General features: G+C 44.0%; 1 long non-coding RNA gene across 1 annotated transcript; it reads right to left on the minus strand.

The window, feature by feature from the left end:
* Positions 1-2,980: 2,980 nt before the first annotated feature.
* LOC147727412 (uncharacterized) lies at positions 2,981-58,505 on the minus strand. The gene is made up of 3 exons (XR_015309474.1): positions 58,044-58,505; positions 24,688-24,837; positions 2,981-3,779 (listed from the first exon to the last, which is right to left on the minus strand). It is a non-coding gene; the product is annotated as an uncharacterized LOC147727412 (long non-coding RNA).
* Between the last annotated feature and the right edge of the window lie 13,584 nt (positions 58,506-72,089).

Here is a 72,089-nt window from a genome sequence, read left to right on the forward strand (position 1 = left end):
TGAATTAATAACAAAATGTTATTGTACTAGTCTCCAAATTTGACAAAAAAAGCAGCCACGTGGCAGACTGTCATAAGTGCTGGTGCTGAGCAAAGTAAACAACTGGCTCAAATTAAGCACTGCCACCTATGTCACTTCCTGGTTGTGGTACGGATGCACTCTGAACTGAAGGTGAACAGGGACTAGAGAGATGGCTAGCACAAACCATGCACATAGTGGGCCTTGGATTTCATTTGTTTTCACTTTACATAAAATATTTCAGAAAATAGATTTATGTGTATGTTGTACAGACCACTGTGCGTCCCCTCATGTCCACTGTTCATTTGAAGTTAACGTTATGAATGCAGCAAAGCAGAAGTCTGATCATCTCTGAGGCACAACTCGAGTCATGTCTGATGTTCCTTGCTCTATGCCAGGACTTCTGGCTGGAATTGTTTAGTCTTAAAGAACTTTCCTGAAGTACAGGAAGTGAGGATCTGCTCTTAAGGTCAGATTCAGGGTGTTCCACAATTTTGAAACAAAACCTGGATGGCTACATGGACCCACATCCAGTAGCGGCCCTTGGTCGGAGTACCGAGGGCGGTGGGGCAGGGTGGGGGAGGAGCATGGTGAGGGGTAGTAAACTACTGCATACGGCCGAACAGAGGTAAGTAAACAAATACATAAATAAAATAAATTTCATTGAGCGCGCTGCATTGCCAAATGCGATGCAGTGTGCGCAACAAAATTTGTGTTATTTATTTATTTGTTTACTTACCTCCGTTGGGCCATATTCCATAGTGTACTACCCCTCACTCTGCTCCACCCCCGCCCCGGCCCGCCACCCAGCAGCACTCCCACCACCGCCCCTACTGCCCACATCCCTCAAGAATCCGTCCCCCCTCCCAAATGTTAGGGATAGGAAGCTCTCTGCACCACACCATTCTTAGGATCCTGTTATGAGGTGATAGATAATGCGTGCCGTCCATCTCTGAAGTAAACGTGAAAAGCTGTTTGGGCAAATAGTGCTGTCGCAGGAGGTATTCCGACTTCATACAATATTTTGTTCTGTGGCGCTGACTTTCATACTCCACAAGGCTGCTGTGCATGTGTGGTCACAGTGATAAAACACTTAGCGGAAGGGTACGCCCGAGCCAATACAGAAACACTGCACAACAATGGCACCAAGGCACACAGTGTAGGGACATCTGGGAACCACGCAGTAATGTCGTCTGTTCCTTATGAACCCTGGGGATTAGATGTCACTGCTTTCGGACAGGGTCGGATTGGGAACACAATTCGGCCCGGGCACTGACGAAAAAAGTGGCCCACATTCAAGAGGCGTGGCCCATATTTAAGGGGTGTGGCCCACATTCAAGGGCCGTGCCCTTTCATGAAACACCATTTGCACAGACAAGGAATGAAAGTGGGAGGATACTGTTCTTGCACAGGACACAGGGCCAAGGTGACAATGGCCTACATGCTGAGCAACTAAAAAAAATAGCAAGGCCCTTTTTTGTCACAAAATTATTCCCACCCTCCAGCACAGGAGCACCTGAAAAGCAGCAAAGCCCCTGCTATTACTAACCTACTTAGCCCTCCCCAGACCTTCAGCTCAGGAGCACACGAACAGAGGTAAGGCCCCTGCAATTAGTAAATTAATCAACCCTCCAGGCCTTGGGAAAATGTCCTGGCAGGAGAGCACAAAACACAGCTTTCTGGGTCATCCAAGGTAGCCAGGTAGCCAGGGGGAAGGCTGAGGTGAAGCTGGTGCATAGGAAGTGCCTTCCCAGTGTGTTCTGGCAGTTTGAGTATTTACCATTTACTGTAGTATTACCCTTGTACCTGTCTATGGTACCCTTTTGTAACTTGCACACGTCACTTTTCTCTTGTAACACACTGTTTGCTACCTCTCACTTTTGTTTGCTTTAGATACTTGCACAATTGTACCATTGCCTATGTAACGTTTGTTCTTGTGCTGGAGTGTCTGCCATTTATTGCAGTATTATACCTCTACTTGTATTTTGTATGCTTTTGTAACCAGCACACATATCACTTTTTCCTCCTGTAATGTATCGTTTGCTCCTCTTGTATTTTGGTTGCTCACTATTGTCACTTTTGATTCATGTAACTTAACGTTTGCTTTTGTATTTGTCCACTTATAATTTTCTCCTCATGTATTATTGCTGTTCCTAGTGTGAAGCGCTCTGAAACCTTCGCTTAAAGTCTGCGCTATATAAAATCGCATAAATAAATAAATAAAATAAAAAATTCCAAACATCACCAGGCCCCCACAGCAAGACCCATTCTTCCTCGTCCACTATGCCCTGAATGTGAAGGGCTGTGGGCGAGGTGTTAAGACTAACACCGTTTCTGGGCTGCATGGGCGCCAGGGGGCCGAGGTGCAAATGGCTCAAAGGCCTGAGAAACACCTGGCCCCCAGGGAGGCCGATTATTGCAAACAATCACCCCTGCCCAGCCTCAGCTTGATTGCTTGGCAGGGTAGGGGTGAAGGAGAGGCCACAGCTGACAATCGCTGTCTGGCCGCACAGCGAGGCTGCTTTCATTTTCTGTGCCTCTGTCTCCGTGCACTCTGTGGGCCGGTATTTTTTCTCCCCTTTCCTAGTCCACTCTCTGTGGACTGGGACAGGGGAGAAAAACAACGGCCCACAGAGGGCACTGAGGCACCGGCCCTTCGGCCCATGCCCGAATGCCCGCCTTGCCAATCCGCCCCTGCTTCCGGAGCTTTACTATGTTGAAGCAGCAGAATTCCTGCATGTGGCTGCTAACAGGCTTTTTTAAACTGCGGTCGAAGCGCATTAAAATAAGGAAGGGAACTGTGATGCGGTGTGCAATGGGGCGGGGCAAGTAAATGTGAGGGCGGGGACAAGGCATGGCTAAAAAAACGAAACATTCTGTAACTTTTTTCGGTCTGTCATCTTCAGGTGTGTACAATAACACACAGAGTAAATGTAAAATAAATGCAAGTTAAGTTAATCAATGGGGTATGCACTAGCGTACTTTATGAAGCCTCTATTAGAGGTCTGTGTCTGTAACCAGAGAGTCACAGGACTGAAGTCTGGTTGGAGCAGTGGAGAATAGTTAGGGGCTTAACACAGCCCCCTGCGCACCGGCGGCACGGGTGCCTGCGTTATGCCCCGTTAAAAAGCACACACTTCACAGCTCATCTGATAACTCCTTCCCAAGACCACTCAAATATAATGAATGTGTGTCAAGTGATTCCATGAGTTAAAGCCAATACCAGTATCCGAGTTCCCTTTACATTAGCCGTTGCACAAAGTCACATTTCTTTCAGGTAAGCAAGAAGTCTTGTTTAGTTGTTCGCCTGCCTTCAGTTTCACAGTACAGAAGACTCATTGTCTTACACTGCAGCTGAAGCATTTCAGATCTTGGAATTAACCATCCCAGGACGGTTGACTTTTCACAGAATGTAGGGTAACGGTTTTGCTTAAATTAAAAAGTATGGGCACTTCGTTCCCCTCCGATCCCGCTCACTCCGACCATTGTTTCGAAATGTTTTTTCTTCCAGGTCTCTTGCAGGTACATGTTCCAGTTTTGAGTATAGACATTGTTTGGCTCAAATGAGTGAATTATGTCCTATGCATTTGGCTTTCAACAGCACATTAGTGTGTCCTGATGTACACTAAGAACATCTTCTCTTGAACACGGCACAAACATATGCGGACCACTCTGTAAAGCGCAGCGGTGTTGGTGATGACAGCATCAGCAATAGCCATAAAGCGCAAACCTTGATAGCCACTCCTCCCAGAAGCAGTAACCTGCAAAAGAAAAACACAAAACAAAACAGAAGACATCGGTAAAGAGGTTTTCCTAGCAAGAGCAGGCACATTTTGGATTGCACTAGGGTATATCTTCTTTAAAAACATGCAACTGTGTAGGTATTTGGGGGTACATGCATCATTGTAGGCAATTGCGATTTCATAATTGTGATTATTAAGAATTGGCAAGTGCCTATGCATGTAGGTTTTTGCTAAAATAGTAGCGATTCCTACATATTCATTAATTGCGAATTGCAAATTGCAATTCGCAATTAAGGAATATCTTCCATTCATTCCTATGGGTCAAGAGCCCCATAGGAATGAATGGGAATTGCATGCGCAATTTGCGAGTACCAAATAGGTACTCGCAAATTGCGCATGCAATTGCATGGGGGCAAGGGGGCCAAAAGGCCACCTTGCTGCGCCCCTGAAATTTGCATGTGATCACTAGTTGCGCATACACATGCCCCAAGGGCATGTGTGTGTGCAACATGGCATTTTGAAAAATGCACTTTTGTGCAAAAATACACTTTTGTGCATTTTTCAAAGTTTTCGGAAATTACCATCAACTTTAAATTTATGCTAATTTGCGATCCCAAATTGCGAAATCACAATTTTAAAGTGCATATTGCATTGCATTTAGGGAATCCAATTTGCGATTCCTTGAATGCATGCGCAATTTAGGTAATTGCAAAATTCAGCTGTGAAGGCAACCCACCGAGCTCATTGGGGCATATTTACAGGGGTTTATCGTCACAGGAACGTCACTTATTGTGCCTTCCAGTGGAGATAAACTCTTCACCTTATTTACAAGGCGCCGTTAAGCCACTTAACGCCACCTTGTAAATAAGGCCCCCTTTCACGCTACATTTAGCGTGAAAGGGTCGGGCAATGGGTGTTGCAGTGGGTGTTCTGCTGCAACACTGAATGATTTTGATGCTGCCCCCTATTTACAAGGGTGGCATAAATATGGGGCAGCACCAAAATTAGGCCAAAAATAACCTGGTCTTGACATGGCAAAATGAGGAGAAAAAATTAATTTCTCCTAGTTTTTGCTGCTTCTAGGTGTCCCTTCCTGCACATAAACAATCATTAAAATAATAACAATTGCAACTTCTAAGTGTGCTGCACAGTGCAGCACACATAGGAGTTACAAATCACAATTAGTGATTGTTTATGTGCAGGAAGGGACACCCTAGGCAGCTGAATTTAGCACCAGCTCTAGAGAAAATGCAGGGGTGCGCCGTATCATTGTAAATACGGCACATCCCTGCATTTTCAGAATGGCGGAGTGCGGCATTAGCAATTTTAGCTTGACGCTGCGCTCCACCTTTCTATTGTAAATGAGCCTCATTGCTTTTTCAAAAACAGACTCCCAAAGTCGGCGTTTGTTTTGGGCCATTGGAGTAAGTTTTCCAATAGCAGAGTCAGTAGGGGAACGCGCGTCAGAAAACCAACAGTCCATCCGACTCAGACATGAGTCTCAGTGGACTGAGGTTATGGTGGGCAAGATAGGAAGTACATGGATCAAGGATTGTTTATTGTTCATAGAGATAGTCGGAAATGACACTAATAGAACGCACGTTATGTTTACGATGCAGTGCGTGACATGAAAAGCCAGTGATTGAAACGGCCCTAACAGGGTCTTTGGAAAGCACGAGGGAGGACGAACAGCCTGCTGAATTACAGAACAGGTATGCCGATCTCCATAACTGCTACAAGACATTTTCATGTAAATACTTGCTGTTCTAAGCGTGTTTGGGCCCCGTTACCTTAATCGGTCCTTTACTTTGATAGGTTACAGACTGAATGATAGTTATTCGCCAAATGAAAAGCTACCCTGTACATGACTTAGGACACACACAAGAGGTATGGGGCACTCTGCGAATAATACGCGTAGCGCATTCATTTTTGCAGTGAAGTGATAAAACATTGTGTATGAATCTCTCTTTTTAAACAGGATCACTAACATAGTGACCACGACTTCTTCCTTCCATCCCAGCGGCACCGGACGGGGCACTTGGAGGTATGTAAACTCAAGATATGAGTGTTTGAAAGCTACGAAACGTTGTGTTGTGGCCTGCACTCTTACATGGTTTGCTCTTCATTTTCTAGAAATAAAGTTGAAATACAGAGACCCAATAAATAGTGTGTCTCCAGTGACATATATGAAAATATCCCCCGCCTGATCAAAACATACAGGTACAATTTGATGATTCTACAAACAATGAATGGTAGACATGAGGCGTACAGGTTGTCAATAAAACATTATTGTTTTCTTGCATCCTATACAGAAAAATAACAAAGCCCTGATGAGGGTTTGAGAATTGGTTACTCGAACCTGAAACGCGTCGGCATATCTACGAGAGCTAACTATTTCATCAAGTGCCACAGAAAAATAGACATACACTGTGTTGCTCTAGTCATTTGACGTTGCTTTGTTTTTTGGAATAAGAAATTGATTTGGAAACAGTCATAAAATGAATGAAGTTTTAACGTTTAATGTTTACTGTCATTTGGATGTACTTTTGCTTTGTGTGCATTTTTTTGTAAAGTTTGCCTTGTTTGTAATGTAATGGTTATATATGTGTATCTTCTTTTGCCAAAAAAGAATAATTTCCTCAAAAAAGTGTTACTTAAAACATAAGTGATAGGTATAAAAGTACCTGACCAGATTTAATGATTTTTTTCATTTGGTCTATGGAATAATTGTATTATAAACAAAGAGTGTGTGGGCACTTGTGTTTTTTTTGTTCAAGTTATGAGGTGTGGCACAATTAGGGGCAAAGCAATAAGAATGAAGCGCCAGAAGGCTCACAGCCATCAGCTGATGGTGATTGTGCAAAAATACATACACCACTCTGCTTTGGTCAAAGGGTGAGGAAGGACTTATGCCCTTAGAAATCTTGCTCACATCTTGTTGGCTCATCAATGGCTCCAAGCAAAAAAGAATGTCAGAAAGGAGCATCAATGGCTCACCAATAATAATGATGAACATCAGTAGAAGTCTCAGGAAGTAATGAGTATCAACAGGCCCATTTCAGTAGAAATGCTCCATTGCCATCACCATTATTGAACAAAAAATTGCAATGAGCAGTGATGAGTCTCAATGATCCCAAAGAGTAACTAACATGAAAGGCCCTCCGAAAAAAAGTATCTCTCAATGTTCGCAATCACTGTGTGCGATTAAAAAATGAGTAAGCACCACTAGAAGCACTGAACTGTGGCAGGCCAGGAACCATAATTGTCATTCTCGACCTGCAGCATTTCCCTAGATGGTCGATGGATCAATTTCACCATGGTTGTTTTACTTTAAAATCACACCAAGTATTTGCGGAGACTGCGAAAGATAAACACGTTTATGTGTTTTGCTGTTTATTTGCTACTCCTCATTTAGCTGCTACTAGTGTATCATTCTTTTGTTTTGCTGCTGCTCATCTCTGAATGCCATCCCACCTTTTTGCTGCATATTTTCTATGTGATGTATGTGAATTAATGGAAAAACAAAAACTTTAAAATCACACTGGAGGAAACCAAATCATGGACAACAACATTTTAAAGAAATATAAATACATCATAAAATTAAAAGAAACATTTTAAAGCAAAGATCATTTTAAGGAAAATCCAAAATTAGGTCAAACTTGGGATGAATTCAGTGGCATTCAATGGTTTTTGGGTTCAGGGCTGGGTGACATTTAGGGCTGGTAAGGGGTTTTTAGGTTTCGCAGATGAGTGGAGTTTAGGGATGGTAAGGTTTTTTCAGGTTCAGTGATGGCTAGAGTTTAGGGGTGGTGAAGGGTGTTTAGGGTTCAGGACTGGGGGAATTAGGTGAGGTGAAGGATATCAGAGTCAGGGGTGGGTGAATTGTATGGATACTTATGCTGCATTCCATGATTGGATCACGAAAGGACTAGATGCCCTTATCCCTCTCAAATGGTCAAAGGGACGCTGTTCCCCTTCCAACCCATGGTATAACGACTCCTTAAAATCCATGCGGAAGGAATGCAAGAAAGCTGAGAGAGTCTGGAGAAAAGAATACAATAAAAAGGATAAAATTGTATACTTGTCTAAACAAAAAAACTACCACAAAGCTATCCGATCCGCACGTGCCACCTTCTACGCGGACGAAATTAACTCCAGCGCCAATCCCGCTAAAGTCGTTTTAAACTATTGGAAGAATTACAGAGCAGTAGATCTTCCTCCTCCAGTATCACCTCTGCTCAACATTGTGAAGATCTTGCTACGTTTTTTGTTGAGAAGGTGCAAAAAATCTATAAATCATTTCCAAAGACCGCCTCTGCTCCACTCAACCCCCTTAACTCCATCAGCAGCGGCACCATGTTGATGTCCATACCCGAAATCTCACAGGAGGATCTTGCGAAAATTTGTATAAAAATCAAATCTGGTTCCCCTGCAGACCCGATGAGACCAGCGCAATTCGTCGAATCACTAGATTTCTTCCTGCCTTCCTTGGCGTCCATACTTAATCTCTCCTTCTCCTCGGCCACTGTCCCGACCACGTGGAAGCAGGCTTGGGTTTCCCCTATTATCAAAAAGCCGACTCTTGACCCCTCCAAGTTAGAGAATTTTAGACCAATTTCATTGCTCCCATGGACATCTAAACTTGCAGAGGCCCACGCTAACATCATCCTATCCCAGCACATGGATCATAATAACATCCTAGACCCATCCCAAAATGGTTTCCGGCCGGGACACAGCACCGAATCCGCCCTCTTGGCCACGTCGGAGCATCTACGAACGATACTGGACGCCGGTCAAAGTGCTGCGCTGATTCTGTTAGACCTCAGCGCAGCCTTTGACACGGTCTCTCATACCATCCTTCTAGATCGTTTGGCCAATGTAGGAATCGCAGGTCTTGCCCTGGAGTGGTTTCGCTCCTTCTTGAAAGACAGATCATTCAGGGTGTCTGCCCCTCCTTTTCTCTCCCAGCCACACCCCATTGGACAGGGTGTCCCTCAGGGCTCTGCTCTTAGCCCATCTCTTTTTAACCTATATGTACAACCACTCGCTGCAGTAGCTAAAGCATGGGACCTCTCCTTAGTGTCTTACGCAGATGACACGCAGCTTGCCATCACTCTTACTGAAGGCCCTTCCACCACGGCCTCAAGGTTTAGAGATGGTTTAGCTGCCGTAGCCCAGTGGATGGCGGACAACTGCCTGCAGCTCAACGCAGGAAAGACGGAGGTGCTGCTCCTCGGTAAGAACACCAATTACTGGAACGAGCACTGGTGGCCTTCGTCACTTGGCACTATCCCACCTCCTAAATCCCTGGTTAAAAACCTTGGTGTGTGGATGGACTCCGCACTCAGCTTCCAGACCCACACAAAAAAAGTGGCAGCTACATGTGTGGGCCTGTTAAGGAATCTCCATCCTATACTTGGATTCTTCGATCCCAAAACTCGCCAGCTGATTATCCAAGCTACAATCCTCTCCCGCTTGGACTACGCTAACGTACTGCTACTGGGCGCAAACAAAGCGGAAACTGCACGACTGCAACGCGTGCAGAACACTGCGGCTAGAGCCTTAGTGGGTCTCCCCCGCAGATGCTCAGCCAGAGCCACTATTCGGAAACTGCATTGGCTACCCATTGAATCACGTATCCAGTTTAAAACACTCATTATGATTTTCAAGATACTTAAAACTGGTCGCCCAGAATTACTTCGCCCACTTTTAACACCTTATGTGCCACAACGTAACCTTCGCTCTTTAGGGCAACATCTTCTGACTGTCCCTCGGACGAGACTTGCCCGCACTGGTGGACGCTCCTTTAAAGTGCTGGGAGCCAAGCTCTGGAACACCCTCCCTCTGCACATCCGCTCTCTGGATAACTTGACTGCCTTTCACAAAGCCGTCAAAACACATTTGTTCCCCTTTCCTTAAACCCCCTAGCTCCTTCCTTTTCTTCTCCCTCAGGTGCTGACTTGGGTCTCTTAGCGCCAGGACGCCTCTTTGCTGGGGCAGCTGTCGCGCTCTACCAAAAGCTAACATAACATAGAAGGTTTTCTGAGGTTCAGGAATGGGTGGAGCATAGGGTGGTGGGGGTTTGTAAGGGTTCAATGATGGGTGGAGTTCAAATGTAGAAAATAGTTTTTGGGGTTCAGGGATGGATGTTTTTTAGGGGCAGTGAGTTTTTTTTTAGGGTTTATGGATGTTTGGAGTTTAGGGGTGGTGAGTGGTTTTAAGGGTTCATTGATGGGGTTTAGGTATAACATGGGGTTTCTAGAGTTCAGAACTGGGTGGAGTTTATGGATAGAGATGAGCTTTAGGTTCCAGGATGGGTGGAGTTTTGGGGTGGTGAGGGTTCTTTAGGAATAAGAAATGGATGGAGTTTAGGGGTGGTGAGGGATTTTTCTAGGGTTCACAAATGAGTGAAGATAAGGTGTGATGAGGGCTTTCTTAGGGTTCAAAGATGGGTGGATTTTAGGGATATGGAGGGGTTTTTAGGGTTTACAGAAGGGCACAGTTTAGGGATGGTAAGGCATTTAAGGGTCAGTGATGTTTAGAGTTTAGGGGTGGTGAAGGGTGTTTAGGGTTTAGGAATGGGTGGAGTTTAGTATGATGAGGGGTTATTAGAGGTCAAGGGTGGGTGGAGTGTATGTTTTCTGGAGTTCGAGGATGAGTGGGGTTTAGAGTGGTAAAGGGTTTAAGGACGAGAGGAGTTTACATGTGGAAAGGATTTTTGGGGGTTTAGTGATGGGTGGTTTTTAGGGGCAGTGAGTTTTTTTAGGGTTCTGGGATGTTTAGAGTTTAGGGTGGTGAGGGGTTTTGAGGGTTCTGGGATGTATGGAATTAGGTGTAGAAAGGGATTTTAGTGCTCAGAAATGGGTGGAGTTTAGGGTTAGCAATGGGGTTTGGGGGTCAGGATGGGTGGAGTTTAGGGGCCAGAAATGGGTGCAATATTAGTGGAGCAAGAGGTTTTTAGGGTTCAGGGAGGGGTGGTGTTTAGCTGTAGGGTTATTGGGGCTATGAGTGAGTGGAGGTTGTGGGTAGGGAATGGGTGGAGTTCAGATATGGTGAGGGGTCTTTAAGGGGCAGGGATGGATGGTGTTTTGGGGTTGTTAGGAGATCAGGGAAAAATGGTGCTTAGGGGTGGTAATAAAAGCATCCAAAGTAATTGTTTGTCAATGCAAAATATATAAATCAAATGTAATGTCCCCTGAAGTATTGAATAAATACCTCCATCTAAAAAGTTTTTGCAAGTAAGATCTACAACCAACAATTTTACACCTTAAAAAACTAGCCATGAAAGAGCCAATTTCGAAAAAAAGACACTCTTAGAATTGTTTTCTATGAAATGGTCAATGCCATTCATCTTGTAAATTTCCATTAAACATTTTAGGTGATATGGTTTCAAAGTAATATTATTCCATGAAATCGTAAGATCGTAACTATGTTGGGAGATAATGGATTATTTTATCAACATATTTAGAGCAAACGGTAACATGGTTTTCCAGTTTCTTGATGCTTAAGGGCATTGAGCCTGGACCCTTCAATCCAGATGGGTCATGAGAATGTTTGAGGCAAGCAGACACACTGAGAAAATTAGCATTCTTTCTAATGCTTCTGGAAGTTTTTTCCCCATTTATGCATATCATGTTGTGCCCTTTGCCCCTAGATGGGCACTCAACTCCCTGCTAATGCCCCTTCTTTTCTGGCCCTAGTTCTCAGTTGTCCTTCCATTGACCTTACCATTCATTTCCTATTGGGAGAAAATCCCATAGGTTGAGGTAGTTGGACCCAATCTCCATTAACACATCACATACTTCCCAACAGGGATGCACTACTAGATAATTCTTTGGGATCCCAAGGGATGGGCAGCATTGCACTACACAGGTAGGGGAACTCACTACTCCAACATACTGGAAAGGAGGTTCATGACCTACCTCCTGGACACCTTCATGGGTCTATTTTGCTTAACCGTAGGGCACCAATATGTTGAGTTTCTTTGGTACGAGGACAAAACAACATTGGTGGCTAAGGCCCCTAGCATACCTGCATTTAGCTCCTCTGGTAAATGCATTCCAGGTCAAGACAGGTCGGGTAGCTTTTGATCCTAATCAGGTGACAGAGTGTTTTGGGTTTGACAGTCCCAATTTGTGGTGGGTTAGAACTAAGTTGAATATGCTTGTTCCCTGCCTGTAAACACAGAGACAAACGAGCATTTCACACCTTCACTTTTTACCACATAGTATCTTTATGTTCTGGCCCTCCATGATACATACCCATACTAAAAAGTTGGTGATGGTGTAGTATAATGATATTGACTGATCACGCTTAGAGGCATATACATTTTTTCCTAAACCGAGGCTTGCAACCCACTGGTGAGTCGTGACCCAATTTTTGGGGGGGTCATGAAAGTGCAAGCAATAAATAAAGATGCCCCTAAGTTCTGTATTTATCTTGTCACATTTGCTGTGCTTCAAAGACAGAGTCAAATGTCAGGCTATGTATTCTGCCAAATTGTTGCTTATTTTTTTAACATGTGGATTGGTGTTTAAAAACTTCTTTTACATTTCAGTCAGAGAAAGAAAAGTCAAGTGAATTATGTAACAATCTTACTGGGGTACAAAGAGGAGGGCAATGTTTTGTAACACGCAACAAAATACAAATATCTGTAAATGAACTGTACACAAGAAAATACAAATATTTGTAAATTAACTGTACACATTCAACAATTAGGAATGTAAAAATTAAACTCATTCGTATGTTTGATGGCAACAAATATTTTATTAGGATCAAAACAAAGCAAGACACTTTACTTGTTGCTGCACAAATAATAAATGCTCACTGAACCCTATTTCCACACATTATCATTTGTGGGCAATATAGTTTTATCAGTAAAACTGTATGTCTGTGCAAATTTAGTAGCCATTTCAATAAAAATGTGCTGTCTGCAAATGCTTTAGGTACCTTAAAGCTAGGTAGGTCACAAAAGCTGTTCGTTATGAAAATTGGGCCATGGCTCTAAAAAGTTTGGAAAGCACTGACATGGTCCATAGGTAATGGCAATCATTATTTATTTATTTTATTTATTTAAAGAGCTTTGTATAGCGCGAACAAGACCCTTGGGTATCAGAGCGCTTTACATTACATGAGGTAGATTAGAGACAAGTTTTGTATAGTATAAACGATACACAGTGATATGGCGTAGGTAAGTATACATCCATAAATAGTAAAATCAAAATAAACAGTTACCACAGTATATACAGCGACATGAGGTAGATTTGGGATATAATTATCTATACGGTGAAACTGGGACTTCCTGATTGCAAAAAGTTTTTAAGTGTCTTTTCCTGTTCATTCTATCTTCTTCAATTCAGGGTCAAGGATTTGTTTAGTACCGATCGAGGCTATCCCCATACAGCTGTAAGACTATAAGTAACATGTTAACACAGTATATACAGTGATATGAGGTAGAATTTGAGATACACCTCAGTGCAAAAGATTTTAGTTGACTTTTCCTGTATATTCCATATTACCGCCCGCAAGTATCCCCAAAACAGCTGGTGAATTTCTTTTCACTTCCCTTGTGTATATGCTTGGTCAACACTATGACATGGTGGTAATGTTGGACTGTCTTGTCTATGGAAGGAACTTGCTCATTAGAAATATCTTAGTTTCCCTCTTAAAGGTTGCAGTGTTTGGTATTTTTCTAATGTTTGGCGGAAGTGAGTTCCAGATTCTGGGGGCTGCTCCTGAGAAAGCTCTATCATAAGTTTTCTTCTTCTGGAAAATGGTTGGCCTCAGTACCAGCTCCTTGGCACTCCTAGCTGGTCTATTTCCTCCAGATACTTCAATTTTCTGGGCAATGTATCTTGGTGTATTGTAGTGAAGCTCTTTGTGGGTGATACATACAATTTTTAGCTGAATTCTGGCTTCGTAAGGTAGCCAGGTAATTGCTTTCAGGTGTGGAGACATATGGTGGAACTTCCTCGATCCGGTGATAATTCTTGCAGCTGCATTGAGGCATGCTTTTAGTGGTGATGTGGTAATTTTTGGTAGACTTGCTAAAGTAGTGCATCTTTATTCAATCGTCGAGATAACCAGTGATTGGACTGCTAGTTTGAGATCCGCCTTGGAGATGAATGGTTTCACTTTTCTAATGTAGTTCAAATGAAACCGGGCACTTTTTGCCATTGATTTGATGTGGGCTTTCATGTCTAGGTTCTCATCGAGTGTGATTCCTAGTGATTTTGCCGAGTCAACTAGGGTAGGGGTGCAGTTAAGCGCCGTGATCATTTTGGACCATTCCTTCACCTCTGTGTGGTTCTTTGGTGGTGAGATTAGTAGGAATTCTGTTTTTTGAGCGTTTAGCTTCAGATGATTGTTAGTTAACCATTGTAATGACATTTTTAAGGCCTCATTCATTAACCTGATGTCTTCCAGAGACGCGATCTGGATGTATATCTGCATGTCATCCGTGTACATGTGAAAGGATATTTTGGAATTTCATAGAATTTCTGTAAGAGGTTCGACATACAGGTTAAACAGTGATGGAGATAATGTAGATCCTTGAGGGACACCAATTGAGTTAGGGCATGAAGGTGAAAGTGATTGGTTGACCAAGAATCTTTGCGTTCTATTCTGGAGGAAGGATTCAAACCATTTCAGCACATTACCCGATATTCCCATCCTGTCATGGAGCCTGTTCAGTAATTTTTCATGATTTGCTGTGTCAAATGCAGATGACAGGTCTAGGAGGATGAGTAGATAAGTTTGATTGTGGTCTAGGGCCTGTAGAGCATCATTGACAATATGTAGGATCGCCGTTTCTGTGCTGTGTCCTGTTCTGAATCCCGACTGGCAGTCGTCCAGTAGTGAGAAATTGGCTATGTGTTGGCTCAGTTGTTTTTGTACACATTTCTCTATTTGTTTGGCAAGTACAGGAATGTTGGCCACTAGGCGAAAGTTATTCGGATCTGCTGGGTCCGCTGTAGGTTTTTTGATGATGGGGATGACTTGACCTGTTTTTAGGCATTCTGGAAGTATCCCTCGGGAAAGAGAGGCTTTTATAATTTTCTTCCATATAGGAATCACGATATGGCTGATTTCTTTCAGGCATTTCGATGGGAGTGGGTCATTATAGTGGTTATTAGGTTTGATATCTAATAGCGTTTTGGCAATGGTATTCTGGTCCAATAACTTGAAGGTATCCCAATGTGCCTTGTTTTTTGCCCTATCATCATTAATTTTAGAGTTGGTATTGCTAGTTGAGGGTGTTTGGTTGTCAAGGTTATTCCCTGCTCTCCTGAGTTCACTTTTCAACGTATTGTCTTTGTCGGTGAAGAATGTTGAGAATTCTTCACAACTTAATTGCGTTTTTGTGATTTCTTGGGCCGATTTGGCCAACTTATTGGATTATTGTTTTAATATCTCGAATAGTTTCCGTGGTCTGTTTTTGGCGTTATTCAGTTCTGATCTAATAAATTCCTTTTTGGAGTTGAGGATATTTTTGTTGTATTCTTTTCTGACTTTTCTGAGGGATTTCAGTTTGGGGGATGATATTGTTGTCTCCATTTTCTTTCCGCCAGTCTCAATTTCCGCCTTTCCTCATTCAGTGTCCCATTAAACCATGGATTTTTAACCTTCTCTGTAACTATTTTCAGTTTTAGCTGCATGGTGGTGTTAACTATATTTGTTATTGATGAAGTGTAGTGGTTTGTTAGATCATTCATGTTCCACAAGTTGTTAGGTGGATTTAGGTCCTTATCACAGCTTTCTAATACAAGTTCAATGTTAGAGTCTTTAGTGTCCCCATCCACTTTTTGAGCTTGTTAGGTTGTGTGTTCTTGTTCTTTTTCGACGTGGGTATCAGGAAGGTTATGGCATGGTGATCCGATCATTCGCACAGCTCTATTGAGATGATTGAAGTGTTATCGTTTTTTGAAATTATCCAGTCCAACGTAGCTCCTTTCGAGTGAGTTGACAGTATGCATGCTTGGGAGAGGTTTACCTCCGCTAAAAAGTCTTTAAAAGCGTTGACCTGTTTGTCATTGCTGTTGTTCCAGTGTAGATTAAAATCCCCTAGGAATATGTTATTAGCGTCGGTGTTAGAGTTAGCCGTGATGATCTCCATTAGTTGGTCTATCAAAGATATATTGTTTCCTGGTGGGTGATAAAGTGCATGCAGGTTGCATCTTTGGTTGTTAGCTGATCTTAAATTGAGACCTAGGTATTCGCAGGATTTGAGTGGTTCTTTTTGTATTTGGCCTACTTCTATATCTGAACGGTGGATGCAGGCTACACCACCCCCTGTCTTTTTTAGTCTATCCAGTCTCACAATGTTATACTGAGGGGGCACTAGTAGATCCATGAATGGGGATGATGATTCCGATAGTCATGTTTCCGAGAGGATTGTCATGTCAATTTCCTGGCTAATGATGAGGTCAGCTATATCTGATGCATGTTTAGCTGCAGGCCTACAGTTGAGCAGTAGGCATTTCAGCGGTTTCCCAGCACTATTTTGGTTCAGATTTTGCGGCTCGGTGATTAGCTGGACTTGTTGTAAGTTGTTAAGGTTGGGTTTCCTCTCATTCTGTCTGGATGTTCTATTAGCATCGATCTGGACTGTTCTGATTTCCTCCCCTCTACAGCGGTCCGCTGTCTCATACTCCTGGAGTAAGGATAGGGTTTCTTCTTCCGTTAAGTATTTACGTTTCCTATCAGGTCGATTATGCCTATTTGATAATGGCATCGCCGTCTCATTACTCTTTCTTTGAGAGTTATATACTAGTTCTCTGATGTGCTTGACTTTGGTGTGGGTGCTTTCTGTAGTTTCACGTAACTTTTCCATCACTTGCAAAGTGCTTAGTATGTCCTGCGACATGTTATCCATTTTTGTTTGAAGCTCTTTGATTTCTCACAGAGTCTGGGGTGATGTATTGAGTGTGTTCCCCTGGTTATTTCGGGATTCACATTTTGCGTTCCCGTTTTTTTGCTCTGTTCTCTTCATCGGGATCCTTTTCTTTTTGACATTAGTTCGGTTGTCTGCTCCACCTTTATTTGCAGTGTGGGATGCGCTATCCAAGCTTAGTGCTCTTAATACCATGTTTGGGTGATATACATTTCGTACACTTCTAGATGTCCTTTGAGCTGGAGTAGAGTGGGGTATGGATGGGGTGGTATCTTCCATATCTGGTATTTCCCGTTTTTCAGGGAGTAGCCTACTCGTCGGAGATGCTCCATGATTGAGGAGAGGTGTTGATTCTTCCCTCTGATGACTCTCTATGTCGTTTATCGCATATCATGTAGATATTTCTGTTCTATCTGTATCATTCCTAAGCGACGTGCCTCCTATTCCAATTGTGTCTGTTAATTGCGTAGACTGTTGTGGTTCCTGAGGTTCTCTAGTTCATATGCTGTCTGTGGTGGTAGTGTCACCGGAGTCTAGAGTGACTTCTTGTGGACTCAGGTGTTGTTGAAATCTTGAGTTCTCTGCATAACTTTTTAAGGTTGAAAATATGTTGTCGAATTTTTCGAATTCGATGTTGGTCACTTGTATCAGCACTATTTCGTTCTTGTAAATAGTTATGCATAGGTCTGGTCTGCACCTTGGTGATGAATTGGTCATAATTTTTGTGCCATGTGGGATATTGGTTATAGCATTTATGTTGAGCATATTAGTAATGACCTGCTTCTAATGATCCAAGCACAAAGTACCCATTTCTGGTGTATATTCGTGAAGGAGGGAGTGTGTTTTCCCCCCTTCTTAAGATATCACTCAATCACCTTGGGCTCACATATTGGCAGAAGGGCCCCAAAGTGCTGCAGCCATTATTTTTGTACACAGGGGTCCGTGAACGGTTTGCACAACTTACAATCTTGGCCGTGTCGGAAAATCCCAGCTGTTCCATGGGCAAATCATATCTGTCCAGGTTCCCAGACCTCCATTGTACGTTCAATGCCCTCCACAGACAAGCAAAACAATTCAATATGATTTCAAGTTCAAATGTCAAAATAATCGTACAGACATAATTACCTTTTCTGAATCATTTGCTGATTTTCTATTTTTCTTGTAACTCAAACACACTACATCCACAGAAAACTCTGTTAAAGGCTCATTTAATTATGTTTACTTAAAAAAGTGATACAAGTTGCTGTTAAGAAAGACTAAAATTCACCAAAAATGTTTAGTTGACTGGATATTATGGTTATAATTTAAAACTTAAATCAATGACAATGCAGGAGGCATGATGAGCATGTGGTCACTGGGTATGTTTGGGCTTTAGCTATGCCGAGTGCACAGTGGGTGCATGGCCTACAATTTTCCCAGGCCCTCCATTTAATTTCTGAGTTCCCAGTCTCCTTTGTACGCAGGGGCTCCCCTTTGACCAGACTTTGCTTTCAGCATTCCTACTGCTAGAGGACAACAGGTATGGACTTCAGCCAAGTCCAATGTCTGTGGGAGCAGGAAATGGCCGTTAGTCTAACCCGGTAACAAGGGGAGTTCGGCCCAATGGACCAGGTTCTGGCTGGGCCGTTTATAAATGTGTAACAGGGAAGTGGGCCAGGACCTGTGTTATTTTGACATTTCTGAGTTAACACTAGACCAAACAATTTTTTTCATTTGATCTGGTACTTTATTTGTACCTTTTTCTTCAACTTTTTTGAAACTTTTTTTCAGTGGTGATCTCTGCCAACTCCACGTACCTTCACGACTTACAACATCTGGCCTTTGGCACAGCAGGTTCGAGTTGTTCGCACTCTCTTTGGCAGCAGATCTGACTATGCATAACCTACAGTTGTGCAAAGCAGGTTTAGGTGGTGATATGGCTTCTCACCAGGCCTACTCTAGCCTACACATGATTGTATGACGGGAGCTCTCATTGCTGAGTGGAGCCAATGTCTATGCACTCAATCCACAACTTCTCCCTTTAGATTCAGCCTGAACTTTTTCCTTTGAATGTAGATTCTGATGTATACAAGCTTCACTTGGCTGTAGTTGCAGGTTGTACACCTGCACTCACTACTTGTACCTGGATCGCTTTTCTGACATGGCATAGTGTGTGGGTATGTCCTGCTCTCACTCCTCTTGGTTGCAGAGCCTGCTGCATAATGTAGGCCATTGCCAGCATTTGTGTAATTAACCCAATCACATACCCACATGCATGTAATCATTTTTTAAGTGATTGTTGGCTCTCTGTTATTTTGTGATGTATTAAACTCTTTTTCAGTGAATTTAGAAACTGATTTGGAGTTTTCAAATGTAGCTTCTTTTTACATACAGAAATAGATGCCAGAACCAGGTATTGGTGGGATTCCCCCTCCTTTTCAGGATTGGTAAGGAGAACAGATTGTAGCAGTTCACATGTTTGCCTTTTGGACTTTAATCTGCACCATGGCGCGTATCAAAACATTTGAGACCTGTTATGCCTTATTTTAAGCAAAGAGGTGTCTAATTGATTGTTCTGCTGAAAGATATTCTGCGGATTCAACGGGATTGGAGTTTGCTGTTAGATTAATTGAAAATGCAGATGTCTCATTTAGAATATATTTCGAACAGGAAGATATTGGTATTACATCCTGTGGAGAAGATAGAGTTTCTAGGTTTTGTCAACGTTTGAGGTCCATTTGGAAAACAAATTGGCATGTAAAGAAAGAGTTAAGAAAGCTGTTGAGCAAAGAAGAGTTCCAGTTAGAAGATTTTGCCTGGTTCATAAGTCTGTTGTCCTCAACAATTCAAGCTATTTTCCCAGGACCTTTGAAGGATCTATCTTTACAGATGCTAACAGCAGAGTTTCTTCTTTAAGGCTATTGGGACCATCATCATATACAATGTAATTCAGATGCAAGAGATGAGATCTTCTGGTGGATAAGGAATATGGAAACCTGAAATGGAAGGGCACTCTATGGAGACAAAATAGAGATGGTGCTTGAGTCAGATGCTATTCTACATGGTTGGGGTGCCTCACATAGCACATTGACTAGTGGAAGATGGATGGAGGAAGAACAGTCTAGATAATAATTGTCTGGAATTTTTGGTAGTATCCTTTGCAATAAGGAGTCTGGTAGAGGGTCTCCCAAATCAGTTCTTTGAAGAAAGGACAGTGTGTCTGAGGTTCGTTATGTGAAACAAAATGGGGGTACAAGGTCAAAGTCAGCAGACGTGCCCAAATAATTTTGCCATTACTGCTGAGATCATCAGTTTTGAGTAAGATTGAAACATATGTCAGGAAAAATGCATACAGAAGTAGACTGGAATTCAAGGTTCTTACAGGATTTGAGCTATTGAAGTTGGACCAAGAAGTGTTTCCAAGGTTGATGTTGAAGGCAAGAGGGGGGCCTTAGAGTTTACACCTTTTTACATCAAGACTGAAAAAGCAGCTTCAGGGGTTTTCCAGCTGGAGGCCACACCCGGAAGCAGAAGTAATCAATGCTTTTTAGGTCAAGCCTAAACTCAGCCGCAAGCACTGCTCTAGGGAAGATCTGGGGTAGTTCAGTACGGGAGAGAAGCCCCGCCCACTACCCCGCCCATATTTTTAATTTGCTTTTGTCTTTGTCCTTTGTAAAGGCTGGCTTCTGATTGGTAAAGAGGCCTGTTAGTCTCTCCTTAGTATGGCCTTGTCTTCATTTGTAACGTCCCACGGCTACTGGCCCCTTTACTTCGGCTTTTGCACGATAAGATCTTTATTCTTTATTGCGTTTGACCTACTCGAAGCACGACGGCGTGCTTTGTTTAGATTCAGCGTGCACAGCGCGCTTTCACTTTCGGACCGTCCGGGACACTCGCGACCTCTTGCTTTCCTCCCCCTAATTATTTTCAGCAGGCTTCACCTATTCACGAGAAAATATGCGAGGGTGTGCTACTTCTACCATAACATGACCAACCCTGTATTGGAAAGTGGTTTATTTTGCGGGGCTGCAGTGGAGCTCTGTTTTGAAGCACACTCTTTACCCCAGCAGGACCCTTCTGTCGCTGCTGATGTGTGAAGGAGCAGGCATAAGTCGCCCCACTCCACTGCCTCCTCCTGCCCCCCCCTCTACCCCAGGCACATACCCAGCATACTGAGCGCTGGGGTTTCACACCTATATGGCTGACAGCGGTATGGAGGAGTATGAGAAAGATGCAAGCTGCGTCCCCGTGTTGCACCCTAAGGTGAATGAGCCTGTGGCCTCTCGCCGTGTAATCCCTACCCTTGCCCAGAGACAGCACCCCCCCCCCGCTGTCAAGAGGGGCCCTGTTCTACCACACATCACGTGTGCTTGGGTTGGGAGCTGCCGCAAGCTGCGAGGCTCTTGTGGGGGTGGAGGAGTCCTATGTGTGTGCATCCATTGCCGGGTGGAGGGCATGATGTCAGAGCACCCATACAGAAACCAGCCATTCCTTCACCTGGGGAGGAGCCGAAGACAAGGCCAGATGACAGTTCTGTGTATGAGAATTAAAAAAATATCACTACGTCCAGCGCTTAATGCTGCAGCATGGATCCCGCTTTCATATTATGAACATGGATGCCACGCTTTAATAAAGCACAGCGCCCTTGTTGATAATATGAAAGCGTGCGCCGTGCTGCAGCATAAAGTTTATATTTCAGCACAGCACCGGCTTGCATATTATCAACACAGGCGACACTCTTTAATAAAGTGTGGCATGCTTGTTGATAATATGAAAGCAGGCGCCATGCTGTAGCTTAACATTTCATAACTTTATACTTCAGCACGATGCCCGCTTTCATATTATCAACACAGGCGCCATGTTTTAATAAAACATGGCACGCTTGTTGATTATAAGAAAGCAGGTGCTGTGCTAGGGCATACAGCTGGAAACCATTGCATTCACAGAATCCATTTCTCTTGTCTTGCCTCCAGGACTTGCATTGATCTTGCTTTTTGTAAAAAACAACAAAAATGCTATTAATAAAGAACCTTCTGGCAGCAGGCAGATCTCGGCAACAGCCCCTGAACCCTGTGAGCGATGCTCCTTTTTTTGGGGGGCTTATGAAGGTAATTTTGTTGTGGAAAGGCAACACGCATTCGAAGTTGTCGACCTGTAGCAGCTGGTGGCCCCAATTACCATGTGGATCTTTTCTATTTCCTCTGGGTCTCTATTTTTTTTTGCTTCCCTGGCTTCCACTGGTCACTCCAGTTATGCCCTGCCCCTTCTAAATCCTGAGCGAGCATGCCTATCAGCTTGGTGCTGTTACCTTGAGCTCTTCCATATTACCAACCCTGTAGCACTCCTACAACATAGCATCTGATCAAGGATTACCTGTGAGCCGCATCCCTCATTTCTTTTAAATTATGTCTACAATTATATGTACAACCTGGTCATGTTATTGCCATCTCCCTTCAGTCATCAAAGAATATATTACTTCGGTAAGTATTCCTCCAAATCAAATATTGGGCAGTTAACCCTTATCTGGACATAGGCTGACCGCATTTGACGCCACAGTCAACGAGGCATAAAGGGATACAACTCTTTATATGTGCATTAACAAATTAATTTGCAGTTTTAATCAAGACAGAATATACAGCGTGTAATTATGTATTTCTGTTTCCCTTTGTTTCTCGCTGTCGTGAGTTTTCTACGCTGCCGAAAGCTTTCATTGAAATACTCTGTGCCCCGGTTGCAATTCTTCTTTTATGTTTGTGGCATGTCACAGTTGTCATTTTTAAAATCTGCTTATCATGTCATACTGTTACAATAATGAGCTTTTCTTGCAGATATCATCCTGTTGATAATCAATAAATCAATGTGACAATTGTAGCATATTACCAAGCAATAGCGATAATTATCGCTATTGCTTGGTTAAAGACAAACATTTACCGCTGAGCTGCGGCGATTTTCACCGCAAATAAACCTTGGTATTACCAAGGTTTATCGCAAATGTGATAAAAATCGCCGCAATGCATGAATATCGCTGAAAAGTCAGCGATATTCATGCATTACCAAGCTAATGCTCTTAGCCATGTTATCCACCTCCCATTGGATAACATGGCTAAGAACTGCTCCTGGGCAGGTGTTAGCTTTTGGAGATATTCGCGCTTAGCGCGAATATCTCCAAAAGTTGGTAATAGGAGATAGCGATGTTAGCGCCTGTTTTCAGACGCTAACATCTTGGCACGCCCACTTTGCATGTCATTAGTGATAAATATCACTGACATGCAAAGTGGAGCCCTAGATGGTCGCTATCTCCTACTAGCTGTCGCTAACTGGTGTTAGCGACAGCTAGGTAATAGAGAGATAATTTTATCTCCGCTTTCTTGGCTTTTAAAGCCAAAAAAGCGGAGATAAACCCCCTTGATAATATGCCCCCAAGTTCCTGGAGGATAACAAGTTAATGGACTTTGCACAGTAAGGCTTCAGAAGTCAACATGGGACAAAGCTGGCTCTGATAAATGTGTTGGAGGAAATTAAAGAGGTTCTGGATAAAGGCAGGAAGACAGCACTGATCCCATTGGACCTTTCGGCGCCTTCGATAAGGTTGACCGCAATCAGCTTATTAGTCGACTTTTTTCCATGGGAGTTAGGGGCAAGGCACTGGCCCTTCTAACATCCTTTCTCACTGGCAAAGAACAGAGGGTAGAGCTCGATGGGCATAACTCATCTTGGTTCACCTTGCCCTGCGGAGTGCCACAGGGATCCTCTCTGAGTCCAACACTTTTTAATCTATACGTCAATGACACATAAATTGTGGCATTCTTCGCTGGAGACCATATGGACACTGCTCAAAGATATCAAGATTGCTTGCGCAAAGTTGGGCAGTGGATGGCCCTAAAGCACCTCAAACTGAACGCAGGAAAAAACGAGATGCTCCTTTTTGGAAAAGATACCTCTTTCTGGGGTCCAAAATGGTGGCCAAGGGAAATGGGCGAAATTCCACTCCGACCAAAAAGTGAAAAACCTCAGAGTCTTTTTTGAGTCCAAACTATCCTTCGAGGGGCAAATTAACGCCATCACCATCTCATGCTTCTTTTTGATTAAAACTATCAGAAAGATCCTTCCCTTCATTCCACTAGAGCTCCAGAAAACAGTGGTGACAGCACTCATACTGTCCAGACTGGGTTATTGCAACAGACTATTCCTGAACATACGTACTCATCTCCTAAATAAAATGCAAGTCCTAACAAAGGCAGCAGCCCGTCTGCTTCTCGATATCCCCAAACATCAATCGGTATAACATGCTCCACCTTCCTTGCAATGGCTTCCAGTAAAAAAAGGATCGAATTCAAGGCCCTCTGCACTGCCTTCAAGGAACTCCATGGACCAGGACCAGCTTTCCTGACAAACAAATTTCAGTGGTATCTCCCTGGCAGGGAGCTGTTTAATATTTTAAAGTAATGTCATTAGTTGTTTTTTTGGTCCCCAACACAAACATATATTTTAGCTTCAGATGTATGTAAAAATGTAATTAATTATATATTAATTAAATTATTTTGGTATAAATTATTTTCAATACATTAAAAAACTCTTAACTCAACCCTGATGCTTACTCAAAGTCTAACATTTGTTTCGTTATTTTATTTTGATAATTAGTTTAATTCTATTATTATTATTTCGTGATTGAAAATATGTAACACGTATGCAAGTACTGATCCTAACTTTTTTTTAAGTTTGAGTTTATTGAAAAACAAACAGAACAGAAAGAAGAAACTGTTAAAATGATAAAACCATACATGTTGTACGATAAAAAATATAAACTGATAAAAGTAGCACAGAATATATAAGAAGAGAACTAAGAACTGATCCTAACTCTGAAATTAATAAATATTTAATAAATAATTCCTTTTATTTTGCATTACATTTATTAAAATCAAGCGAATAATTGGCCTTTAAAACATATAACCCCAGTTCAATCGATAACTTCTACTGTGTTAAAATATATTTGCACAACATATTTTTATGGCATCAGTGCTTATTTTATACACATATTGTTAATGTCTTACTTACGCGCGGAAAGATGACAAACGATAAGATGATGAAGAAGGAAATAGTACCCCACTAGGAAATGGTTTGGAGGGTTAAAGTCTGGCACAGGTCCTCTGTAGCAGCGGTTGGGGCTAGTAATACAAGCCCTCTTCTTGGCACCTCCCTTGTCGGCTGTCGAATCCACAAAAACAGAAGAACAGCAGTCAGCATAAAAACAAGACTATTTAAACTATATGCTCTGGTATTCTTTTTAAAGCATCACAATAATGTAAAGTCCACCAGAAGAAGCCGTCTATTACTATGAACAACGTTTCACCACATCTATGACGTCACTAGGACTAGGAAAGTGGGGCATCATGGTTACTTTAACAGTTATTTGCGCCATGTCATTAAAAGGGTCCACAATGTTCACTCTGATTTTGAAACACCAGTTGTGTCTGAATAACCAGAATTAAATACATGGACTAAAGCCACTGCAGTACTACTGTTTTACTTGTGTGCAATTCACAAAGTGTTGACAGTTGTTGGAAACGTCTCCCAAATAATCATCCGAAAATGAGTGTCTTATACATGTTTTAATAAGTTACACTATTATAAGACCATGGAACGCAAACAAATAATCATACACACTCTGGAAACAGCAAAAACATAACATCACAAACGACAAGTGCGTTCTGCATCAAAAATGTGGTCAGCGTTCTTCTTCTGGGACCACACTCAAGACCCACACACATGCCAATCAGATCCAAGGACTCATATGCAAGAGCAGTCATGCACTTTTTGCCCACTCCAACAATGAACACTGGCATATATTCTCTTGAAACATATAGGAACTCATTCCATGCCTAACAAACACAAAAGTATGGCACGGGATGAAATATCTGACACTGGTGTCCACAACTCAGGAGTGTTTATTTAAAATAAGCATGTCCTGAATACCTATGATATATGTGTTCTACGCATGCGTGCATATCTTACACAACTGAACTTCATTGAAACTGTTTGGTCAGGTGTACTCGAGGCATAACAGTGGGGTGTCTGCCATGATGTAGCTTTTACAAACCCACTATTAATGCGAGAAGCAAGGTGGAGCTGTGGTTATATGATGTGAGGGGATAAGTAGTGGTGTTTTAATGTTGGGATAAACTCTAAGGGGTTTATTTACAAACCCCTTGCGCCGCCCGTGCGTCACTTTCAATATGGGGAAAAGACGGACCGGCGGCGCAAGGGGCATGTAAATAAGCATTCTAAATGTCTAAACACTCAATAAGTAGTGTGTAGAAAAGAAGAACAATGTGTTATAAAGGATAGTATAGAAAGAATATACCCATCAGCCCACCCATTGGCGGAATCTCGTCATCTGGGTCTTATTGTAGAGACTGGTACCAACCGGATACCCCACTAGATATATAATAAGGGGTTCTGGTCTGAGGTCCACCAGCAAGAGAAAAGTTGGAGATGCTGTAGGGTAAAGAGTTGCAGTGCTCAAAAATGTGTGCGAGAGTGAAAAAAGTGATGATTAAAATTGCCTGTTGTGATGCCAAAAGGGAAATTTTATTGGGGGGGGGGGTCATCACAACGGCAAGGTTAAAAACAGAGTGGTGATAGTATAACAGGAAATATTACTATCAGTGAAGATGGCTATGTGGTCAACATGTTTCAGCCTTCCCCCCGGCTCAGACGAGAGCCTGAGGCAACGACGGATAGTGCGTGGCCTCCTTTAACCTGAGCGAGTGCCAGGCGAGGTGAGGTGTCCTCCATACAATTTATGGGAGAGATTTATCTCACAACCATGACCTTACACCACCTTTAAGTATACCACTCACAGTAGGTTTTGATCTTTGCATGGTGTGAATATAATTTATTATCATTTTTTCACTGTTGCAGTAGTGGTATACATATAGGTCCTGAAGAAAGCCGTTAAGGTTGAAACATGTTGACCACATAGCCATCTTCACTGATGGGCAGGGTGGGGTTGGTAAACTCCGGGTCATGGCTGACCGGATTAATGTAAATAAATAAATAAATACAACTAATTTCATTGTGTGCGTTGCATCGCCATTTGGCGTTTCAGCGCACGCAATGAAACTTGTTTTATTTATTTATTTATGTACTTACCTCCGGTCCGCCGTGAGCCGGAGTTTACTACCCCCCCAACCTGCCCCTCCAATGCCCCACCGCCTGCAGCACTTCCTCGAGGAGCCGCTACTGTTAGAAGCCCAGAGCACGCCATTATTTTCAATGGAGCTCCCCAACATTCCATAGTTCTAATTTTCCTTTACAGAGTCGTAAGGAACAAGATATAGAAAGCACAAAGTTGGGTGCTGAAAAAAATACGTTTATGGAGACAAGCAATGTAAGTACATTTCTACAAACTTCAGAGAACAATATCAGAGCCAGGGACACCAAGGATAATGAACAGCCGGAGTGGAAGACACACTGCCAGGCCTGGTTCCCTGGGCGCAGGACCAGTCAGGAGTTACTGGGCTCCAACTGGGTCAAGCTGAGTTGTTTATCACTGGTGCCCTGAGGCTTCACTACCATTGGATCCCATCTCATTGACCATTCAATCTACTTTGACACTTGACTGCATGAAGTTAGCAAGGCAGAGTAGTCTAAAGCTTTCATCAGGAGGTGGTTTGAGGTCAAACACTCAAAACACAATGAAACACTTAAATACAGATGTATAAATACATCAGGCGAATAAACTACATATGATATAATCATCAAGAAACATAACACAATCTCTCCAGCACACTCCTGGCTAGAGATTAAACCCCAAGTACTATTATAATACTTACGCAGTAAGTGAGCTTAAAAGATTTATTATGGAAGCTTATGGAAAGTAATAGCCAACAGAAGGTGTCAGCAAAGCTAAAACTCGCAACTTTGGAACTCAAGAGACAATAAAAATATGCTTGACAAAGGATCAGGGATCTAAACAGCAGCGCCAAATCCCAGTCTCACAGTGCAATAGTTCAAAGCATAGGGGTTCACATTGATACACTTCACTGGGGAATAAATCCATTTGTTTGAAAAGCAAATACTTTAGTTTTGGTTACTTGTGTTGCGAATGTTAATGGGATTTCAATGGGTCTGCCACAAAATCCTTGTAAATCATCCAAAGTATCCTTAGACACTCGCCCAAAGAACAAAGTAAGCACCAAAGTTTGTTAAGCAGGAAAGCTCTCTTTTAAGGGTGGTGTTACAACATACAGGGAATTGAAGACCTATCTAGCAAGAGCAAATTCCTCAGGTGCCACTACAGGCCACACTACATCATAAGAAGGGTGAAAATGTAACATGGCCTTAGGCTATAAAGTTGGAGAGGTTCTCAACACCAACCTTGCAGGAAAAAATAGATAGTGCCCAGAAGAGGTCCAAGTTCCCCAGGGCACCTAGCAGAAATAATGGCAACCAGCTAGGTTATCTCCCATTTCAAACTCCTAAGAGGAACCTATCCCGGAATCCCAAATGGAACACTTACCAGATCCCATGAATATACCACAGGTAGAAACCTCAGACAGGCTTGCTCAAATCCCATATCAGATGTGTGAAATTTAATTCAATAGCCAACTCCCAAAAGCTAATTTAAACACTAAGATGGATGCCAGCTGGACAAGCAAGGAAGATATGAAAGCCAACTCAAACCCATCCCACACAAAAAAAAAATTTGCAAAGAGTCAAACTAGGTGAGGCAGTACATAACTTCCATATCAAAAGCAGAATGTCTTCCAATGCAGTGCATATGCAGTTGTACTACTGAAAACTGAGCCCAAGGACTTCGATATAGAAGGATATCTTGGACAGAATACCAAGAGGCAAACTATCAAAAGATAAGTGTATACAGGGAAGTATAGATCCACTATTCATAAATCCACATCTACGTACCATAAATATATACATCACTATCGTACATATATGTACCATATTAGATATAGAAAATCTATACTTACCTTTCAATGTTTTGGATTTTATGTTTTGTTCTCGATATTTACATTTGTCAATATTCTGGATTTGATATTCAGGGAGCACTCCATGCACATGCCTAAAGCATAAAAGTGTGCCTCACTGGAAGTACCCTACGTCAATATACTTAATCATTCAGCGTCCAGGCTCTTACCAACAACCTAGATAGTTAACTGGGGGTCAGGACCAGCCACTGAAATGGCAACAGGACAGAGGAAGTGGCCATTGATGCCTGACTGACATCAGCCAAAGAAAAGGGAGCCAAGACCTGCCAGGTCACAAAGTACTAGAATGACAAAGGATTCCTCTCCCATTCTAGAGGAGAACCTTTGGACGAAGCATACAAGGGGAAAGGCAAAGATAAAGCCCTGGATAGCACATCCCCCCAGCCTCCTTCATATTCCCCCCTGAAACAAATAGGAGGCAGCAGAGCATCGTGTCTGGAGATGAAGAACATGTCTGCCCATGGAATCCCCTACTGTCTCTTGATCTCCTGAAAGACTTCCAGATGGAAAGAGAAGTCCCTTGAGAATGCAAATATCCAACTCAGAGCATCGACCTGCACAGTCTCTGAACCTAGGAAATACACAATTTGAATTGAGTGCCTGTATCAACAGAGAATGAAACTACAGAGCTTAGAGTTGAGGCTTAGTGTTGCTGCCTGGTGAATTATGACTTTGTCACATGGTTGTCTGCACGAGCCAGCAGGGCCTTCCCTGCGCTATGCAAAACAAAGGACTGCATTGCCATTCAAAGTGCCTCCCATTGGTATTTGTCGTCGGTAAATGAAGTCCAGATGTAGCCAAGTAGTAAGTTCCAAGAAGGTAGTTTCTTTGATCAAGTTACAGTTGAAGAAAGATGGTAAGTATGATGTATAGTGGATGTAACATAGCCCCACCAGGAGCAGCCTCCCTGCTGCTCAGCCCGCATCCACCAACTGGCACTCCACACATAACCAAACGTTCCGTGACATCATCTCACATTCCAGCACTCATCCTGGCTGAGCAGTGGGGAAGGAATGAATAAGGAACAAGAACGAGGACAACCAAGTCACAACATATCCAATTTTCATACGGAAACAAATGACAGAAATAATGAAATGAATGAAAGAAAGCATCCAACAAGAAGAAAAAACACAGAAGCAAAAAGCAAGGAACATATCTTGAGAAATATATAAACAGCACTTTCCGCAGATATAAAGGATGCAAAAGTCATCAAAAGCATTAACCACATCAAATAATAAACATTGCTGAAGAGATAAGGCATAAACATAAATGAGATAAATTATGACACACAAATAATCATCAAACAAATGACATTGAAAACACACTCACCGATCCCCTTTCCTCAAAAGAGAAGAGAAGGAAGTACGCCACACACGATTTTGTACGTGTGACATGAACTACCATATAAGGGCAAAATACGTAACACTCTTGTACACCTGATGTCTCAGGCACACATACAAACTATGCAACAGGCATGGATTAACGTCACGGGAAATGCACGCACTACACCGTAGATACTAAAGCAAACAACCCCATAGCGCAACAAAACAACGCTGTACACCTGAGAGGACGGAGAATCTCGGGCAAAAATTCAGAACACATACACTTTGCAGTAAACTCAAAAACTTATACACTAAACAGTGCACCTGACAGGACAAAGTGTCGCAGGCAAAAATTTCGAACACATAGAGTTCTCAGTAAACTCAATACCGTGTACCCTGCACAGTACACCTGAAAGGACCAAAAGTCTCAGGCAAGATACTTCGGAGAACACAACACTTCACGCAGCACAGGAATGTAAACCCTAAAACTTAGTGTCAAGCACACATAACTATGTAGTAACAGGGAGTTAGACCAAACACACAAAGAAATTCAACACCCACACACAGCAAGTTACATTTGGTGTGACCGGAGAGAATGCCAAATCGCAACATCAGTAGGATTCAGTTTCAACACCGAGAACAGTATGCTGTATGAAATACAACTGAACCGTAAAGTTTCACCCGAACTTCATATGGCAGAACAACCAAATTCCACACAGAGTATCTAGAAGAAGAGAAAAGTTCTCCATTGTCGCGATGACGTGCGCTGCAGCGGCTAAAGTTGGAAGAGATACGAGATACCAACGCTTCTTTATAAAGTAATGCACATAACACTGGGACAGGCCAGTATTGCTTTCTTTTGTCTGAAAACCAAAATGGAGGCACGTTCCATCAAAATATCAACTCCAAATTACCATCCAACCCTAATATCGCAGTGAAAATATCATGATTATACAAAAATAATGGACAAAAATATTGAAGGTAAGTATATTTTTTTTATAGTTTATATTATGGTTCACTATAGTATCATTTATTATGTTGGTTTTTTGTAAAGTTCTATTTCTTTATGTTATTGTGGTATTTATTAAATAAATATTATAGTAATACATTGCTTTTGGTCTATTTGGTTTATTAAGGGATTTGGTGTGGGTAATATTTTTTTTACTTATATATTAATTAATGTTAATTGATTAATATGTGTAGGGATAGGGAAGTCCTCTGTATGGCAAGAGACGTGTACCCCTGCCCTGAGTGCCCAACTGTACTGCTGTCTGGATCCCTAATGCTGATTTGTTTGTCATAGGCGATCACAAATCATGTATGCGCACAATGACATAGGTCTGTCTCCCGGATTGCTGGCTTGTTGGACCACTGCATGGGTTGATCACCTTCGGAGGGTTGGGAGCAGGAACAGGAGTTCAGGCCCTGCGACTAAACCAACTATGCACAGCCAAAGGCTGTGTGCGGTGGGGGTTGGCTGCCTGCTGACTTTTGAGCACAGAGCCTCGCTGCAGCACAGGCCTTGTTTCCAACCCCCGCTGCTCACAGTAAAGGCCATGTGCTGTGGTGCAGGCCATCTACAGATGGTTGAACTAACGGCCAGGACAGAGGATGTGCAAAGCTAGAGTTGGCTGCCTGCAGAAGGTTGGTTGCACAACTTGCATATAATATATCGTTTTTTAAAACAAGTATGCATGAAAACAATACCATGTTGTAAACTATATATGCAGCTGCGCAGAGTTTGATATACCTTTTCTTATCATTGTTTAGGGAGGGTAGGGACATTATATTTATGACTCACTAGAGACTTCACCTCTCATGAGTCCTGGCCCCTGCTACGCTCAACAATGGAAATACATTGCCTATTACACGCTTTGTACTCTGCACATTAGCATATACATCCTTAGTGTGTGTGTTTGTTAATACTCAAAACTAAAGTTAAAAGGGAGTTAATTTTGACTAAACTGTATGCAGTAGGACCACCAAAAAACTTGAGAAATTTAAAGATTATGGTGCTAGCTTCACCTCATGGACCAACCATATCATGCTTAATCAACTTTATATCCCAACCCAAGTAATACTTAATAAAGCTTGTGATTATATGTGTTTTAGAGACAACTTGATTAGGGTAGTTTTATAATTGTTCAAAATATATGATGGTTTAATAAAGGTTTTGAAGAAACACTTTATCGCAGTGTTAAATAGTGGCTATGTGGGTAAATAATAGTTAGTATATTGGTATATTTTAGTGGTGGTGCAGGGTATGTTGATAAATGCATATGAAAATGCATGTCTCTGGATTTACAATGGGACATTTGTTGGTGTACAATGTAGATGTGTGGGCATATGATGGTGGCTGTGTCATCTGTGTTATTACTTGAGTAAGCTTGCAATATGATGTTAAAGTTAATCAAATTGTTCATTTATTGTCGTGTAATGGTGTGTGTGGATATGCTTTGCTGGATGTGTGACAAGTTGCTATTATATACACATAGGTGATGAATGTGGGCCTATGAACAAGTCTGTGTGGTTCTCTGAATTGATTCACATACTGGTGTTTGTGTCCATATATAATGTTGCTTCTACTGTAACATATAATGTTGGGTTGAAGTCAGTATTATAGTGGGTATGTTTCCATATGATGTATTGTCGACACAGGTATGAAGGAGGATTACTTCATTGTGTGAAGAAAGATATCATATCTGGGGATCTGAGGAATCTAGGGTCAGAAGTAGGTAGACAAATTGAGATTGCAAACGCAGAAATTCGCAGAATTTCCACGGTTGCGATCGCAAATGACCCATGTGAAATGTAGAGACAGATAAACCTAATCGCAAAATAAAAAATTGCTCAACCATGTCCAAGATAGGGTGCAGGACAGATTCCCCCGTGCAGCATGCCTGATATTCGACCTTGAGAAGGCGTTCGACACTCTGGCATGGCCCCATTTGTTCGCTGTTCTCCGGAGGCTGAATATTGGCCCCACCTTGATAGCATACACAAAACTCTTGTACGAGGGACTCACCTTCAGGGTGAGAGTTGGCAAGCTTATCTCTGCTCCATTCCCGGTAGAGAGGGGGACGAGGCAGGGGTGTCCACTCTCCCCCCTCCTTTTTGCATTTGCGGTGGAGCCCCTGGCCACGCGGCTGCGACTAGAGGGAATGTCATGGGGTGTTCCAATTACGGAAACGACACACTGCGTATCATTATACACGGACAATCTGCCGATTTACGTCCGGGACGTAACAGTAGATCTCACCTCGATATGGATGACCTTGCAAGAATTTGGTGACACTTCAGGTCTCAGAGTCAACTGGGAAAAGTTGACGATCTACCCACTCAGCCCCCACCTGGCACCACAAGACATAGTGATGGGCACGCAGACCTTAAAATGGAACGAAGCGGCCCCCAGATATCTGGGAGTGCGGCTCTATCATTCCCCAACAGATCTATATGACGATAACCACCGTAAAGTGCTGGCGGGCCTACGATCGACGGTGGGTTTCTGGAAGACCATACCCCTGGCACCCATCAGCCGAGTGGCCATAGCAAAAATGATAATGGTGCCCAGATTGCTTTATCACTTTGCCAACCTCCCTATGATCCCACCCTGGTCTTTCTTCCGTGAACTAGATGGCCAGCTCACAACTCTGATATACGGGAATGGCCGGCGCAGAGTAGCATTGCGCACACTGCATTTGCCCACCGCATGCGGAGGTCTAGGAGCCCCGTCCTTTGAATCGTATTTCCTCGCTGCACAACTTCAGTGGCTATCTCACTGGACAGCGGAGAGATGCGTAGGGGAAATGACAACGGAGGCCGGCAGGCTACCTCTTCCCGCCATCAGAAGAATACTCCTGCCTGGTACCAAACCGACCCGCACACACCCGATCCAGGTCTCCATAGCTCGCAAATGCATGATGCACATCCATAGAATGTCGAAAGAACGGCCACTCTACTCCCCACTGCTACCCTTGGTGGGTCTTCCTCGAAGGGAAAAATATTATACTGCCAGAGCCCCACAGGTATGGACCAATCATGGTGTGACGGAAGTAGAGGCGTTGTTCCACGAAGGGCAACTGAGAACCTACGAGCAAATGGTCAACTGGTATGACCTCCCGCAAGGGCAATTTATAACGCATAGGCAACTCTTGGATAGTGCCCGTCAGCTCTGGAACTTGCAGGACGGAGAACCCCCTACACACCCGGTACTTCACACAATACTCCGAATGTGGGCAGGTAGACACCTAGTGGCATGGCACTACAAAGCCATCAGAGAATTGGCTGTCTCCCTAGACAACTTGAGACAATCATGGGAAGACGATGTGGACAGGGTACTCCATGACACGGAGTGGACACACGCTCTGGAATACACCAAAAAAGTGTCCAGGAATGCCCGGTTCAAAAACATACAGTTTAACATACTACATCGTGCATATCTCACACCAGACAAACTACACCAGTACTATCCAGACGCACAATTTAGATGCCCCCAATGTCAGACGGTGGAGGTGAACTTCTGACACATGTTCTGGGACTGCCCATCCCTACAGCAATACTGGACCAAGATACATCAAACACTCCTAACACTGGTTAACCTGCCACACATTGACACATGGGAGGTCTGTGCCTAGGGAACCTACAAAAAGAAAAAATCTGAAAAACTGCAATGGCGATTCACATCCCTCGCTCTGCTTCCAGCGATAGAAAGAGCTATAGCTATGCACTGGAGAGCCCCCTCAGGCCACCCAGAAGCAGCCTGGATAGGAGCGGGAAACAAGTGGGGGGTGGCCGAAGAAGATACTCTGCAGGAGGTTGAAGTGAAGGTCACACGCAAACATCCCATCTCCCTAGAATGGGCGCAACTGCTAATACAATTTAAACAAGAGACAACAATAGATGAGACACCAGGGCCGTCCCCGCCTCAGTCCTGCAGCTCCTCCCAACACCCCAATCCGCCAAGCCAGGCGCTAGGAGAGTGAGATCCCTAACAGGTGGACGTGATGAGGTGGGCGACCAACCCCTCTGAGAATAGTATCTACTCCCCCAACAGATTGCTCCCTCTCCCCCCAGAGCCCTCGTGACACTCACCCCCTGGACCAATGGCCAGTACACCCTCCACCCACCATAGCCACTCACCCTCGCCCACCATTTGTACTCCCTCCTTCCTCATGTTTTTGGAGGAAGTTTCTCCCCACAGTTTCTAGTTCAGTTTCAGTCGGCAGTTTAGATACTGACTCACATTTCGAATGTTAATAATTGCGTACATATAAAGGGGTCATATATGCCAACACTGGGGAGATACTCACACCTGCCTCCGCCATCACATAGCCAAAGGGACAAGTTACAGCGAGACGCAACATCGTACAATAAGCTAACCTACCAGCAAATCCATAAGGGATGGTGTAAAATCCCATCTGGCGGAACGGAACCCAAATGTTGAAGATGAATTATGTTTGTAGCTATTATATAACCTTTTTGTTTGTGTGTAATAACTGACATATGAGCGATATGATGCCCCACGTAGGAATCTGAAATGTAAAACCCTAATAAAAAAGAATTAAACAAAAAAAAAAGAATTGCTCAAAATAAAGGAAAACAGTTAGCGATTCTTTATTTAGCAAATATGTAACACCGACTCTCTATTTTGCGATTCGCTAAATAAGAAATCGCAATACAAATTTGCAAACAAATGTATCAAAAATTGCAAATTGTGAATATTTGAAAAATCGCTATTTTGGAGTTGCAAATTAATACTGACTCAAAGCAGGTGGTGTCCAGGTGCGCTGCATATAAACAGCCCCAGAAGGCATCTGCTGGAACATTATGGCGGCCCTCTATGTCATTGCAAGGCAGATGCGGATGCAAGCAGCAGCACTGAGGATCTGGCGATGACAGGAACACGTATACAGAGTGTACATTACACTATTCCAACTCACAGATGCAGAAATCCATGAGAGGTACAGGCTTCACCCCACCACCATCCTAGACCTGATATGTGACCTGCACCCAATCCTGGAGCACCAGACACCAAGGGCGCACGCAATGCCACCATAAGTACAGGTCCTTTTTTGCCTGCACCTACTTGCATCAGGTAGTTGCCAGGGGGTTATAGCTGTGGCTGGTGGTGTCTCACAAAGTTGCCTGTCACGCTTTTTCAACACATTCCTGGATGCCATGATGCAAAGAATGCACCACTATATCTGGTTCCTCAGCACACAGATGGAACTGCATTAGACAAAGATGGATTTTTATCAGAAGGCCCAGTTTACACATGTTATAGGGTGCACCGATGGGACACATATTCCAATCTGCCCGCCCCCCTCTGCTACTGAGTACATATATCGGAACCATAAATAAAAACATTCAATCAACGTACAGGACATTTGTGATGCGTCTCACATCATCACCGATATTGTAGCAAAATTTCTAGGGAGCACGCATGACTCCTACATTTTCAGGAACAGTGGAATCTATACACGTCTGACTGGTGGTGAATTTGGAGAAGGATACCTGCTAGGTAAATCAATGTGACACAACCTGATGTATACCTTGGATGTATCTGTTGTTGACTGGGAATAATGTTTCTTCCTTTACCACTTAGGTGATAGCGCATATGCGGTGCAGGCATATATCCTGACTCCATACTTCAACCCATCTAGCCCAAGTGAGATGAGATTGAATGTGGCCCATAAATCAATGCAGAATGTGGTGGAGCGTACATTTGGACTCCTGAAAAGCAGGTTCCGCTGCCTCCACAAAAGTGGAGGTGCACAGCAGTGACGCCCTCTGATCTGCTGCAAAATAATAGCAGCATGTGCCATGCTTCATAACCTGGTCACAAAGAAGGGAACACCCATGGAACTCACTGAATCAGAGGATGAGGAATGTCCACAGCCACTCCACTGCGCAGCAGGTGTCGTAGCAGCGCCAGATTGGATACACAGAAGGGCAAAGATCACACACAACTATTTCTGAGTAAGTAATGAGACAAAGCGAGTAATTGCAATTGTGTAACGGTGTTTTATTGACCTTACATCAGGCAATAGGAATGCACACCGCCGCACCATATTGGCCTCTCAGTGCCTCAACAATCCCAGCAAGGCATTGATACACTGCAAGCTCATTGTCATCCCTTATCAGTTGGTTATGTGGTTTACTTCACCCATCTCCCAATGTCAGCTTAAGCATGGTTTCATTTCCTGCGGCCACACACAGCAAAGCTTTGCTCACTTGGCGCACTGCACTCCCTAGAGGACTGTCCTGCGGCTGGACATTGCCTTGCACTGCGCCTCCTGGACTCTGCAATTGGTGGAGTGATGCTGCTGCGGCTTATTACCTCCTCACTTTCACCACCATCCCTAGACCCTGTGGCAGCGATGTGTATTGTCTGGAGCACTTCTAATGCAGTAGTGACAGTAACCACCCCCTAGCTACATCCTGGCTGCAGTGGGCCATTACCAACTGCATGGCCACTGAGCGTCTGCTAAGGACAGAGATGGCATTGCATAGGCAGTTCACCTCCTTTGTGTACCCTTCCATGCGCTGTTTGTTCCTGCGCCTTGCCCCACATTCAATGTACATTTTGCTGCACAACAGCCTTACAGCCTCAGCCATGTCCTGCATGCCCTCTGCAACGGTGTTGTTCAGACCATGTATGCCCTCCTTCATGTCCCTCGTGTGTTTGTTCATGGCCACCCTCTGACGTTGCATTGACCGCATTGTCTTCCCTTGCAGCCGCTTCACCTTCAACATGTTTTCCTCCCGACCTGCAAATACACTGGAATCTTCACCCTGTGTATCTGGACTGTGTGCCCTTGGTCTGCTTCATCGAGCACTTGTGTGGCAATGCTCCATGGGTGACTGTGTCTCTGGAGTCTGTTCTGCTTCTTCCTGCATGGTCTGTGGGGCTCTCGTGCTCTCCTCCTCTGACCCCTCCATCTCCTGAAGGCTACCCACTGTGTACCTCCTGGGTCTCGGTGGTGGTAAGACATCTGCGGGTGACAGGGTCTCTTCCTCCTGATTGTCGTGTCCCATAGGTGACTCTTCTGACTCCCTCGCAGCAGTCTGGGATGTATGTTCGCCTGTGGATACAGAATGTCAATTTACTGACTTGCCTTGCAGCATTTGTGTTTCAATAAATTACAGGAATGCCATTCAAACTAACAGTCCCCAGCTTGCTTATTTACTGATGTGGGTCACATGCACTTGGGTTCAGTGGACTCACTGGTATGCTATGTGTTAATTAGGACTACATCATTCAAGATGCATTGATGGTTGTTAGCAAATTATGGACTGGAGTGGGATTCATACTTGCTCATGCTCATTGGGGATTGGGGATTTGGGAGGGGGGAACACCATGCTGTGTATGCATCCTGCCTTGTCGGGTTGTTTCCTCTGGCTGAGCTGTCCGCGTCTCCAATGCCAATGATGGTCTCAGGCTGGATGGTGGACTCCATCAATTCTTTCAGGTGTGTTGTTTCTGGTGCAGTGGGTGTTCCGCCACCTGTCTGATTAGCTTGTTTGAGCCTGTCAGCCACCCTGTCCTTGGCACGGGAGCGGAGGTCATATCAGCGCTTCAGCTCGTCAATGGAGTGCTGGGTGAGATCAATGGCATTAATTTTTCCTTGTATTTCTAGGCATATCTTACGTTTCTGTGATTCAGGAACAAGCAGAGATTTCTTCCCAAACAACTGGTAGTGAGTCTTTACCACCTCCTCAATTAAAACCTTCAACTCCTTCTCGCTGAATTTAAGTTTCCTCTTCCTCTCTGCGAGCTCCTTTCCCTTCTCCTGTGTGTCTATACTTGTATTTGGTGTCTGCTTGGTAATTACTGTGCAGCTCGTGGGTGTGTGGTCCTGCTCCCTGCCTCTCCCCCAGCTTCAAGCTTAGTGAAACAGCATGTGTTGGGCCACTTCCTGGTTGTGATGTCATCTGGGTGCACCGGAATAGCAGATTCACTAATTTGCGATTTTTTAAAATTGCGATTTCCCAAATACCGATTCGGTATTGATTTAGCAATTATTACCAAATCGCTAACTTTTAGCAATTTTTTATCTACATCGGAGTTTGCAAGTTTTTAATAGTGATATGGTAAAAATCGCAATTGAGAACTCGCAATTTGGTTTTTACCTACATCTGGCCCTAAGTATTTAAATATTTACGTTTTCTATTTTGTGCAATTTGTTGAAGTACCAGGTACTGTATCATTTGGGTAGGCATAAAGGTTGAATTAGTTTAGTGTAGTTGGTTTATCAGCTAAAGGTAGGACGAAAACTTGCCAATTTTTCAATTATTTCTATGGCAATGCCACTATAAACATGTTATTCAACAAATGCTTCCTTTTGTTTTTTAGGGAAATTCTTTTTTGTAATTGTGATATGAATAACAAAGGGAGGAGCATTTGTGCATGTCAATTTGTTAAAGAGGCACACACATTTTTCAATTTAAAAATAAAAATGATCAATAATAATATGTGTGAAAATACCTCTTTTTGCATAGTCACCCCATTTTTTGTGTACTGGAACTTTTATGTCATTGGATAGGGTAGTGTCAGGAGTCACTCCCATCCACTGGCTTGGGATTCTTCCAAAAGTGGTATCTCACCCACAGCTCATCAGAACACATCTGGACCTGAGGAAGAACAGAAGAGGACTGGACCTGCTGTCTGTGACCTCTGGAGAGAACTGAAGGGCTGGATCTGCTCCCACTTGTACCCAGTCTGATAAGTGAGCTCCGAATGTTAGTTAGACGACCTCCTATGTGGCTACAGGAACACAACTGCAAGAAGCCTTTTTCCTAGAATGCCCAGATGACTTATAGATACTAGACCTCAACTAGACTCTGCTAGTAGTCTCTGCTCCAGTGAGCCCTAGACCCTCATTAGGGCCTTATTAGGATGGCAGTTGGACTTACGTCCGACCACCATCCATTCGGAAACTGAACCGCTGACTACATGTTGGCAGTCCCGCCTGCTGAATTAGGATGTGACCGCCACCACGGCGATCGCAATGTCTATATTTTGTGTTGCGGTGGGGGCTACGGGCTGCAGCTCACACTGCAGTACAAAAAATGGACATTACACATATCCCCGCTGAATGTGGCAGGCACCATGCGGTGGCTGCCACATGGTGCAGGAATATGTAGAGGGGCACCACCCCCCAAGTCCCAAAGCTGAGGTCCAGGGGTGAAGGGGGGCCAACTACGGGCCCCTAATGTCCCTTTCCACCAGCCTTTCCACAGTGTGTTCACCGCCATGAATGGGCTGGCGGAAAGGAACATTGTAATACCTACGCCACCATTGTAGGTATAACTGCTCCTCTGACTGTTGGATGGTCTCCTTGATACTCTGTCAGATCCGTGGCGGTCGGTCACTCCGACCACCAAAAAACCGCCCACCATCATAATGAGGGGGACAGTAACACAGTCACAGATAGCGGTAAAACTGCCACTGACGTGATGGCGGTGGCGGTCCCATCACCATCATTATACGGCCCTAAGTGCTTTCCCTTAGGTGCTGGGAGCCTTTTTAAGAGACTAAGAAGAACTGCTCCAGAGAGCCTGATAAGTTAGGACAACATTTTTGAGCTTCATAAACTTAAGTAGGACCTCGCAGCAAAGGTATCTGACTTCAAAATTCTGGATACAGTTTCCAGGCTTGCCCAGCTGGAGGATTTTGAGCTCCAAAATAGATTCCCAATGTAGAAATCTTGACTGGGTGAAAAGCTGCAAAAAGTATCTGACTGACGAGAGGACTTATGCAAAAAGAACAATTGATGAACAGAATTCAGAACAATGTCATACATTTACCGTAGTACAGATATCTGGGCCTAAATCCATAGTTTTTTTGCCCACCATTCCATTCCAGTTTGAACCCAGCCATATGCAAATCAGTCTTGACCCTGCACCCAATTGGAACAGTCCAGCCCAAACTGCCAGGCCAGGTCCTCCCTGGACTGGAAACAGGTATCTTAGGACCGGTTTCGGGGTTTCACCCCTCATCAGACAGTGGCATGGAGAGCACTGGACCCACATCTGGGCATACCCGTCCTACTTGGGGTGACAAATGCAAAAAGAACAATTGATGGACAGAATGCAGAACAATGTCATACATTCACCCCAGTACAGAGATCTGGGCCTAAATCCATCATTTTTTGCTAACTGGTTTCTAGCAACACTTTGCCACTGGATTCAAGCTGGGCTGGCTGATGAGGGCTGTAAGCCCGAAAAAGGTCCCAGGATGCTTGTTTAATAATATATATATATATATATATATACACACACATAGATATATATATATTATATTAGGTAGTTATAGTTAGGATTTTTTTCAATGCAAAATCTCAAAATTCTTTTTGGAATAACTTTGGCGCCGGTTGACGAATCTGCCTGAAAATTTCCTCAAAATGGCCTCGTTGAGCTCCGGTCCTTCCCTGAAAGTTTGGGGGGGATGCGTCAAGCGGGGGCCGAGATAAAAGGGGGGTCCCAAAACGCGTTTTCCCCATGTTAATTTCCATAGGGCGGTCGAACTCACTTTTAGCCCGAACGGCTGAATGGATTTCCACGAAACTTGGCAAAATTGTAGGGACTGGTAGCCCGATGTGCCTTTGCTATGTCTCAAGATATGTGCTCCAGTGGTTCTTGAGTAATTTAGGGTAAAAAATATATATATATATCTATGGCAGCGCCCCGGTACGCGCTCCGGGCGCGCCACGCTACTTGCGCACAGAAAGCTGATTGGCTCTCGGGTGTCTGTAAACATTCAAAACAGTCCGGAGCGGCCGCCATCTTGTGTCTCGGTAAAATCGAGACATAAGAGGTGGAAAAATCAAAGGGGGAAATGACCATAAGGGGGCAGGGATAGACCCCCCTGACCCCCTAGGTTTGATATGGGGGCCATAAAAGGGCCCAGCGGGGCAAACAAATAAATATTTTTTGGGGATTTGCGCGGGGGGGCGCCCGGTACGCGCACCGGGGAGTGGACCGGGGAGCGTCCCATGGAGAAAAATGAATAATAGAGGTTTTTTTTAATTTAGCCTTTTTTTATAAATTGGAGGTAGTTCTAAAAAGAACTGTTTTTTTTCTTCTTTTTGTTGTTTTATATTTTTTTATTGTTTTTTTGAACATTTTGTACTTTTTTTGGGTTTTCTGAACAGTTTTATATTTTTTTTGTATTTTTCATGGGGAGAAACGAAAAAAACAGGGAATTGAAAATGGCTCAACTGGAGCAAAAAAAAAAAGAAAATAAATAATTAGGGTTTATTGGGGCATTTATGGTTGTCCCCAGCCAGGACGATGAGCTTTACGCTTTGTTCTCCGTAGGAGATGGCCTTCCCACAATATTTACAGATAATTCGGAAATCTGCAAATCGTGGCTGAATGCACGGCATCGTCTCACTTTCCTCTGGTGCAGACGGAGTGGGTTGCTTCCTTTTTGAGGTGGTGCTTGTGGATTGGGGAGGGTTACTGGCCAGTTCCCTCATCTCTGCAGCAGAATAATTTATTGGATGCTTGCGCTGCATGTGGCGTATCATTGTGTTGTTTCCAAATGAATATTTCTTGTTCGGGTTTCCCCTGGAAAGTTCCACGCCACAGATTTTGCAAGTCACCTTGGCAGCATTTACTTTTTTCTACCCCTGTGGGATGGAAAAAAACTCCCATATAATGTGTGGTCTTGGCTGGTATGGGGTATTTTGTTCATCAAGCCATCTTCTCCCTTCTTCCTCCTCCTCCTCCTCTTCCTCCTCTTGTAGACCACCAATGATATCTTGTGGTGGTCCTCTTGGTGGTTGTGGTGGTGGTGGTGGTGCAGATGCACCAGCTGCTGCTGCTACTGAAGCCATTATAAAGATCAAAAAGGTACAGAGAGGTACAAACAGGTCTTCCTAAGTCAAAGAACAAAGTCAGAATAAGGAAAAAAGGTGGGGTCTTTCATCCTTTTGAAAAAAAAATGTATTGAACCAATGAAAAGTGTTATTTTCAGGTCACATGACCAGGGGCTTCATCATTATGAAACCAAAACTGTTATGAACCAATAAAAAGTGTTATTTTCAGGTCACATGACCCGACGCGCTTACGCTACGCGCCCCGGGGCGCGTCGCGTAAGCGCGGCGGACGCCCACGTTGCGCGATCGTATTCGCTCGAGTGCTTCCGGGTGCGTTTACGCCGTGCGTATCACGCGGTCGCGGCTACGCGATACGTCACGATCATGTTTTCGTTCGCGATATTGGCGCTTACGGGACGCTCCCCGGTGCGCGCCCCGGGTCGCTTCATAAAACTACGCTTTCAGGGGCGCTCACCGGGGCGCGCACCGGGAGCGCTCCGAGGCAAAATTTTTTTTTTTTAAATATATATATATATACAAAAAAAAATTTGGGCAAAATTGTAGGGACTGGTAGCCCGATGTGCCTTTGCTATGTCTCAAGATATATGCTCAAGTGGTTTTTACGAAAATTAACTTTGAAAAAAATATATATTGTGCTACATTGGGCTATATATATGTTTGAGCCCAAATGTAGCCCAAATGTAGCCCAATGTAGCCCAATGTAGCCCAAAGATGGCCACCAGAGACAAAAAAAACATAGCCCAAATATCAGCCAGATGTAGCCCAAATATAGCCCAATGACAGAATGTCACAGAGTGTTCTAAAGAGCAACTAGAGCGCTAACAGTCTTACTTATAAACTGAGACTTAACATTTAAAAAACCTTTGAAATTCACTGAAAAAAACATAAGTTTCACACCAGTTATAGTTAGGAATTAGCATTTAAAAAACCTATGAAATTCACTGAAAAAACCATAGGTTTCACACCAGTTATAGTTAGCTGGAAATTTTACTGACATAAAACCATTGAAATTCCACGTTATAGTTAGTTGGACTCACTATAACTTGCGCGTGTAATGCACTGCTGATGACGTCACATATTACATCACTCATGACATGGTCAGTGACATCACTCATGACATCACTGATGACACCATCCTTGTGACAGAGTGACAGACCTCCTTTCACTGTAACCCTTGAAACACATATTCAAAAATAGAAACTAAAATTTTCAAAAAAAAGGAGATACCCATACCAGTTACAACAACCAATTCAGTAATTCCACAATTTATATACACATCCACTAATTCACCAACAGTTCTATATAGTCACTCATACATATACTCACTCATCATAGTCATTCGGAGACTAAGAAACAAACTTGGCTAACAACAAGGGGAGGTTTCTACGAATGTGGGAAATGTAAAGCGTGTAGTCACAGTGTGAACGTGAGGGAGGTGGTACTACAAAGAACAAAACAGGAAATGGGTCATTCGCAAAAACATTCAGTGCAACACAGAGTATGTGGTTTATGTTATTACTTGTCCTTGTGACAAGTGGTACATAGGCTCTACTACCTTCCCTGTAAAAAAGCGAATACTAGAACATTGGCGCGCAATCACAAATAGAGACTTCTCATACAGCACAGTTAGACATTTCAACAAACACCATGACAGTGATTGGACGCAAGCCAAGTACTTTGCACTTGATTCGATCCCAAAGAATCCCAGAGGGGGGAATAGAACATTGGCCCTGCGCAGATCAAACTCCAGATTCATTTTACAAGTCAGTAGTGTCGCCCCCATAGGGATGAATATTGATGAGGAAATGTATGTACAGCTCTGATTACATTAATCCTATTGCCTCCTGCTTCCTGATAGGAATTCCGGTTCCGTACTGTTTTTTGAAAGCGTCTTTTAAGTTTTTCTAGTTTAACTTTTTTTTTTTTAACCTACTCTTCTCTGATGTCTGACTTGTTTAGAGCTAAGACCTTGTCTCAGGAATGATAAACTGTTTCAGAAGTAGAAAGTATGACTAGGGGTGTCCGCTCTCATGCATGTAGCAATGGAAGTTCGGCATGCATATTGTATAACTGCTCTTTATTAACTCTTGTTATTTTTGTTTTCCTCCTCTTAGATTGACAATGTTGGAAGGAATGAATGTGTCACCAGCCACTGATAGACGCTATGAGCACGGAGCTGGGTGTTTGTTCTTACAACCGCACTCTCCTTTACTTATATTTTGAACGACTCGAATTCATGTTTTCACATCGCTTTTCGCTAATGCCTGAGGAGGTGACTAATTTTGAGTACTATGAAAGATTATGAGTTGTACAACTTGTCTAGCCATTATGGGTACTAGACCCTTGAGCGCACATGTGGATTCAACCCCTTAGTTGACTGGTTAATTTATTCTTTGAATTCTTTGAACTATACTTACCCATTACACTAATAGAGATGTAGTGATGATGCCTGTCCAATTTAAATGTTGTCTAGCTGTGTTCTAAAGGTAGCGAGCATATGCATTTACCTATTTCCTTTGTCATAGAGGGTACTAAACCCATTACTCTGCAAGTGTAAGAAGCAGTGTTTGCCACAGTGTATATATTAAGCTTGCATTTCTCTTTATAAAGGTAGCAAGCAGTAAGAGATAGCCACTTTTCTCATGTTTGCTTAACACCTTCGCAGCGTCGAACGTTCAGCGCCCAGTGCTGAACGTTCGGAGAATGAATGCTGGCCCGTCGGCCAACGGTCGTGCGCAGCACTGGCAAGGTAGTGCTCGCGATGACCGTTGGCCGACGGCAGCACTTAAAGGGTTAATGAGCACTTATTTTCATTTTTTTTAAATTTATTTGCAACCTTCATAGTCTCTGGATGATGTTGTAAATCCAGAGTCTGCTTTTTATTTTTATGAAGTACAAAGTATTTATGCATGTGACTCGGGACCGTGGTCATGTGACCAAGAGCCTGTGTGCTCGAAACGCATCTGATTTTTTGCCCGAAAATAAAACAACTTAACCGTACCTGGATCGGTGTGGCTCCTGCTTTCTTCAACCTGAAAGAAAGTTGTCCTTTGGATATATTATATATATATATATATATATATATATATATATATATATATATATATATATATATATATATACTCACAAAAAGGGGATTGGTGGTAGTGTTCCCCTACCAAAAGGGAAAACGTCTGCACATTAAATTAATACTTCTCACAGAGATAGTTATAAACGTGAAGTACACAACACAACAGATATTGGTCCGCCTCAAAATGGTGCTCTTGTGGCCTGATGCACACCCACCACCAGGAGTGTCAACCAGCACAATGTGCCTAATATCAAAGAGAAAATGAGAGCAGGCCACACAGCACTCCCCCTATTGTCCAATTATTGTCTAATCTAGGAAATCCTAGACATTTTTTTTTAAATGTATCGAAACCACGTAATGTAGCTTATGTTCATCCAATCATAAATATGTAATATCCAATGCTTTCCACAAACTCCAAATTTCAGAGATCCAAGCCAATTCGTATTCTTCCAAATCTTTATTGTACATCCATAAGCATATAAAAAACTTCACAGCTCACACCGCCGACACGTGTTTCGTCTCACAGAGACTTTTTCAAGGCAAGGAATGTAGATGCGTAGACGGAAATTTAGTTCATGGTCCACCTCTGTAAGTCGACATATGTCCATCAAAGTGTGGCTCCTCAGTGCTGGTAGTAAAGTAGACCACCTAACCAGAATTCCTCTCCTCACGGTTCAATCTGTGTGGAGAGTCTTCAAAATATTCGTTGCACTGGATAGACAGCAGTATAAACATGTCATAGATTGCAGATTATAATGATGCCAGATCAACATATACAATGTCCCTTGATAAGTATCAGCGCTGCAGATAGTAAAATGATCAGTAGTGAAAGATCAAGGCTAAATACGCCATGTAAGACTATAAGGATACCGCTCCACTGCGTTTTAATCTGTTTAACGCTATTACTGGGTGGAGGTCCCTCTTCAGTATCAATAAGTACCCGCCCAGAGACCTTGATAAGTCTCTCTAAGAGGTAGATAGCCCGCCGACCTCCGAAGCCGTAGACTGTCCATCCAGTGCATCGAATATTAGAATTGGTTGGTTGAGTTTGTGAGGAGAAGCTACGCAGAAAAGATCCAGAGAAACAGCTTGAATATTCGGCTAGTGCTTGCAGACATGTGTGAGCCTTTGTTGGCCTGCTGCATCTTCCACAGCTCTCTGGATAACATAAGTATGGGAACGGTTTACAGCATTTTGTGGATTTCTGGTAGGGCCCCAAGAATGGTTTGGCTTGTTAAAATCTTAACTCCTACCATGATTCAGGGATATAGGTATTTGAATTATTGTGGCTTTAAATTACAGCGCTGAGAAATTTCAGACGTATCTCCCTTTTTGGTAAGCAGTTTTTCTGAAGTTTTGCGGCTTCTAAAATGTTGACCACAGTTGGCTGTTTCAAAAGAACCCCCTTTAACCACTGAGCCAATGGGTTTCAGCGCATGGCACTGGAAACAACTTTAGTACGTATATAGTGGAGTCCCGCTTATACCTGTGGCTCCTTCCTTTCCGCGACAAACTGTGCATATGCATGGTGCACATACACTTTGTTTGGGGTGGGGGTAGTTGGACCCAAGAATATTCAAGCAAAGCTCATGGAGCTTGCATATGGCTGCGTAAAGGTCTGATAGTTTAAGACAGGGGCTGGCACAGTGTGCGACCTTCCCTGAACAGACCAGCGCCTCTGTTTGATCTTGCTGCCTCAGACATACCTGCTCTTTTCAGCTGTGATCACCCACTTGCCTCAACTGTGCTAGTGGGCAGATTCCAGTCAGGCTGATGAGCACACTCAGGCCAGTCATGCTTGTGAACCATTAAAAGGATAAAGAAACACTGTATCAACACAGCATTAGTGGAGAAGTGTGGCTCACTGGTTAGAGCAGGCAGACCCTGAAGCAGAGGTCAGACCCGGGACCAGGGTTCAATTCCCGATGCGGCAGGGTCTTGAGTTCAAATGTCCATGGACTCGATAATTCTCGCTTCGGTGCCTGACCTAATCATGGGTTCACACTCTGCAACTCTGGGCATTAAGCTTGCTTAATCTCCACAACGGCCCCCCGCTTCGGGATGCCTGGCTTTCACCTTGGGGATGCCCTGTAGGGGCTATCTCACAGGGAAAAGCCAGGACGGGTTCCCAAGGCAAGCGCTTAGAGACCCCTGGGTTATAAGCGCTATATAAATCCAACATACAATACAATACAATTAGCCTAGGAGAGGGTCTGGCTCTATGCTTGACTGCAAGATTACAGGAGACCTTGTGTAAGAAATGTAGTCAGACAGTCAAACCCTTGGATAAAGCCAATGGGAAGAGGCTTTTGGATTGTGAAATACACTTGGTCAAAGTCTTTCGGCAGTGGATGCTTTCTTTATCTTTATGTTAAAGCCTTAGGCAGTGGGTTGTTGTTTATAAAACCCTTGTTCACAGCCAAAAGATAGAGGTTTGTTCACTGTAAAAAGACAGTTTTACATTGCGTATTGTTTCCTCCGTGTTTATTTATATTTTAACGTGCAGTATTTAGCTGTGTGTGTACAATTTACTCTTTGTTGTTTTGAAAATAAGAACACTTCTTGGACTGATAGCATTATGAAGTGTTATTATGGTAGTTGCTTAGTTCTGACCTTCTAGAGCTTACCACTCCTATGGGTAAGCCTTGCACTGCTCTGTCCTGCTATCTCGAGGGACACATGCTAAAGTGTTGTGTATGGTCTAGAGTTTTGGGTCAAATACTAGGGCAGCCCTAGTGGTAACATGTCCGCATTTACACAATAGTATGACTATAACACCATGAGAGGATTCCCATTCACTTGGTTTGATCTGTTCCTGTCACAGGCACTAGGCCCAGCAGCCACAGAAGTTGGGCAGCGATTTTATTTGGACAAGTGGGGTAATGCTTGGTGGTAGGAATTATGTGGATTTCTGCTGATTTCTTGGTTTTTCATCAGTGAAATGGAAGGAAAATGGGTGCTTTTCGGCAAAGTTTGAACTGTACAGGGAATTGTGGGTAAGAAACGCATGTGGGATCCATACAAAGGCACACTCCCTGGAATTCCCTGGGTGTTTAGTTTTCAAAAAGGCCTGTGGTTGAAAGGTTTCGATGTGTGGCGGCCAAGCTCGGTTCCAAATACTGCAGTTATCCCGATTGCTGATCTCTCCAAGTAGCGAATTAGGGTCTTTTGTGCCGTGGTCTCTTGTAAGTATGGGCGAATTTTGCAAATTTGCGGTTCGTTAATTTGCGCGAATTTACCAAAAAATCCGCGAATTCGTGGATTCCCTGCGAAATCGCTGATTTTTTTGCAATTGCACTATACTCAACTGGAGTACTTTCTACTGGCTAATCAGTAAATGCTACCTCGTTGGGTAAATGTATCGTGCTTTTCCTACACTACAGCTGCGTAAAGGCCCAGAAGAGTTGTCTTCAGTGACCACGTGTGTCTGTAACTTTGCCACCGCGCCCATAGGCGCCGAGGTCCCTCGAGTGAGCTGTCCATCACAGTGGGGGAAAGGGCGGGAAGAGGTTGCATAGCCTAGTGTGTGTGGGGCCGGGCTTCTGTGCGAGTTCACACGCCTCTTGTTTATAAAGGGTCAGAGACCGATCAGAGCAGCAGATGAGGAGAAAGCAGTAAGTGCTACCTCGTTGGGTAAATGTATCGTGCTTTTCCTACACTACAGCTGCGTAAAGGCCCGGAAGAGTTGTCTTCAGTGACCACGTGTGCCTGTAACTTTGCCACTGCGCCCATAGGCGCCGAGGTCCCTCGAGTGAGCTGTACATCACAGTGGGGGAAAGGGCGGGAAGAGGTTGCATAGCCTAGTGTATGTGGGGTTAGGCTTCTGTGTGAGTTCACATGCCTCTTGTTTATAAAGGGTCAGAGACCGATCAGAGCAGCAGGTGAGGAGAAAGCAGTAAGTGCTACCTCGTTGGGTAAATGTATCGTGCTTTTCCTACACTACAGCTGCGTAAAGGCCCGGAAGAGTTGTCTTCAGTGACCACGTGTGCCTGTAACTTTGCCACCGCGCCCATAGGTGCCGAGGTCCCTCGAGTGAGCTGTCCATCACAGTGGGGGAAAGAGCAGGAAGAGGATGCATAGCCTAGTGTGTGTGGGGCCGTGCTTCTGTGCGAGTTCACATGCCTCTTGTTTATAAAGGGTCAGAGACCGATCAGAGCAGTAGAGGAGGAGAAAGCAGCCTCCTGGTCACTGGAAGTACAGGGGGATTGCGCTCGAGAAACTCGTGGATGCCTAGACCTCCATCACGGATTACAGCTATTTGTAGACGGTAGATTTGGGGAGAAAGCACACCTGCCTAGCATTGACCGTGCTCACTATATTCTTGGGCTGATTATAATGCGTTCCTGAATTTGAGCTTCAATTCGGGCACTTGCTTTATTTATATCTGTAAGTGCTTCCTGCTGAGGCTTAATTTTTGTGACAGGAGCCTCGTTGCCTAATTGTAACTATTCTTTGACCCTGCTTCGAGGGTCAGAGCAGGGTCAGAGAATAGTTGCAAGTAGGCAACGAGGCGCCGCTCATGAAGCACTTACAGGGCTACAGCAGGTGCCCAAGTTGAAGTTAATTTCTTTGTAACCCTTTTGTAAATGGTTACAAAGAAATTAGCTTCAACTTGGGCATCTGCTGCTGTAACCCTGTAAGTGCTTCATGGAAAATGTGTCCCGCTCGCGGATTCGCAGATTTTTCCACGATTTTGCAAGATTCGCGGATCGCGAAATTGCAGAAAATCCGCAAATTCCGCGAGCGGAACGAATTTTCGGCCCATACTTAGACTCTTGACCCATCACACAAGTAGGGTAGCTGGAGAATGTATGATAGCAGCTTCACTGTGCATGCTCCCACTCCAGTTACCCTCTTCTGTGTTTACTGGAGTCTTTGTAATGCAACACACCTGGCACTGGCAGGAATCAAAGGCCCTTTCAAAGTCAGCAATCACAGCTGGCGTTTACGGGGCCTTTTGAAAAGCTTTCTGCTGCCTTCGCTGACGTTTCCGCCAGCGTACAGAGCATTCCGCCACCTTTGCAGACAATGTCTCTGGCTGCAGCCAGGTCTTCTCACGCTGCCTGTAGCCAGCACTCTCCGCTGCCTTTGCTAACAATATCTCCGCCCGCAGCCTGCTCTTCCCATGCCGCCTGCAGCCAGCACTCTCTGCCGCCATTTGGGAATTATAAGGTATGGATCGCTACTGCTGCATCTAGTGCAGGGCAAAAGTATTTTATTATTGATGTGTGAAGTAATGCCAATGAGGACACAGCTGCCAAGTTTTCAGATTGCATATGTGTGCCATTTTCAGGGTTTCAATGTCCTTATGGGTATAGCTCGCTATGGCTACATCCAGAGCTGGTCAAAAGTGACTTATTGCTGATGTTTGCTGTTTGAAGTAATGCCAATGAGGACATAGCTGCCACGTTTCAGAATGCATGTGGGTGCCGTTCTCAAGGTTTCAGTGTACTTAGGAGTGCTATTCTACAACCATGTATGCCACTTTCTTGCAAGCGAACTAAAGCAATGAAGTCCATGAGAAAAAAGTATTGGAAATCACACCATTTTGAGCTAGGAGAAGCTCTAAAAAATATCTTGAAACTACTTCAAATACCCTGAAACAGAAGGTTACTAAATGAGAAGTTGGTAGGTTGTGTGTTTGTTTGATCAGACTTTCTAAGGTGGGAGGTGTGAATGCGGAAATGCAGATTCTATTGTGCAAGTCTTTGAAACGTCAATAATTATAAGGCTAACAAACTTCAGACAGTGCTCATTTACATATGACCTTGTATATAGCATGAAACATGTTTCCCCATTTATGATATGTACCCAGTGGAAGGTATAATATTGAATATTTGAACTATGCATTCTCATCAAAACTACTAATTTTCACATTTCATCAGTGCCATGAATTTACTGACCAGAATACCCCACTAGGTGGCAGGCATGCACCAATTAGGTCTATTTGTGAATGTAAGGGATACGATTTACTGCTGATCACCATGTAATAGACCCGCTCTGCACAACTAAGGAACTAGGAGCAGGGAACTAGGTGCTTGTCAAAACAAAGCTAAGATGGGAAACTATGGTCAGAAACGCACGAACCCCGGTAAAAATAAAAATATTGACAGTATTTATTATGGGTACATACCTATATCACATTTCGAAATACAGCATTGTCTAGTAATGTTTTCAAAAGGAGGGGATTTTTTACCCCAGTAGCCCCGCCACCACTGACCCCGCCCCCACCACCGACCCCGCCCTCACTAGCAGGCCATCTTTGCAGCCCTATGCTGCAAACCACACTGTAATTTTGACCTCAAGAAAAAGTCTGTGAGTACCCTTTCCCTAGACTCTCCTGTGTGCCTAGTTTTTAGAAATGTGCAGGTTTGGTAAGTTTCTGTAGGTACCAGCTGAGCTAGGGCCCGAAATACAAAACTAACCAAATTGCAATAAAAGAGTTGGTTTTCAGTAGAAAAAGTGGTTATGTCCATATTGCATTTTGGGGCCTTTCCTGTAGGGGACACTAGGTCTACCCACGCAAGTGAGGTACCATTTGATGCAGGAGACTTGGGGGAATGCTGAGTGGTAGGAATTTGTGGCTGCCCACAGATTCCAGAACTTTCCATCATAGAAATTTGCAGAAAATCTGTGTTTTTAGCCAACGTTTGAGGTTTGCCCGTGCTTCTGAGTAAAATGACCTGATGAACGCCACACTACTCTGGACTCTCCTGGGAGTATAGTTCCCAGAAATATGCAGGTTTGGTAGGTTTCCTTAGATGCCAGCTGAGCTAGGATCCAAAACCCATAGCTAACCACGTTGTAAAAAAAACATGGATTCTGCTGGGTAAAATATGATGCCCCCAGGCCACGTTTTGGGGTGTATTATGTCACAGGTGCTAGATGCAGTCAGACAAGTGGAGAAACATTTTTATCTGGAGACATGTGGAAACACAGAATCATATGACACTTGTTATCCCAAAATGGATCTCTTTTATTTGTGCCTTCCGAATGTAAGCCAGTGTGTAAGACAAATTGGAAAATGCCCCCTGATTCACATGCAAGTATGGGTACCCACAAATTCAGAGATGTACTGGTAACCACTGCTTCTCAACTCAGTATCTGGTGTACATTTCAGAAATACATAGGTTTCCTTCTTACCCAGTGTTCACTCTTTATATTTTACCATATGAGTTGCTCTAAACTCAGTACACAATGAAAAAACATTATGATGTGCAGCTCAATTGTTAGCTCTAGATACTTCAAGTTCTTGGGGAATCTACAAACCCTATGTATCCCCGAAACCAGAAGACTCTAGTCAATGCATTTGCATTGCTTTTGTAAATTGACCATTGTGACAAGAAGTTACTGATGAAAACGTCAGAAAGGGCTGTTTTTCCTACCCATTTTTCAACAGGCAATTACACTGGGAAAACATTGAGGGATCAACACAATTGACCCCATTCCCGGATTCAGAATGTTGTCTATGTTTCAGAAATATATCGCTTTCTGCTAACAAACATGGATTACACACCTATTTCCACCACAAACTAGAAGTAAGTTGAAAGTACTTAAATTCAGAAAAATTAGCTACCTCTTAGAATAATGCCAAAACTATGGTAAAAAAATTATACAGCTCTGCCTTGTCCTGATAGCTGGGAAGATGGTGGTTTTAGTACAGCAATCCTTTTGCTGATGCTATTTTTAGGGGACAAAACAGACTTTTCCCATTTTTTTTTAAACCCCAATATGTTGTTAAAGGTTAGCTTTTTTACCGGCCTCCTCTAGGGGAATCCACAAACCCTGAGTTCTTTTAGAATCCCAATGTTTTTGGAAAAAAGGATGCAAATTTAGCTGGATACAATACGTGGAAAACATTTTATTGAGGCCTATGTGCGAACTACTCCAAAATAGCTAAAAAGAAGTCAGCACTGGGTTGGAAAACCCTCAGCAGTAAAAGGGTTAAAACATTATTTTCAGGTGTCGCCATTGTTTTATCTCTGGCATATTTGCTGCTTGACAGTTTTGATTTGAGTTTTCTTTCCTTCTCTCAATTATGTAAGTTACAAAGGGGGTGTTTCCTTCACGCAATCATGTTGTGTGTCATCTTTGCACGTGTCAATATAATTTGGAAAAAAAACTCTTGAAACATTACCAAAAATAAACAATGAATGGTAAAAACAAACAAAAAGCCCATACAACGGCATATGAAAAAAAGACCACATCTTCCCCTAAGCGGTCATATGATAAAACTAGCATGCATTAAAGGGATCTCAACAAACCAAGTATCATAATGAAGCAGGGAGAACATTTGAAGATCACACCGAGTGGTGCTGCTATCTACTGAGATGTTGTTTATCTGTCAGGCGTGCTGTTTTCTGAGGAGGATGGCTTTGCGGCCCTAGATACGCTTATGCCTGACTTTATATTCCATCACAACGAAGCCTCTGGTGCAATTGATGCTGACACCAGCATAAACCTTACCATGGAGGTCCCACCCCAAGTCCAACACACTGGCAGTGGCAACGGCTCACGCCTCTTCATTCAGGGACGTTGCTTCCTGGGGTGGGAGAGGAAGACCATAGGAAGCCCTGCAGTTCAATCTCTGTCCCCTGCCACTGTGTTATATAGTCCATTTATGTCTGTACACCTTAAGTGTAGTAACAACTTGCTGGCATAACCGTGGTCCCTTCCAGAACATCAACAGGCCTCGCGAGCTTTCAACACTGCCACAAAAAAGGTGCAGGCCATGAATGCTCCAGGGAGATCCTTCTTTGAACCTTTCAATAGAGGCCAGTCACCTTGCACCGGGCAGTATTGGGCCTAAAAGTATTCTGGGAGCTGGAATGGAAGCCACCAATTTACCAAAATGGCGGATCTGTGATTAGCTAGTGCCATATTTATCAAGGGGTTGCGTTGCATTGTGCAAAAGTGATGCAACCCCTAAGATGCAATTTATCAAGCCACAAAAGCACACCTTGTGTGGTCCTGAGTGGTTTGACAAGTACAAAGTAACCCAACGCATTGCAAAATCACTGCATTGAGTTACTCTTCCCCAGGGAAGCGTTCCATAGGTGGTGCATGGGTGTTCCCAAGCAAAACCCATGGATTTTGAAGCGTTCCCAGATTTACCATTACTGGTAGACCTGGGAGTGCACCAAAATGCTTCCCCTTCCCAGGCGAGGCGTGACAAGGAGAAATGTCTTAATTTCTCCTCATTTTTTCCTCCTTCTATGTGTGCTGCATTATGCACCACACATAGAAAGTGGAAAATGCCTGAAGGGATTGTTGTTGTGCAGGAAGGTGTCCCTTCCTGCACTTAAACGATCCTGCTTACAACGCAGGCACCCTTACAGCATGGTCCAAGAGTGCCTGCGTTGGCGCTCGGCAGCACATTGTGAGCCAGCGCAGGAAAAGACAGGAATGCGCTATATTGTGATAAACATAGCACATTCCTGCCCTTTCCCTGTAACGCAGCACAGCAAGGTGACCTGCGCTGCGTTACACTTTGATAAATATGGCCCTTCCTTTTCTTGTTCACAAACCACATTTAAGTAAGTGGGTTAAAATAGCTAATATATATATATATATATATATATATATATATATATATATATATATATATATATATATATATATATATATATATATATATATATCTGTATCGTTATAGAAAGATGAGAGCCAGGAAGTTTTACACATTGTTAACAAACTAAGTTGAACCAAATAACGAGGACTAACGAAAAACAAACGTGAATGAAGCACAATACGCACAATACATTGAAAATACAATCCTCAACAAGTGAAGATAAAGTAAAAGCAAACAATTAAACTTCACGACTAAACAACAGCACTACATAAAAACATTGTCGATAAAGGTAAAATATGGTATGGAAATAAAATCAAAACATAAAATTATACTTTGCGGAACAACATACGGGGAAGGAATCAAACTGAATTATAAAAACTGCCCATAAAGTAAAAACTCAAAACAAATAGTTCAATAAAAAAAACAGCCAGTAAACAAAGGTGTTAAACGATAATACAGGTAGAAAAATTAGAGCCCGACCAATAAAAAAATTGAACACACACGCTTACATGTTCACAGATCAGGGATAGCTAAAAAAAAAAAAGCAATCAGGAGACGGAACACAACTATTTCATATTAAACGACCCCCTCTTCGAGTCACACCTCAGTTCAAAAGCGCACGCATACGAGGAGAAAGGTAACAGCCTAATAAAACCCATTGCAACAAATCTTTAATAACAAAAAAGACATAGTGTGTGAAAATCAAACCGCATGTCTGCCCTATTACCCGTCCAGCTCCAATAAGTGGAGCAGTGCTAAAATGTTGCTCAGCCCGACGTAACATTTTATCCTGTATCGTTTATTGAGGCGCGGCCTGTGCCCCTGACAGCAGCGTCAGCTCCTACGGCCTGCTCGCCACCGCCAGGGTCAGTCCTTTCCCGACAAGCAGAGGATGGACCGATGTTCTTTCTGCTCACACTCCCGTGCTTTATCCGTCTCTCATACGGTGAATACGATGTAAATTATAAACAGCCGGGGTACGACCGCGCACTTAAACAGGCCACGCGGACGTCCCACACTGCACTCGAGACACTCCGGGGGTGAGGGGGCTCCTCCTTTCAACACCACACCAGGGGCCACGGAAAGGTGGCTGTCCAGAGCCAGGGCCCTGTATGGCCTTCAATTAAAACTACCTGCAGACGCAAAATGGCGTGTGTTGTTTACAAATAACGAGTTTCCTAAACCAAGAATTCTATAAGATGGCGGGACTCGGGCACACGAGAGAGAGGGGCTAACGGCCGCACCCGGAGTCGCCACTGCCCGAACCATCAGTAGGTATCAAGAAGGCCATGGGCTCTGGTGCAAGCCAGGAAAATGTGCGCGTGTGTGTTATAGCACGCCCGTCTGTGTGAGTGCCTGTGCTTAAGGATATGTGTTTGGATGGATCTATCAGAGTGATGATGTCTGGTGGGATTGCTGGATGTACCCCTATTCAGCCAGTGCCAGACCTCATGAGAAAACAGGACTACATTTTTCTAGACAAATGAATACAGCTGTATTACTAAAAACTAAATACAATGTGCAGCAGATAGAAATTTAGATGTAGTGTTTATTGCGGGCAGATTCTGAAAGGCCTAGGTCGCCTTATCGGCTCACAATTATGCAATGTTTGGACGGAGACCACACGCTCTCACAAGGCGCTTGGATACAAAATTCACCAGGAAAAGTTCTTAAACCAACCACAGCTGCGCTAAAATAGGACTAGCCAAGTCATGGGTTTAATACCGCATTACGCGCCATGACAGTGAAAGCATTAAAAACACAACGCGAAGTACTATCAATATGACTGAAAGTAACAAATGAAACCGCCCCCAGTCGCAGGTCAGAATCCGCTTTTAAATGTGGGGTGTCTGCGCGAATACCCCTAAAGATGGATCTTTCCGAAGATGCCCCTAGTAAATGATTTCGAAATGTCACATTTACATACACAGGCCTGCCCATTCGTGTGAGAAAAGGTAAACAAGTGTGCGGTGCAGAATATGCCATAGCACGGAACCCTCGCCTGCTGTAACGTGATTCTACATATCTACCACCCATTAAAAGCCGACTTTCGAAAGTTACTTTGATTTTAAAGTAGTTTTCATTATTTGATACTAGTGACTTCACTGTGGCCCGGAAATGAGTTCCGTGTTCGATGTGCAACAAACACGAACATAGATCAATATACTAGTGGTTATAAACAGGCGTCGATGTGTGTGGTTTAAAGATACCACAATGGGTCCCCAAGAAGTTAGCAGGCGAATACTTGCGCCATTTCGGTCCAGCCTCCGTCTCTTCTGTAACACAGGCCGCAGGGCCGCGGTGTGACGAGCACACGCCGAGGCAGCAGGGTGTGCTGTGCTCCTGTGAGAGGAAAGAAATGACCGTGCAACCATCACCCAGAACAGAGCGCCTGAGAGGCAGGGAGGGCAAACAGGGAGAGATAGATGAGATACTTAGGGAGGGTTGGGTCCTCTTTCCCCCCCAAAAACCTTCCCCGCTACTCACGAGATGTGTACATTTCTGACCTGACCTTGGGCTCTACAGGGGGGGTGACATGCAGAAGGATAGAGGCGGCTATCTCAGCTCGAAAGGAGGCGGCGTCGCTGCTTGTACCTGGGACAGAGCCTGCAGTCTCAGCTCTTCAGCGGGTCTGGAGCTCTGGCCTCCAGGGGGCGCACCCCGGCAGAGTCCGGTACCGGTAGTGCCGCCTCCGGGCCTCTTCCGCTTGCCAGTGGCTCCCCGGCTCCCGGCGCCTGCTGCTGCCCGCTCCCAGGTCCGACGCTCCGCTCCCGGGGGTCTCTCCCTCCCTCCTCCAGCATACGGAGGAGGGTGTTGGACGCACTCTCCCACTCCTCCCAGAAGCGGCTCCCGTCCGCGGGCTGAGGATCAGTCTCCATGGGGTGACTCCCCCCCGGCCCCCACCAGAAGGAGGTTGCGGAAGAGCGTTCACTAGTTGAAGTGTGCGACGACGCAGCGTGTGATCCTAGGCACAGAACACTTTATCTAGACTCTGTATCAGGGCACCTTAGAGAGAGGAGAGAGAGACGCCTGTAGGGGCACGTGCCAGGTCTGTCTGCCAGTGCATGCCAAGGGACAACGTGCTGCCAATTTGCCCCCGCCCTCTCTACCGCGCTACCGTGTGCACTCACTCCCCACTTTCCTCCTTCCATTCGCTCCAGAAGTCACCCCAGCAACTGCCTGAACCACACAGAATGCAGGGCGATGTGAGGGGCGGGCCCAGGGGAGTGGTTTTAGAGAGAGTTTATTCAGACACAATCAGTGACTCATAGACCCAGAGGGAAGCAGAGTCCTTAAAACAATTCACTATGTTTATTGCCTGTATTTGTGTCCGGAAGGGGAAAGGATCCTAGCATAGGAATAAAACCTCTCGGGGCAGATTTACAAGGAACTGAGGCATCTGCATAGATCCTGTCAGTTTCCTTGCGTCAGCGCTAAATGTCCCTGGCCACTATGGATGAGCTGTATTTACAATACAGTGCTCCATGGCGCAAGGATTAACAGATGCGTCAGAAGTTCTGACGCATCTGTTGTCACTCGCATAGCTGGAGTTGCTCATGAAAGTGACGCAATTCCAGCAATGTGCAACACTAGATGGGTGAGTCCCATTCAAAAAGCCCAGCGTCAATCCTTACGCCCGATCTGAGCAGGCATAGGGATTTTGACGCAGTGAAGGCATAGTGACGCAGGGAAATCCTTTAGATTTCATTGCGTCAGTTCTACACAGCTTTTTGCGTGGGAACGCCCAACCTGCATACATTATACCTGGCGAAGGTACAGCGACGGCTCGTGGAGGGAGTTACGGTGGGGCAGGAGGGCGGGGAGGGGGAGGGGCAAGGCGGAGGTTGCTAAAAACCGGCATATGGATAATTGCAGGTAAGTAAACAATTTAATTAATAAAACGAATTTCGTAGCTCGCACTGCATTGCATTTTGCGATGCAAGGCGCACTACGAAATTCGTTTTATTAATTAAATTGTTTACTTACCTGCAATTATCCATATGCCGGTTTTTAGCAACCTCCGCCCTGCCCCTCCCCCTCCCCGCCCTCCTGCCCCACCGTAACTCCCTCCACGAGCCGTCGCTGCGAAGGTATAATGTGACGCAGGGCTTTACAACGTGACACATCTCCCTAGATGAGTCACGTTGTAAATTGGCCGCATTTTTTACGCCTTTGCGTCACGAAAGTGACGCAACTGCGGCGCAAAAGTGTCACAAGGGGCCTGTAAATCTACCCCCTCGGTTTTAAGAAGGAAGCTTCGGTGAAGTGTGCTTGAACATGGTAGCAGGCACTGCAGTTAAAGAGATTGTGCCTGTGGTGTGTACACTATGGTAGTTTCCTCACAGACAGTGACTATAAAGTGCAGCCACGAATGATGACTGCATTGGACTGCATTGGAGTGAATATCAATGTACTCCCAGACACTGCCCGTGCAGCGTATAACAGATAATGCCAGGGCACTTACACATAACGTGTGTAGTATACATGCGAGTATTCGAAGAAATTCCTAGGACAGTGCACGCACAGATTACACTATTACAGCGTTCTTGTAGTAGGTGACACATACTCAGATGGGTCATACCAAGTCTAGTTTCAGATAATGCTGGTGGTGAGTTTTAGCGCAGTAAGCTGACTGATAATGCTGGTTTGCGGGCATCTGTGACGTAAGTGCATGACACAGATGACGGTGCGATCTCTTTAAGTAATAAATACACGTGATGCCAAAAGTATCAAAAGGTTACCCATGAATTCTAATTAAGCACCATGGAGTGGGTGGTAATAACGATAGCATGTTCAAGAACAGTCTGGCTTCTAGGTCCGCTTTATCCGGATAGCATCAATCACAGGACACTAGGGTGGCGTTATTCTACAAATAACGAGTTTGCAGCATGCAGAAACGGCGAGATTTGTTCTAACTCCAACAAGGCAACGTGTGGCAGAGCCCATGAATCGAGCCGGGCACACTCCTTCCTCACCAAGACAACGTGTGTTCCGAATCCGTGCTAGTTATTCGGACGCGGTTTAGCGCACTTCGAATATTGCGCAGTGGCACCCCGAATGATTTGGGGCGCAGGTTGAAAGCTGGAGTACAGGAACACAGCTTCGTACAGCGGGCCTTCCTACAGGAACACAGCTTCGTACACTGAGCCTTCCTACAGGAACACAGCTTCGTACAGCGGGCCTTCCTACAGGAACACAGCTTCGTACACTGAGCCTTCCTACAGGAACACAGCTTCGTACAGCGGGCCTTCCTACAGGAACACAGCTTCGTACAGCGGGCCTTCCTACAGGAACACAGTCAGCTTCGTACAGCGGGCCTTCCTACAGGAACACAGCTTCGTACAGCGGGCCTTCCTACAGGAACACAGCTTCGTACACTGAGCCTTCCTACAGGAACACAGCTTCGTACACTGAGCCTTCCTACAGGAACACAGCTTCGTACACTGAGCCTTCCTACAGGAACACAGCTTCGTACAGCGGGCCTTCCTACAGGAACACAGCTTCGTACAGCGGGCCTTCCTACAGGAACACAGCTTCGTACACTGAGCCTTCCTACAGGAACACAGCTTCGTACACTGAGCCTTCCTACAGGAACACAGCTTCGTACAGCGGGCCTTCCTACAGGAACACAGCTTCGTACAGCGGGCCTTCCTACAGGAACACAGCTTCGTACAGCGGGCCTTCCTACAGGAACACAGCTTCGTACAGCGGGCCTTCCTGTGAACAGGATATGGGTGGAGCCCCTGCTCTAATATACAGTCTAATGTGTGATCTGTCCGAAAGTCTGAAAGGTTCCGGGGCTGGATACCGGATAGAACCTTCAGGTCTTTTTAGAAGGCTCCAGGAAGTGCAGGCGGGTGGGGGTAAAGCCAGGCTGGGGCTGAAGACTGCTCCAGACCGGTACAGGTTCATTACACCGCAGAGAGGCGGAACGACCTCAGCTAAGAAGGCCGCTGTTCATATTTTGTTCCTGGTTTGTGCACTGGTACTCCCTACTCTTCAGAGGATATCATTTAATTTTAATTAGGCGCCATACACTGTGTGGTGATAAACATGGCATGCCAAGAACAGCCCGGTACCTCAAGTCTGCACTAGGCCCACTGGCTCTTGTTATCCGAATTGGGTACAGCACAGCGGCACTACCGTGACGTTATTCGACGAATGACGAATTTGCAGCAAGTAGAAACGGTGAGTTTTGTTTTAACCCCAACGTGTGGAGCGTATGAAGCACGCACACTCCTTGTTCACCAAGGCAACGTGTATTTTGTGCCAGTTATTCGAACGCGGTATACCTCCCTTCGAATATGGCGCAGTGGCACCCCGAATGATTTGGGGCGCACCTTGAAAACTGACGCAGAGGAACACAGCTTCGTTCAGCGGGCCTTCCTGTGAACAGGATACGGGTGGTGTCGCTGGTCTGATATATACCATAATGGGTGAAATGGGTGATCTGTCCAAAAGTCTGCAAGATTCTGGAGTTGGCTGTTAAGGTTAAAGGTTGTTAAGAAGGCTCCAGAAAGTGCAGTCGGGTGGGAGGCGGGAGCAGCGCCACTTTGGCACCGAAGACTGCTTCAAACTGTACACGTTCATTACACCGCAGAGAGGAGGAACGACGTGAGCGAAGATGGCCGCTGTTCATATTTTGTTCCAGAGAAAGCACGTCATTGTTGATTAGAGAACAAAATGTGCATTTGCAGGGGGTGGGGGTGGGGGTATCATTTTGTGTTATCCCACTATCCCTCCGATAATCTGCCTATACAGAAATTACGTTTAGCATTAGGACCCCCCCCCCTTACTAATGCTAAACGTGATGGGCAGTTCATCGGAGGGATAGTGGGATAACACACAATGATATCCCCCCTGCAGAATGTGATGAGGGACCCGAGTTTCCCACGTATCACAGATACTCATTGCCAACTTGCTGGAGGGCTCCCCCCGACCCTCAGTGCCAGTGGACTGTGGTACTGTACGTCGTGCGCTCTAGGCCTCGCAAGATGGTGGACAACCTACTTAAACACCACTCGGATATATGATTTCACGTATCCCGGCGCAACAGTGAAACGAGCGGAGCAGATTTCTCGCAACATCCAGCCAGTGAAGACACCAGCAAGACAACGAGACAGCGGGCCTCCTTGTGTGCAAGTGGACCGGACGGGAGGCTTCTGTCGGGTGGGCTTTAGCGTTTCACTGTATTTATAAGTCTTATTTGTGAGTCGAAGCCAATTTTAACGTGCCAACGACAATGTTTTACCAAAAATAAAGCATTTGCCCAGCTCTTAATCTGCCAATATTTTCAAACGCACACAGGGCGCGCCTGCTCCGATGTACTTAAAACACTTTTATTGCGATTCAATATTCACTGCTACCGTCACCCGCACCCGCACCCCTACTCCTGACCCAGTCGATTCATGATCCAGGAAATCATTTGGCAATGGATTCCAGAACTGTGAAACTTAACACCCACACGTGAACCCTCTCTACCCGTTTCATCCTGCTCACAATCGGAACTCGCAACACGACTTTTGATGTGCTAACGTTAACATTTAAAAAGGCAACAGATTGGCTGTTAGTCCCAAACAACATATGCCACTAATGAATATTTTTTGTGCTTTTTTAGTGTCAGAGAACCATTTACACCTTATGCAATTAAAAGAACCCGGCAATTAAAAAAAAAACTTCTGCAGTATATGCAATAAAGAAATGTATGGTATGTTCTGTGTGGGATCTGTATTTGTTTTCAACAGTAGTTTAAAACCCGCTGTATTAGAATGTGTACCTAACTTGTCAGAGTTTTTGTTTGACGAACCATCTGTGATTAACAATCCTTACCTAATAACGAGCGCATTTTGCCTAGTATATGCATTTGATTTTGCAATGGTTGTTACGTTAGCTCATTTCCTACAATGTGTTCATTTACCAAAAAAAGGCAATGCATATTTGAATTATTCTTGTTGTGGTATGCTGATATTTACGTGAGGGGGCCGCGTGTGCCTCATTTGCAGGTGCGGTCTCCTTTAAATGAAATAATTCTTGATCGGGCGTCCTCCCCATACAGGGACAGGAAGAAGGAAGTAGTGTGTGAAACACTCATCCTTCCGATTTATCGTTGGCCCAGATATGTAGGAGTATAATTGTTTCGCCATGTGTTTCAAATTAGATCATTTTTTTCAGATTGCGAGTTTGACAGAAACTGGAGACTCGCATCATGAACTGTGAACTAAAGGTAGGGTCACAATCTGGCACTGGATGGAGACAAAGTATTAAAGTACGCTAGATGGTTTAATAACGAGGACTTGTAGAGAGCAGAGGGAGGACAGAGAACGGATTTAAGACGACTGGGCGAGGGGAACAACTATCTTAGTGCACAGTTTTGAAACCTATTAAACTTATTGAAAGAGTACGAGGTGTAATGGGATAAATATGCGTGTGCTTGTGTATATAAAGTCTATAGATCCATAGACAAATCTACGGGAGTATCTCGTAAGAATCATGCTTTGAACTAATTCCACCTCAACCACCCCACAGCACCCATTATGGTGATTGCTTAGATCTAAGCGTTAGGCCCTAACAAGCAGGGTCTGGTGGCTCCGTGGACTAATGCATCCACTGTAGGAAATTGTGTTTGACCTCATGGTCCTAGGTTCAAATCCCGGGGGTCCTCTCAGCCTTTCATCCTAATGAGGTCGACAAAATGAGTACCAATGATTTGTGTAACAATAAACATCTGTTATTCAGCACCAAGATACCCTTTCTGGGTGGACGTGCGCTTATGCCATGTAAGGGCACCTATAGCCAGACACATTCAAGGAGACTAACCCCCAAAACAGTTCCGGTTTCAGCACCAGTCCTCCCTGGACAGTCACTGCTGTACCCGATGCGCTTTCAACCAGTGCTTCTATGGGCCCAGCTAAGGCTCTAAAGGCCTTGCACAGACGCCTCTCCGACTGGATCATTGGGCACAGGGAAAGCTGGGTCTACAAGAGCAAGCTCAACTTGTGTTGCTCAACTCGTGTTACAGGAGGGGCATCCTTCCCTGATGGGTTTCTTGATGCCACACAGGGCATACAAAGACTAGAAGGTGATTGAGAAGGAGACCTTGAATGAATGGACGTTCTGGAAGCTTCTTTACCAAGCTGCCTAATTGACTGCTGCTGTGAGCTCCCTCAAGAGCAGATCAGTGCTGCCCTTCCCCGCCCTGACTCCTGCTGGATTAGCGCCTGGGGAAGTTGCGTCCACGAGATTGCTCAGGCTGTTTATAAAGTGCTCCCTCCTGGTTACTGGTGACTAAGCTGGAATATACAATGTGACCTGGGTTATTTTTTATCTATGGTATGATGGGGAAGCACTTACAGATCACCAACAAAATGGCTCATGTCGACTCAAGTGTAGGTCTCAAATCAAAAGCCCGAACGACCATGTTGAAGACAGCCTCAGCAACTGCATGAGCCGAGCGCTCACAGAAGGCCCGTCAAGGCGCGGCCGCTATATCATGTCCTCAGAGTTCGGAAGACCATCTGCTGGAGCTCAGGAAGAGCATCAAAGACAATCAGAACCTAGAAATACTCAAAATCCCCTCCCTTGAAAGGCCAAATGCGGAACTGGGTGCTGAGGGGCTAGTCGCCAATCAAACCGGCTCAGTTGCTATAGAGCTTACTACTCTTGAAGATGGCAGGGCTACATTGAATTCGGAGGAGACCCTTAACAGAGAGGCTGCAAAGGAAGGTGCCGCAAGCATACTCCTATCTAAAACCAAGGAATATCCAGTATTTCTGGAATCTAGAACACCCCAATTCCCTGCACAGCCTTCAGGCACAGAGCAAGCGCTTTCTGAGAAAATACAAGTGGACTCTCTAGCTGATACAATCACACAAGCAGAACAATAAGATAGGGTTCAACTGGCTCCAGAAGAGTCTGTAGGAAATCAGCTTTTAGAGATCGGTGCCAGCTTCCAATATGACATTAAAACCATGTTGAATCTCATTTTGGACGAGCTTCGTGAGCAGAAAGTAACACAAGCAAATGAGATTGCAGCATTACACCTTCGCTTGTCCAAAATTGACGAAGCAGTCAGTAGCTACCCAGCAAGATTACAAGAAGCTGAATCCAGGCTATCTCACCTCGAGGATCAGATGACTTTGATGAAACATCAGGTTACCTTAGATAAAAACCAAAATAATCTTTTGGAGAGCAAGCTAGAAGAGCTGGAAAACCACTCCTGACGCTCAAATTTGCGGCTGGTTGGGGTCCCAGAAGGCTGCGAGGGGTCACAAATGCTCCAGTGGGTTGAATTATTTATTAAGAATCATGTGCTGCCCGAGTTCTCCGGAGATCTTACCATCACAAGGGCGCATAGGGTCCTAGCCCAGCCATTTCCAAACTCGAAGCTACCTCGAACAATTCTAGTTAATTTTGCAGACTTTCGGGTTAAAGAACAGATATTGACTAGAGCTATTCAAAGCAAGCAATTTTCTACCTGTGAAGTCCCCAGCTGCCGTATTTTTCCTGACATGTCTGCAGCAGCTGCTCGACGTCAGAAATAATTTGTCAAGCTCCTTTACCTGTTTTAAGCACAGGGGGCCCAGGTGTCCTTAGCCCAGCATTCTAAGCCACGTGTCTTGGTACAAGGGAAGTTCCACATGTTTGCAAATCATGATGAAACACAGGAACTCCTCCAGAAAATTACTATGGAAAAATAGAGACTCAAGATTGGATGTTATGTTTTAATCCCCCCCCTTTTTTTTGCGCTCTCCTGTTGTTTGGCAGTTTTTTTTGTTTTGTCAAGGGGCGGGGTGGGGTAGATCACTCAGGTGCCATTACATGGCACCCAGCTTTGGGGCTAGTTAGTTGGGGGAGGCAGGGGGTATGGTGGGTTATTCTCCAATTGCCAGGGGTGGGGGGTGGATGGGGGGAGGTGCAGGTTAGGGACGGGGTAAGCAATCGAAAAAATGAGCAGGAAAAAAGTGAATTTTATAGAATGCGCTCACAAGTTAGCAAGATACTGCAGAGAGTGGCTAGGATAGGAGATGTTGGCCAAAAAAGGGTTAAGGTGGCAGAGAGAAATTTTAGACTGGGCAAAGCTGAGACAGGCCTTTTCGGATGGATCAAATGTCACAAAATAAAAAAGTGATTACATGCAGCGTTAATGGATTACTGAACCTGCATAAAAGTTCTACATTTTTATATTGGCTAGCATCCCTCTCTCCTGAAATCATATTTCTACAAGAAACACATTTTAGGACTGAAACCCCCAAGATATCGCTACCTAAAAAATATGCATTGGCGTATTTTTCATCTTCTAACTTAGCGGTGCGAGGGGTGGGGATCTTACTGTCCAATACATTGGATTGGCAGGTTGAGGAGGTCCAGCGAGATGGAAAAGGTAGATGGTTATGGATGAAGGTAAGACTGGAAGGAATAGTGCTAAATTTGGTTAATTATAACGGCCCCATAGAGGACGATACTGCAGCGCTCAAGTAAATTTATCAATTGGTAGCGAATATGGAGGTATATTGAACCTGAGGGGTGATTTTAATTATATCCAGACTCTGGCACTAGATACCTCAAATAAAACAAAACAACAGTTAAAGCCTAAAACTGCAAAGTTAATAAAAAAGTTTGTCAATAGAATTTGCGTTAACGGACCCCTGGAGGCAGGGACACCCCAGCTTTACTCAATTTACCTGCTACTCCTCAAAATATAGAACAGCATCTCGGTTGGACCTATTTCTTGTGGATAAGCTGGTGGCCAATGGTGAATCAGAGATATTGGCTAATTCTTTCTCTGATCACTCTTTAGTTTATTTTATGTTAAGGTTGGGAATCATGCCGAAAAAGAGAGCAAGATGGCAGTTCGATAAATCTTTACTAGAAGATAATACTTGCATGACAGAAACTAAAACTTTTATCAGGGAATTCTTCCAGTTTAATGCAAATACTTCCCTAATTTTTGTGGTTTGGGAGGCATTTAAATCCACTTTTAGAGGACAGACGATAGCCTATAGGCTCAGGTTAAATAAACAACGAAGCAAAAGATTTCGGAGTTACAGACCACATTAGAGGAAGCTAGACAAAACCTAGATGTAACAGCAACAGCATAACATACCTTTAAAGTGCTACAGCAAGATTTATCAAAAGCTAAAGACCAGTTGAAGGATTTTTTTGTCCTAGAGGAGATCTTGGGAAGCAAGGCGTATCAACAACAGGTTTATGAGGAAAGCCAGCATATTGGCAGATTCCTGGCCTGGACTACGAAAAGTCAGAAAGTGGCGCAAATATTCAGTCATGTCAGAAATCTTTCTACTGGCCTGCTAGAAGAAGATAAAACAAGCAATATCAGAGTTTTTTCTTCTTTATTTTAAGCCAATTGATGCGGATACACAGGCGATAGAAGAGTCAGAATTGAGGTCCTGGAATTATTGGAGCAACTGCAGATATCCCAGCAGCATACCGAGACGCTCAATAGTTCGATAGGAATGTCAGAAGTTTTTACAGTATTAAAAAGCATGTCCAACACCACAGCTTGTGGGTCATATGGGATGCAGTCGAAATATATAAGATATTTCAAGAAGAACTACTTCCTTTCTTAACTAAATTGTTTAATCAAATAAAGGACGGGATAGACTTCCCCAATAGTTTTAAGGGGTCAGTACTTGGAGTGATCCAAATTCCTACTGCCCTTTCAGTTTGTTAAATACAGACTACAAACATTATAAAGATCTGGGCAAGAAGGATTGCACCATGCGCCCAACAAGTGGTTCATACATATCAAAATGGCTTCCTTCTGGGACAGCTAATGGCCACCAATACATTTTTTTAATGCAAGCTACCAATTATTTTTCTTCTAATAAGAACAAAGCAGCCATTTTGATGATGGATGCCGAAAAGCTTTTGATTTGGTAGATTTGTGTGCCTTATTTTCTATTTTGGATAAGTTTGGTTACCCATTTCAGTTGATACATATGCTAAAAAAATTATATAGACAAGCGGAAGCCAACATTGTCATTAATGGAACAGAAGCTGGGAGGGTGAAAATTAAATGGGGCACACGTCAGGGCTGTCCATTATCCCCTCTTTGTTTTCTTTGTTTATCGAACCCCTGGCTGTCAAAATTCACAATAATGTATTGATTGTGCCTCCCATGGAAAGTATGGCAAAGATTAAGCTATATGCAGATGATATAATCTTATATCTTAAAGCTGGAGGGTCTAACATACAGAATGCATTGGATGAAATTCAGAAATTCACGAAGGTAGGGGGATATAAAGTTAACAAAGCTAAAACAGAAATCCTTACATTTAATTTGCTTCCTTCAGATATCCCGGCTTCCTTACATCCTTGATTGCCACATCCAATCAGATACCTAGGCATGTTTGTTACAAACGATTATAGCCAATTATTTTCTTTGAATTACACTGCTATGCTGGCAAAAGTGAAAAAATTATTAGAAAAGTGATCTTTGCTTAATCAATCATTGATAGGTGGGGTTCCTATGGTTAAAATGTCGTTGCTCCTGTTGTTTCAGTTTCTCTTCAGTAATCTTCCCTTGAAAGTCCCAAGTACCTATTTTAAAGATTTGGACAAAATGATTCAGAAGTTTGTGTGGAATAATAAGCACCCCGGGTTAAGCTAGCTACACTACATTTGGATGTAGCATGGGGGCGGGGGGTTAGCGCTTCCACATTTTCCAGTTTACTCCCAAGCCTCTTTGCTTAATTTGATATCGCAACTAGGAGAGGAGAATTCAGTTTTTGATAACTTCTTTTTAACCGCATCGCTGCGGCGGCTTTTCCCGCTGTGCGCGGCAAATTCGAAATTACCACGTTACGTGACGAGCTGGCCTTGTCATCCGCGCAGGACAGGTAAGCGCGATGACGAGCCCAGCTCGTCAATAGCCTCGAAGGGGTTAATACAAATGCTGAAGTAAAGTGTCATAAAACTCCCCACTTTTTTACGATCAGTGAAACTCCCTAAAAAGACCAGATATAAGGTAATTCTGGCATTAGCAGCTAGGACTCAGCTTTTTTACAAATCACGAGCTATTCCAGCATATCATGCTTATACCCCTATCCAAGATTGTGCAGTAGGAGGTTTAATGCTGCCCAGAAGGCTTTACCAAGTATGGCAAGAATTAGGTTTTGGTCAACTTGGGGATTTTTATAATCATGAAACGTTAATTACTCTGGGAAACGGTATGATTGCAATCCAGTAATTTAAATGCCACTTTTTCTTTGAGCTTTCTTCAGCTCGTGAATTTTCTTAAGAACAACTATACCATGCTGAGTGAAGTCGCGTGTCAAATCACGAAGGAGGCTCATTATCTGCACCAATAAGAAGGCACAATTAATATAAGCCGCAAACATAGTACACAAAGGCAGGACCCCACCGGTTAATCAACTAATGAGACTCCAATTAGCCAATCAGCAACAGTATAAGAATGGACTCTTCACCTTCCTCGGTACCTCCCACTCTGCTCGTGGACTGCGACGAGGTACCGACGGATAGGTGAATCCTGACTCTTGCTTCTCGGTGGGCGCTCAGCGCTTGGGTTTTCTGGTTCTTGCTTTCCAGCCAGCTTTACAAACCTGATGTTGTTCTGCCTTACCTTTATTGCTTCTTTGGTACAGAAGCAACGTTTAGAATCATTATCTTCTGCAGAATGAATGATTCTTTAATTTGGAACACCATGACCAGTACCTCTAACCACTTGAAAAAGCCTTATATTAGTAAAAAATATTTCTCGATTCCCAACAACTACCTATATATCACAGATAGGCTTTACCCTTTTCAAAACAATACCAAATGAATCTAGCTGGGAAGGAGGATTCCTATTCTTGCTATTCATTCCAACCTTGAATATACCCCCAGAGTTTGGTATAATTAAACTCTGGTAAGATTGAAGGAATGTCTTCAGTGGATGCCAGTCGGTGTCCGCTCTTTGTTCTTGAATGACATAGTTTGTGGTCCTTTAATGATAGAGGTTTTTTATGTGAGTTTACTAGGGGCATATAAGTTGGATTATGCAATTACCCTTTGTCCCCCTATGTTCTTTCTTACCACTAGAGCGGGGCCTCAGCCGCCGAGCAGTTGCCGGGTGAGGTGAGGCTTACCCACACAAAAAGCTGAGTGAGTACCTTTTATTTGTTAAAATTATAATCCCCCAAATCAGTACTTAGTGACTACTGGGACTAGTCGAACACAATGTATGAACGACTAAGTGACATTAATAACCTCCATGCTTGGAGCACTTCCACCGCTCACCACATCAAGTTGAGTGGCTTTATTTTGATAGCACTTCCTTTTTTTGTTGTAGGGATGAAGAAGTAACTTTGGAACTACACATACATGGGACACATGTCTGGTAGGGTGGTAAATAACCACGGATCCAATTCTCTTCTGTTGAATATATTTAACGCTGAAACACTTTGTTCACTAACAAAATCTTTTTTGCAGTAGCACACATCACGAATAAGGTCCTGAAGAAAGCTGGTTCAATGATCCATAGGGCTGAAACATGTTGACCCCACCTTTAGCCAAAAGATAGTCATAATTATTCTAAACTATCAGGCAGTTTTTATCATATGGCATTAGGACATTTCCTAATAAACATAATTTTTGCCCTTCTAGTCATTTTTATTACACTTGCACTTATCACTTGCACTGCACTCCACCGGTCCTCACATACCTTGAACAAACATAGTGGCTGAGTCGTTTAGAGAGCAGGAGGTCTAGTACTTCTGTACATCAGCCTCTGTACCATCTTGGCTATAGGTGACCCCTCTCTCCTGGTTCTCCAGATGACGAAGTTCCGCCAAATGGGTGGGCTGATGGAAACCATACTCAAGCCTGGGATTGGACAAGTTATGTAAAATGTGTGAACTGTAGTTGCTCCAATACAGGTGGTCTTTTTGTCACACTCTATAGACCGTTTTCTTCCTTTTAGTCAGTCAGGTTCGTATTTAGGAGTATGGAGTAGAACTGGTCTCTAAAAATTGCCCCCTAGACCCTCCCCCACCTTCCTTGTTGTCAGGATTCAGAGAGTAGCCATCACTATCATAAAACTTTATTTGCAATCACAAAGATCCTATAAAGTACTACTAGCTGCATGAGTGTTGGCTCATGCGCTTCAAAGTCGTATTTCTCCTCCCACCCCACACCCCCCTTTTCGCCTTCACATTTTTGGTGTAATGATTATTCACTAACAATTTGGCAAAATAACTTCCAAGTGTAATTGTGCTGAACAGTAATGCGAAACCAGAGCTACAAGGCCCCTTAGAAACAGCAGCATGGCTTCAAACAGATTGATGCGATGCAACGCGCACATCAGTCAGAATTAATTTAAAGCCCCTCTAGCTGTTCTCCAAACATTGCAGCCTTTTATTGCATTTCCAGCACGCTCGCAGTCCAAGTTAATGCTTCAGGACGCACTGCTCTTTCTCCCAGCCAAATTCACTGTGATGCGATAGATTACAAGAATGAGAGCAGAAAGTGTACAGAAAACCCTCTGCACCAATGTCTTAAAGCACGTACAACGCGTGTTGAGCTGCTACAATTTTCACGGCCCACATCCTGCGCTGCGGCGCGGCGCCCCTGTCTTCTCATCACGATGCAACGGGGTGCCCTGGCGCTCACTTTGGGAAACAT

This window comes from Lissotriton vulgaris, chromosome 3_1 (genome assembly GCF_964263255.1).
Source record: "Lissotriton vulgaris chromosome 3_1, aLisVul1.2, whole genome shotgun sequence".
In the NCBI taxonomy this organism is placed as follows: Eukaryota; Metazoa; Chordata; class Amphibia; order Caudata; family Salamandridae; genus Lissotriton; species Lissotriton vulgaris.